The sequence below is a fragment of the Macadamia integrifolia genome, unplaced genomic scaffold (assembly GCF_013358625.1).
Source record: "Macadamia integrifolia cultivar HAES 741 unplaced genomic scaffold, SCU_Mint_v3 scaffold1423, whole genome shotgun sequence".
NCBI classification, from domain to species: domain Eukaryota; kingdom Viridiplantae; phylum Streptophyta; class Magnoliopsida; order Proteales; family Proteaceae; genus Macadamia; species Macadamia integrifolia.
The window spans coordinates 114653-186741 of NW_024868198.1; the positions used below are offsets into that span (position 1 = coordinate 114653).

Below are 72089 nucleotides of genomic sequence, written 5' to 3' on the forward strand. Positions count from 1 at the left end.
ATGTATGTAATACGGATACTGAGCATTAGACACGTGTGAACAAAAGTCCCACTTTCTGGAAAAAAAAAATAAATAGGAAGAAAGAAGAAGAATATGGAACATGCTCTTAACTTCCTATAAATTGAACAACCGAAAATGTCCTTTCACATTAGAAGGTTTTTAATTCAATAAGGAGAAAAGAACCTTGACCGCTTGCATGTCTTTACGTCTAGACATAGGCAAAACATGAAAAGACCACCCAAATGCCTCTGTGTGCCCCCACTAGCCTGTGCATTGGGCAATGGCCTCTTAGGTAGACATGGTTCTGTTTCCATTGATCAATAATTAGACTGTGAGGATGTCTAAGCCACAGTGAAGCTCAAAAAGACAAGCCCATAGGATCCCATAGTATACCATAGTATCTTTGAAATGAGCTAGGGATGAACTTCCTAATAACTTTAGGGGGTTTGCTTACCTATGTCACTAAATCCTAAATTTATCTTTCACTTTATCAAAATTAACCTGCCTATAAATCTGATGGACCATGATCTTTACTTCCCTAGTAATAAATGGGTATTACATTTGACAATTCACTTTTTTTTCTTAGTGATAATTTTACAGTTCTCTTTATATTAAAGGTTTTTAATTCAATTCACCCCAAGGATGCCCCCACTGGGGTCTTTGGAATTAAAAAAAGAAAAAAGAAAAAAGGTGGTAGTAGAAAACACTTGCTAGTTGTAACCACAGTCGATAAATTTTTTCCTGATAGAAGAAAGAATTTCATTAATTAAGAAAGGTAAAATAAAACATTAATATCTGATTTAGGGTTGTTAATGTTGGTGCTATTGTTCATAGCCATTATGTCTATAGCATGCATGAGAAGGACCAATTCGTTATTGGGCATGATACAAAAAGTAGGTATAGACAAAACATTACGGACATCTAAAAGTAGAGGGATTAAGCTCCAAGGCCACAATTTGGTTTTCCTAAGAATTAGATCTTCTATCTCCTTATTAGTGCTCTAGATCTCTTTGATTCTCCACCCTCCGTCCACGGCTTGCTTCATCCCATAGTGTATGCTCCTAGCGTTTTCCTCCAAAGCTTGTCCTATCATCATGTAGTTGGCACATAATGAGACACATTTTCCTTTATTTATAATACAAGAAGCCCATCCAGCAATATTTTTCCTAGGGTCGATGATTGCCGAACATATCAACAATGTTGGCGTATTTTTTGGAATAAGTACCGGGCCTTGTGTTACCTTGCTCAATTGAGAGTCATTCTTGTATAAGACTTAAAATCATGTAGGGATTTGACTTTACCTTGGCAAAGATGACTATGTGTCGGTATAAAGTAGCAGATAATAATAAGGATTCTAAAAAAATTATTTAAGTCATCAGTTGGAACAATCATAGAGTTAAACAAAAACATAATAAGAGCTTGGAAAGATGTTGTAGTAAGAAATCTAGTTCTTAGTCCCAATGGACTAGCCGCCAATATCGTTTTAGTGAACTTGCAATAACTTAAATTTTAGGTAGATTTTGAGTTTCTAAAAGAATCGCCACCAGTAAGAGCAAAGATATGAGCAAGTACACTTGTGTGAGAGTCCAGCTGGGTTAGTAGACACATTATATGTTAAAAATTTGACAGCCAATTTAGTAGTAAGCCCCTTTTGTGAGAGATGGCACCACCAAATATCCTTATTTACAAAAAAAATTGAATTTTTAAGATGTCATTGACAACTGTGAGAGGGAGCACAGAGGATAATAATCCAGCATTCCAAACATTGGTAAAGATAAAATCACTAACCGAATTTAAAGTGGGTGGTACCTAGCCTGGGTTATTGAGAGAAGATAGTGTGATGCTAGAATGGGAAGGGATCCATGGATCGATCCAAAAGAAATTATCAAACCCATTTCCTATTTTTCAAATTACTATCTTCCTGAGCTTAAGGAATATACTTACAATGCTATTCCAGGTGATAGAGCCCCGTATTTTTTTTTAAGTACCAGGATCAAAGATGGATCTGTTAGGTAAGTACCAAGATCAAAGATGGATCTGTTCAGAAAATATTTCTTCTTTATGATCTGAGCTCATAGTGAGTTATCTTCATTTAATAGTCGCCATCCAAATTTCAAGAGAAGGGCCTTGTTCTGTGTCTTTGATCCCCTGATACCCATGCCACCTCGTGATTTTATGTCATCCAATGAGATGTGAATTCTTAGTTTGGTCCTTGTCTCCAATCCATAAGTGCAAGTAAATTAAATCCAATTTCCTGTAAATGGTTTTAGGAAATGCAAAACATGAATTAGATAAGAAGTAATAGAAGACAAAGCAAATTGAATTAGGACCATTCTTCCTGCAAAGGATAATAGGTTCCTCAAGGCAAGTTTTTTATCAACTCTTTCAACAATATGGCTAAAACCTATCACTTTGGATTTAGGGTGGAAAAGGCGAGTGCCAAGATAAGTAGAGTCAGTTCTCATTTCTTTTATGCCAAGAATGTTACAAAGTGATGTCTTATTGGCAGAGTTCACATTGGAACTGAATGCTAAATTGCTCTTGTCATAATTAACTATGAGACCCTAGAGATTGGAAAAAAGGTCAAATATTCCTTTTTATGGTTGACACATCCTCCCTTGTGGCTCTACAGAAGATGAAGGTATCATCGATTAAAAAGAGACGAGATATCTCAAGTTAGTTTTGAGCAACTTTGATTCCTTGAAAAGATTGAGGTCTCTATAATTTAATAACAATTTGGAAAGGGCTTCCATGGCAACAATGAATAGGAATGGAGTGAGTGGGCATCCTTGTTTGATACCTCTAGATGGTTCAAAGTATTCAAACATAGAGCCTCTAAGTTTAATGGAGAAAGATGTGGAGCTAAAATAAAAATTAATTCTCTCAAATTTTCACCAAAACTTAGGGAATAAAAAATGGCTCTAAGAAAACCCTATTCCAGCTTGTCATAAGCTTTAGCCATATCCAACTTGATAGCAACATACCCAGTTATGCTTTTAACTTTTTTCTTTTTTTTTTTTTTTTTTTTTTTTTTTTTGAAAAAATGGAAAATCACCTATGCAATTATAATGTTGTCAGATATTAATCGACCAAGTACAAACACAGATTGGAAGGGGGAAACAATCTTATGGAGTGTCTCCTTAAGTCTTAAAGCAATAATTTTGGCAATGATCCTATAGGAGATGTTACATAGGTTAGTTGATCTAAAATCCCCTACAGCAGAAGCGTTAGTCTTTTTTTGAGATGAGGTAGATGAGGGTGTGATTAACTCCAAAAGGTAGTTGGATGTCCCAGAAAAAAACTCATGATTTATGGAGTCCCAAAAGTTTTGGTAAAAGTAGCTTGAAAGCCATCGGGATAAAGGGCTTTATAAGATCCAAAAGAGAAAAGAACCCTACGAATTTCCTCAAAGGAAGGGATTCTACTTAACAAGTCTTGTTCAGAGGTTTGAAGATGGGTGGGAACAAACATTCAATGAAAGAAAGGTCCATGGGTTGGAAGTTGTTAAGAAATTGGATAAGAAACCAACAACCTCTCTACTAATGTCAATGGGTTCATGAATTCTGGTGCCAGAAGAGAAGCAAATAGACTCAATGCAATGTTTACAAATGTTTAATTTTGCAACAGTGTGGTAGAATCTAGTATTTCTGTCTCATTGGGAGATATAGAGATGTCTAGATTTCTGTAGCCAAAATTTTTCCTGCCTCAAGTATCATTTCAAGCTTGGAGTTGACAATAAGGGTGTCAACAGAAGGGGGGTTAGGACGATTGTCATAATTCAGGTGTTGATCAAGAAGGGAGAACTTCAGGTTGTCAATATGTCCAAAAACATTACAGTTCTAGTTGGTGAGTAGTGTACTAAACCGGACCAATTTTTACATGAAGTTGTCATCATTCCTATCATTCCATTTATAGTAACAGAAGGGGGTAAAGTTGGGGTGGAGGAAAGCCAACTACTTTCAGTTTCGAAATTATTGATTTTGATAGAAAATTTCATCTTGTTGTCTTTTTTTTTTTTTGTTTTTTGGTAGAAGGTTGTATCTTGTTGTCACCAAAATGGTGAAGGGAGAACTTTTAACCATCATTTGATTGCCGGTTGTCTTATATTCTCGATAGTTATTTAATCTAAAGATAAAAAAAAGATTTGTAGAATACTTTGAAGGTGATTTTTCATTATGTTATAATTAAAAACTGCATAATGAAATTGCAAGATTTACTCTCATTGAAAAGAAAAAATTGTGTTATACTAAAATGGCAAAGTTATCCTTGGTTACAGCAAGATTTTTCCAAAGTTAATTAATGTATCATATAAATAAGGATAAAGTTTTCCTTCACCACACAGTGTTGATCAAAGGGACACGACCCTTTTACCCCCCCATCAAGTGGACCTAAGGTCATACAGTGAACGGATACCATCGTGGCCTTAGGAAAATTCGGTCCTACAAATAAAGGGTTCATCCATTTGTACCAAACAGGTTACAAGAAAAATTTGTAATTGGACTTCTTTACCCTTCTTACAATGAGGTGATGCTAGAATAATAGTGGCTGCTAATGTAATTTGACAACATATGCCAAGGTCCCCTTTAATCTTTTTCCTCCATTTTGGGTTTGTATGGCAATGTTCAAAGAAACAATCCTTAGTCTAGGGTCGGTGTTCCTTAAGAACGACAGTGAGAGGAGGCGACCTGGCTTTTCCAACGTGGAGGTGGCTCAGTAGGTGTACATTTTATTAAGGAATCCTTACCTTCCCATTCGAGTAGAGGATCTCCTACTATATCGGCTGAGAATAATATCTCATTGGGCATGGAAAGTGAGATTCCTAGGAGTCCTAAGGAAGGAGGGGAGACACATGGCACTATTGAAGTTGCTACCCCCTTCGTTGAAGGGACTAATTAGGAAGAGAATACCGTGGATATGGTAGGAATATCAGATGAGAATGATGGAGTGCGTTCTGGTTCACATCAGGACTGATTCTGGGTTAGAATATGGGTCTGGATTTGAGTCTGAGTCAGCAGAACCAAGTGAGGATGATTTGGTGTCACACCCCACCTTCACTTACCTGAAGGCTGGTGACTTGGAGACACACCTATATCCAACAATCCAACTAGGATCTCCTATTTGGTACTTTAAGATCACAATTTATGAAATGAAACTAAAATCACAAATATTTAATAGTCAGTAGAATAATACCACTGGTGAACTTCTAATGATAATATCATCTTTAAAAGGCCCCGTAGGCACAATCCTCGCACACACATCCCGGCTTGTGTGCAGCTAGCTTTTCAACCCATAGTTCGTCTCCATATAGAGCGGGCTCCTCTACAATAACCTTTACCTATATCACCATCTGAAAACATTGTAACAAATGGGTGAGCTTCCACGAAGCCCAGTGAGGGGTGGACATGAAAGCAAGCACAACCATATGAATACAACAATAATAGCAATGCTCAACAATATTTAATGAATGCAATGTCATGATCCAGGTTATTGTCACATAAGCCTAGTCAACAAATTCTAAGTACATATTGGGTCTTAGTGCTACAAAAATATAGGTGGTATCCCCGGTCACGAAGGTCCTATTATCGGTCTTCCAACGATACAAGCTAGTTGCGATCCACGAGCATATTGGTCCCTACATGTATACTTCAGAATCGGGTAAGCTTCTATTAATAATCCCATATAAATCATAGCATCGGAACCAACCTTGGCCATGAAGTGTTTGTCATGACACTAGAATCTCCCACAACCTTGATCACCAAAATCTCCACAACCTCAGCTTTGTCGGATAGGATTAGCCAATACATTTCCCTCTACTAGAAAGGGGTTGGAGCAACTAGGTTAATTTCCTAGCCCAATGTATTCTAACATGAATAACATCACATCACAAATACGAGGTGATCATGATTGGGAATGCAGTCCTAGATCCCCCAACCTCGGCCACTCTGCACCCACAACCATGATCACACACTCTCTCACTTTATGGGCATGCAGTACCAAAACCAACCTCGGCCACACTACATCCTATTTATCAACACCAACACCAACACACCCACACCAACACCAATGCCAACACCAATAACAACACCAACACCAACATCAACACTAACACCAATTCCAACACCAACACCAATACCAATGCCAACATTAATATTAATATGCAAATTTAAATTCTCAAATAATAACAAGATTCATAATGCAATTTATGATCACACGCATACAGAACATGCTATAAACATTCCTCAAAAAAATTCACAACATCAACTCGCCTCTTGTCCCTATGAGTTGTGTATTGTCGATGACTTCATGCTGATTTGCCTCATTGCTTGACAGCTCTATTCATAGAAACATAAAGAATTTTTAGGTCAAGCTATATACACTTATAATTCTCTTCTTATGGTATTGATCATACCCCCCAGCTTATGGTTTACACATTTTAGGTAGGTTGTACTTGTTAGGGTTAGTGTTACAGAGTTGGAATTCATGCATGTAATACATGCACACACTAATTAGCTTAGGAATGATGTGATTATTCACCTATGAGGCTTAGATTCCAGGGGTTTGTCCAATTTTCCCAATTTAGGTTTTAGGTTACTAAATTTTAGGAAATAAAATTGGGGTTTTCATGAATTGGGTCCCTAGACCCAAAGGTGGTCACCCCAATCCCTTAGTCTAGGTCTCCTTCACCAATTCCCCAACCTATAGTTGAGTTAGGGTGGTAGATCATAGGGATTTTGGTCAAATTTAAAAATTTTGGGTTTTAGTTAACTATTTTTTGGGAAATTTGGTTGGGCCTTCATGCATTTGTCTCCAATTTCATTTGTGATCACCCCAAATCCCCTATTCTAGGTGTATTACATCATTTCCTCTCACATATAGTTAGGTTCGGATGGTAGATTATATAGGGTTTGGTCAATTTACCAAATCTAGGGTTTAGGTTGTTTAGTTTGGGGATTCAAGATGGGGTTTTCATGTATGCAAGGTCCCAAATTTACCTAGTTGAATAATAGGAGAAGAGGAGATGTGACAACAGTACTAGACAAAGGGCTATGTAACGAAGCCTGGTTGACTGACTTTCAGGACTGCAATAGTGGGATTTTTCAAATCATTACCAATTTTTATCGTCTCTAAGGGATGTCCATAACCAACTAACTGTCCTTTAAGGATGCACAAGTTCTGGCTGGAGGAAAATTTATTCATTTAGGTTGTAAAATATTCTTCATCACAGAGTATCACAAGATCGCCTGCTTTTGTTTTAGCTCAGAAGTTGAAGAGGCTAAAGCAAATCATTCGGAATTGGTCTAGAGAAACTTTCCCAAATTTTGTAACTGCATTGTCTAAAGTAAAGGAGGCTCTAGATTTGGTGCAGGAACAAATTGAATCTTCATGGGTTGATGACACTTTATTTAGGAAAGAAGTTGATGCTAAAATAGCTTACTTGACAATAATGAAAAATCAGGAATAGCTGCGGGTGGAAAAATCCAGAATCAAGTGTCAAAACAAGGGAACATGAATTCCAAATTTTTTGATCTCTACACAAAAATCAAAAGGTCAAGGCACACTATCAGAATGGTGAAAAAAGCTGACAAGACTAAGGTCTGTGTTAGAGATGGTATAGCCAGTTATATGATTGATTTTTATAACGCTTTCCACAAGAGTTCGCATGTGACTAAATATATGGACCTGCTGGACTCTATTCCCTCCTTAGTTGACAAGGATGATCTTCTTAGGCTAAACACAATTCCTTGTGGTGGAAATCAAGAAGGCAGATTGGGACCTAGATCGAGACAGTTCGCTTAGTCCAGATGGCTTTCTAGGTTATTTTTTCCATCACTGTTGGGAGGCGGTGTCTAATGATTTTTTTTTTTTTTTTTTGCTAAAAGATGATTTTATTAAAAAGAAAGAGAATATATCAGAAAGAAACAGGGACAAAGTAGAAACCCCTAGAGCCGCTATCAATCTCCACCTTCGGCATGGCCATTAGTAGAAAAGAGAGCATCGCCCTAGAAGAATCTAAAACTATGCCTGCCCAGGATATCATTTTCTAAATAATCAGCTACATGTTTAGGGAAAGACACTGAGAATTCTGAATTTTCATATTTTGAAGCCTTTTGTGCTAGGAAATCCATAATCGGATTTGCTTTGCGAAAGCAGTGAGATATCTTCCATGGGGTTGATTCCAAGAAGGGAAGAATAGCCAGCCATCTTTGGAGGATAAACCACGGGATATGGTTCCTCTGGATCGTAGAAACAACCGTAGCTGAGTCAGATTCTATCCACATGCCCCTTGCACCCAGCGCCTTAGTCATCATAATTCCTTCCATAACAGCCTCAAACTCTGCTTCATAAATCTTTTTTATTCCCAGAAAAATGCTAAATGAGTCACACACTTGGCCTTCATTATCGCGAACAAACCCTCCTGCACCTGCCCTTCCTGGATTTCCTAGAGAGCTGCCATCTACATTAACCTTCAGCCAGTTTGGGGTTTACACCAGTGAACTTCTAGTGGGGGAATATGCTTGTGAGGCTCCACTATCAAACCCAGTCTTCTGCAGTAAATAACATCAATCAGGGATTTCACCTCCCCCTTTGCCTTCCCTAAGCAAAGGCCAAACTCTTGAAGATTGAAGTCAAAGATTTGCATCTCAGCCTTGTAATCATTGTCATGCCGACGTCTGTTCCTTTCCCACCAAATGTTTGCAGCAATAATGGAAAAGCCCATCATCCAAGGATTTTTAAGGTTTACAACTTTGGCCTTGGTCTTCCACCATCGAATCAGGCTATCAACTGAATAGTGCAGCTGCCACCTTACCTCAAAACAATCAACAAATGTTTTCCAAACTTTGGTCGTAAAAGAACAACTGAGGAAGATACGATTAATGCTTTCTTCAGCTTGGTTGCAGAGAGCACACCTGGAAGCAAGGTGAATACCCTTATGCCTGATCTGCTCATCCGTTGGGAGTTTACCATGAGCAAGCGGCCATCCTAGGGTAGAGAACCTAGGTGGCAGGCCTTTCAGCCAAACCAGAGAGCTCAAAGGAACCTTGCTAGCCATCTTTCTAATACCCTCCCAAGCCGAGGAGGTAGAGAAAATCCCAAAGTCGACAATGACCAGCAACACATATCCTCTAAGTCACTTGAGGGAATTTTAATCTCCTTAATTTTATCAAAAATTCTAGTGAGCTCCACTGATCTCACCTCTGGGAGCGCCCATTCTCCATCATGAATAAAATTGCCCACCTTGGCATTAAATCTAATATTAGTCAAGACCAATGTCTGAAGCTCCTCCAGCACTGAATTTGGCCCTACCATTTGTCCTTCCAAAAGATTGCAAGATTACCATTACCGATAATCCATCTTTGATTCTCTTCCACAAAGCTCCAAGCCTTTTTAACCCCCAATGCAATAAAAGAGGAAACACCTTTTTTAAAGCTGCCATCATTTTTAATAAATCAGCCTTAAAGAAAGAGTTGGCCGTCTTCTTATGCTTGATTCTCCATACTAGTTTGCATAGCATTGCACTGTTGGTGTCTCTGAGCCTCCTGATACCTAAGACTCCTTCTCTTTAGGCTTATAAAGGGTGTCTCATTTACTCTAATTTTTCTTCCAGTTTCTATCTCACCCGTCCAGTTAAAATTTCTCATCCAACGTTCCATTGTTGCTAAAAGGGAAGATGGCCACCAATAAAAAGCAAAGCTATGGTTAGGGATACCTGCAATGACCGATCTAACTAGTTCCATTCTACCCGCCAATGACAAAAGGTTACCTTTCCAACCTGCTAGGCGCCTCTTCACCTTGTCCATCACTGGCAGAAGTGCCTCTTTCTTCACTCTTCCCTTAAAGATTTCAACACCCAGGTATCTAGTTGGGAAGCTACAGATCTGAATTCCAAGGGTATCAGTAATAATCTGCTTTCCAACTGGAGCAATCTTCCTAAGAAAGAGTTTGATTTTCTCTAGGCTAATGCACTGGCCTGAGAATTCTTGGTACTTCATCAAGAAGGTTTTCAGGGTACAAACATATCTCAAGGAGGCATTGGTGAATATGAAGATATCATCTGCAAATAGAAAATGCCCAGGAGTAGCAGCGCCTCTTGGGCCATGGATTGCCTGGAGCTCCTTACTCTGAACCAGACTCAATAGCCCTCTGGATAAAACTTCTTCGGCTATAATAAATAGCATGGGAGATATAGGATCACCTTGTCTCAGCCTATGCTCCACCCCGAAAAATCCTTGAGGACCTCCATTCATAAGAATAGAAATTTTTGACGATATCAGAAGTTATGCAGCCACTTCAAGAAGTAAGTGATTACTCTTTGGAGCAGAAATTGATTCATCGGATCTCTCTCTCTCTCTCCATATAATAAATATTTCATGCCTAAGACGTGAATGGTGTATTTCAAGAATTATATTATCACTGTTTATAACAGAATAGAAACATTTTCGGATGATCAAAAGATCCAACGGTGATCACAAACAACATCAATGATCCATGAAATCGGAGAAGAAGAGAAGAAGATGTAGCTTTGGCTTTAATGTTGAACACCATCACTACCACCCATGGATTTAAATCACCATATCGGGATCAGTATTGGTCCAGCCGATATTAATGTTGTATCGAACTTTTTGTTTTTGGAAGAAAAAAAAAATCACTTTTTATCCCATTTTGGCCTCCTTTTTAGAAGACCACTTTATCCATTTGTTGGAGAAGCCAAATTTACTCAAAACCTGAAACATGAATGACCAAGAAATAGTATCATAAGCCCTCCTGATGTCAATTTTCAGGCCAAGACCCCCACCTTTAGTCGCAGAGAACATTAAGTTTGCTAGCTCAGAGGCCATGGAGATGTTATCATGTATCAGCTTCCCCTTTTGAAAGGCACCCTACTCTTCTAAAATCAGCCAAGGAAGGAGAGGTTCCAGACGCATAGCCATAACTTTAGAAATAATTTTGCAGAAGAAATTGCCCATACAGAGGGCGAAATCTATCCAACGTGTTTGTTGAATCCACCTTTGGAATCAAAACAAGGAAATTGTTATTCACTCCGTTGGGCATATAACTAGTGCTAAAAAATTGCCTCACTGCATTGCACACCTCCACTTCCATTATAGACCAACACCTGTGAAAAAAAGCACCAGAGAACCCATCAGGATCCGGTGAGTTGTTTGGGTCCAGCTCCCAAACTGTCCTCCTTATTTCTTCATTCTCAGGGAGGGAATCCAACCTATAGCAGTCCATTTGATGAAGGACTTTCGTGATATTATCCAATAAATCAGCATGATTCTCTGTTGGAGCTTCTCTATGAAAACTCTCATAGCTGATTTTGCCCTTCCACCATGGTACTATCCGACTTCTTGAGTGCTCTGATTGTATTTTTGTTTCTTCTCATTTTGACAGAAAGGTAAAAAAATTTGGAGTTTCTATCACCAACTTTCAGCCATCTAATTCTTGCCTTTTCATCCCAGACTTTTTCATGATTCTCCAGGGCCTTCATTAATCCCATCTTCGCATCAGATTCCAAGGCAAACAAATGGTCATTCATCCATTCTCTTGCAATCTGGTCATGAATCTGATTTAGAGTCGTCTTTGCATCCTCAAGCACTCTATCAATGTAAGGGAAGGTTGATCTCGCCCAGGTCTTCAAGACCCCTTTCAGCCACTTCAATTTGGAAGTGAGAACAAAAATAGGGGATCCTGCAATCCATTCAGACCAGGACGATGCCACCACACTGTTAAATTCCTTGTGTTCTATACAAAATTGGTGGAACCGAAAAGGACAGTTGGAGGGGCGTTGGTTGGCTGGCAACTGAAGTCATCAAAATTGGTCCATGATCTGAAGCTATTCTCGACAAAACCAATTGTGAGGAATCTTGGAAAACGGTCAGCCACTGATCATTGCAGAAACTTCTGTCAAGCACTGCAGAAACATTACCAACTTTCTAATTATTGCTCTGTGTAAATTTTCTCCCACTTGAAGGCAGCTAAGATATGAAACAAGACTCCACCATTGCACTGTACTCCGTAGCAGAATCCAAGTTGAAATTTCCTGGGCCCTTCTTTTCATGAGACTGAAGGGTTGCATTAAAGTCTCCAACCATTGCCCACGGGGTAGGTGTGTGAGGGGTATCTACTGCCAAGCCCAACCATAGAGCTCTCCTCTCTGCTTTAAATTTGCTAGCATGGACAAAGGAGATTTGCATGTGAGTGAGGTCCCAAGTCAGAGAGACCATAATATGCTAAGAAGATTCTGAGATCACCACAGGGCAACCCAGATTTCTTTTCCACATTATCCATAAATTTGAAATTCTCCCTATTCTATTATATAAAATAAAATTATTAAAAAATCCCAACTTATTAAAAACTAAATTCAGAAAATCACTCACAAGGACCATTGGTTTGGCGATACATAGAAGGTTTGGGTCCTTCTTCTTAATTAACTCGCTTAAGGCGCGCTTGTCAACTGCCTTCTTCATTCCTCTTATGTTCCAAAAGAGGATCTTCATAAATTACTTCCTGGTGACAGCCTGGTGCTCAGACCTCAAGGCCTGCTCCGTCGCTGCATTGGCTTTCCCTTTTCTTCTAGCATCGCCATCTGCTCTTGTGATAGCATGGTCAAGCTCTATGACTTCTTGATGGTGAACAATTATCTTGCCTGCATCCAGACCAGATGGAGATATTTCTATAATCACATGCTCTGGGCCACCCCATTCCTGCCCGCGACCACTCCTTCCTCCTCTAGCCTGCTATCGACCTCCGCAACCACTATTATATATCACTTTATTCTTACGAGGGCGAAGAGTTTGAGCAGTATGAACTCCTTCAACCTCACTCACACCAAAACCTGAACCAGTCTCACCCTCATTCATATCTTCGATGCCTTGCGTAGAGGCCAGCGACTCTTTTCTGAAGAGTAATATTTCGATTCTCCAAGGTCGAAATCAGAACCATATCCACTACCCAGGGGATTGTTCACCATGGTTGGGTCATGGGTAGTCCGTTCTTGGGTGCGTGGAGCATGGAGACAGATTTCTAGGTTACCTTCATTCAAAGCGTCCACATGTGGACCTTCTACATTTGTCAGATCCTCCAATGTTGGAATATTTTCTCTAAAAGGAGAAGTATCCATAGGGAGAGGGGATCTTCGATCTCCTTCCACATGTTGTCAGGGATTTTTTTTTCTCACAGGGATTTTTCCAAGAGGTATCAATAATAAATTCTTAGCTTTAATTCCTAAAGTAAATGGGGCTTTTACTCTAGATTTTTTGGCCCCTATGTATGAATTTTTATTTTTTTTTTGGTAAAGTGACTCCAAAATTTTAGCAATGAGGATGTCTTTTCTTTTACCAAGACTGATCTCAGATGAGTAGGGAGCATTCCAAAGGGGAAAATCCATACACACCAATGTCAGTTTGGCTTCTGAATTGGCAAAAGTCATTTTCTCAACCACTAGAAGAGGTGATATGGGCGTAAGGATTGACATTCAGAGGCTTTTGACACCATCTTGTGGTGATTTATCCTCCATATATTGAGGTGATTTGGGTTCTCTGAAGGGTAAACTGGATTTATCAGATCCTTTGCTCATCAAAAATTTCTATTCTTCTTAATAAAGGTCCTGTGGAATATTTTAGAGTGAAGCGAGGGCTTACATCAAGAAGTATCAAGAATTTTCTGGTCAATATGTAAATCTTAAAAAAAGTAAACTCTTTATGAGGAAGATTCATTCCTCTAGGATGCAAGGTATCTCAGAAGTTAAGAAAATTCCTATCTACAAATTATCGAAAAAGTACCTTGGGTAGAAATTTTCAAAGGCAGGGTCAGGAAGCAATCTCAATTATTAGTAATGGACAATGCTAAAGTGAGAATGTCGGGCTGGAAAGGGAAAGTCTTCTAGATGGAAAGTAGAGTCCAATTGGTGTGTTCTTTCATTTTGGATATGCTAGTGCACAACCTCTCTATATATTGGTGGCCTTCTTCTCTAATCAATATGATGAAAAAATAGATGAGGATTTCATTTGGGCAGGGGATGTGGAAAGCTCTAAAGCAGTGACTGTTATATGGGATCAGGTTTGCTAGCCAAAGGAGGAAGGAGGCCTGGGGATTCGTAGGCTTCGTGACTTTAATAAAGTCTTGCTTGCAAGCAAGTATAGAATATTAAACTAGAGTTTCAGGGATGAGTAGCCTTTTCAAAGCTAGATTTCTTAGCAATGGAAATCTTAAGAGAACATACTAGTCCTCCTCAATTTGGCTAGGAATTCGTAAAATGTGGGCGTTTGTTTCAAGCAATGAGAGATGGATGGTGGGAAATGGGAAATGGGAAATGGGAAACATATTGGGCTATGCAAAGATAACTGGATCAGTGAAAATCCATTGTTGAGATATGTGGTCTTGATCTAGAAGTCATCAAGAGCTCCAACCTAAAGGTTGCTGACATAATCTCTAATTTCCATTGGGAAATTCCAGATGTTAGCTCTTCCACACTTTGAAATTGCTTTGATGTTGCCTGTTCAATCATATTGCCCTAGTATGAAATGAAGGACAGGGGTTTGATGTTGCACTGCATCAAGTTCTTTTTCTTCATTCTTTGCATGGAATGCGATTAGAAAATGAAACCCAAACCTCCCTTGGTTCTTATTTGTTTGGGGGAAGCACCTACAACCAAAACAATCAACTTTTGGTTGGTGCTTGATGTATAAAAAACTTCCGACTGATTATGTTATCTTTGCCAAGGGCATTCCATTGGTTTCTAAATGTAGCTTATGTGAGGAGGCGACTGAATCTCTTAATCATATCTTCACAAGGTGCAGGTTCCTGGTGGAAATTGAAAGATTTTTCTTGACTGCTTTGGGGTATCTTGGCCTCAAAAGGACGATCTTAGTCAATTGGTTCAGTGGTGGATCAAAAAATGATAGGCTATGGTGGTAAAAGAACCATGGGCAATGGGCTTGGTTGTTGTGGCAGGAAATCTTTGGAGGGAAAGGAACGCATGGCGTCATGAGGAGAATCAACATTCCAATAATCAAAATTTTGAGAAGATTAGGTGTGATCTGCAAGAAGTCAACTTCATCTTGTCTGGCGTGATAAAGCAACCTGTGGACCCTGAAATAACCTAGAGGGGGGGTGAATAGGTTATACTAGTGAAATTTTAACTCTTTTCGATGTATAGAACACAAGTGTGATTGTAATTTAAAACAATGCGGAATAAATAAAATAGGCACAATCACACAACACAAGATTTATAGTGGTTCGACTCAATCCGAGTCTAGTCCACTCCCTACAAGAATCCTTTTGTAAGGTATTCCACTAGTTCTCCCTTTCAGTACAGTAGGTAGGGAAGAAAACCTTTACAATCTTTTTCACGGATAAGAGTATCCTTACAAATCTCCTTTTCAGGCAGAGAGACGCCTTCACAATCTCTTTTAGAGGTAGAGAGAGACCTTTCTCTTTTTAGGATAAGAGTATCCTTACAATCCTAAGTACAGTCTAGAATTGTAAAAAAAACAGAAAATAAGAAATAGTGGAATAAGAGGAATACCTCAAGTATGGTGCAAATGAGAGTGAATAATAAATGATGAGTGATGCACCTTATGTAAAGTCCTCTCTTACGGCTTTGACTTGCACAGGAGAGAGTAGAGAACTTTAATTAAGACTGAAGCCTCTTCTTTGGGATTTGTGTAACAGAATAACTCAAGTAGAATAAACTTCTCTAATGCTTGCAGTAATGCTCTTTAAGCTCTTTCTTAATGAATAATTAATTAAGAGTGATTAGGGTATTTATAGGTGAACTTAGTGAAGCATTTTAGGTAGGGAATCAAGCTCTAACGGACATATTCTGGGTATACCGGTCGACCGCCATTAGTAGCCGGTCGACCGCTAAGAGCCGTTGTAGGCAAAAAAATAGCCGTTGGAGTACTTCCAGACAGGCACCGGTCGACCGGGACTTTCAGCCGGTCGACCGCCTATGGTCTCGGACAGGTCCGGTCGACCGGAGCTTCCAGTCGGTCGACCGCCTATAGTCTCGGTTGGTTCCGGTCGACCGGGGCTTCCAGCCGGTCGACCGTCAACATGACATGCTCTGTCATACTGACCAGTCACCAGTGTTTTGACTATAACTTTTTGGTCCGACCTTGGATTGATTTGAGATCAGTTGTGTTGGACTCACAACTCAATTTCCTACAACTTCTATGAAGGTTTCATCTCCTGATACTAACTTTAAGATTCCCTAAATACCCTTGAGTTAGGTTACTGTGTGTTCCACACCACTTAGAAATTTTCCATACCTACTCAAGCATGCTCTATGGTCATTCTAATATGATGCAATGCACATGCATGAGGTGAGTGCATATAAGTATGTGGAAATTACAAATTACATTAAAAATAACTAATCTATCCTAGTGGTCTTCTTCTTCACTTGAATCTTCCATTCTTTAGCCCTTCATCTTCTTTCCTTCTTGTTTGCTGTTTCATGTCTTTAAGCTTAGCTTCATGTCTTGATTCGACCTTTGATCTTCTAAGAGTTTCTTCAAGCTAATCACACTTTAACAATCAAGTTAAAGATGTATGTTTGTTTGTTAACACCAAAACATGGCAAGGAGTGTGGACATGTTTCCCAACAATCTCCCCCTTTTTGGTGATGACAAACAAACATAGACAATGAAACCAAATACAAGAAATAATTTGACTATCTCTGTGTAAAGATCAATAGATAATGAAATGCAGAGCCAGAAAGGAAACAAGGATAGATAAAGTCATTTCCATAAACAGTTTAAAGATAATATTATCATTGTCATTATCATTCTGATACCAATTGTCATTGTCAGAAGTTATCTTCTCCCCCTTTTGTCAACAGCAAAAAGGTAATCAAACCGAAAAAAAATACTCCCCCTGAGTATGTGCCACATAGAAGAAGTAGCATAAGTTCAACTTTCCATAAATGTCAAAGTATATAATAAAAAGCGACTGAAACAAACATAAAATTTGCAAGAAGAAAACATAAGTTCTAATCTGCTGCATCCTCATCCTCCATGTCCGTCTCGTCATTGTCTTCTGCATCATCCTCAGCGTCTTCTTCGTTGCGGAGGAGCTTGAGAATCTCATTCTGCTTTCTTTCCATTTTTGCCAACTGAGCAAGGATGATATTTCCAACTTTCTGAAGATCAGCAACAGTTGCATAGGCTGAGGTCTCATCACTGCCTGGTTGTTGTGGCTGGCTGGGTCCAGCAGTAGCCTTTTTGGAGTGTGTGGACTGCTGGGGAAGAAGATGCATCTTTCGAATGGTGGAAATATTGATCTCTTGGGGAAAGGGATCAAATGATTCACCAGAAAAATCTACTTGAAAGTGGTCCATGATTTGGCAAATCATCCGTCCATAGGGTAGATTTCCCTTTTGAAGTCTATCACCATGGGTAATCATTGTTTTGAGCAGGATGTAAGGAAGGTTGATGGGTACACTTTTGCAAACACAGTAGGTAAGATAGGCATGAAATGGGGAGACTTCATCTCTATGACCACTCTTTGGGAGAATGTTGTAAGAGATGATAAGATTGACAATCCTCCCTATATCCGTAAGTTCTTTAGCCTTAATTTTGTGTGTATTAGCATATTCCTTCATAATGCTAGAATACACACAGTCAACATCCATGAATTGTTCTATGTAGGTCTTGGATTGGTAGTACTTGAGGTCCCCTACCACAGAAATATCTAGGATTTCTCCTAAAATTAGGATGTCGAGGTCTATTGGAACGCCCTTAACATAGGAATGGACCATAAGGGTGTCACCTTCACCAGAGAAGGTAAGATTGCAAAAGAACATTTTGACTAAATGGGGATAACAATGGGAGTCAAGTTTGAGAATGTTACCCCATCCCAAAGCATCAAAAAGTTCTTTGATGTCATACCTGGATAAAGAGTCGGTATCGATGGTCCTACCTTGCTCTATGTTGCGAGAGATGTAGAGATCCCATGATTCTTGAGCAATGGTGGAGGAGAACCATGGATCTTTGTCAGTGGCCTTCCTTTTTCCTTTATGAGCCACGGTTTTCTTACCTCTATTTGGGCGGTGAGAGTCCATGATGATTAGAGGGGTAAGAGAGAAAGAGATGCAAGGGTTTTGGGAGATGAATAGGAATGAATCTCAAGAGGAATGAAGTTCTAGGTTAGGGTTTTGGGAGATGAATAGTCAAAATAGGGTTTTAGACCAAATAGGATTCCAAAGTTGTGGAAAAAATGGGTTAAAAAGTTGATTTTAAAGAGTTAAGAATCGAATTTTCGGCGGCGTCGGTCGACCGGTATATTGTGGCGGTCGACCGGTCTCCCTTTCGGTTAGAGGCGGTCGACCGGAAGTCCTTGGCGGTCGACCGTAAAACCATTCGGTCAGTGGCGGTCGACCGGTATACAGGGGCGGTCGACCGGTTGATTCTAAAAAAACTTTATTGCTGTGGAAAGGATTTTTCAAGTCCGGGCTTTTGGAAAGAATTTTCAAAAAGAAATGTTTATTTAACCAAACGGGTTACAAATGCCAAGTTCCTTCCTTAGGAAACTAAAACGCTCTTCACCAAGAGGTTTAGTAAATATATCTGCGAGTTGTTTATCAGTTTCAATGAATTCTAGAGAGACATCACCATTTTGAATGGTGTCTCGTAGAAAGTGGTGTCGAATATCAATGTGCTTTGCCCTTGAGTGTAAAATGGGATTTTTACTCAAGTTTATGGCACTGGTGTTATCGCACATGATTGGGCAAGATTCGAAACGCACTCCAAAGTCCTGGAGAGTTTGCTTCATCCAAAGGATTTGAGCACAACATCTACCAGCTGCAACATATTCAGCTTCTGTGGTAGATAAAGCAACGGAGTTTTGTTTCTTGCTAAACCAAGAGACAAGGCAAGAGCCGAGAAAGTGACAAGTACCACTGGTACTTTTTCTGTCAATATGGCAACCTGCGAAATCAGCATCTGAAAAGCTGACCAAGTCAAGGGGTTGGTTTTTGGGGTACCATAACCCAACATCACAAGTGCTTTTCAGATATTTAAAGATTCTTTTTACAGCAGTGAAGTGTGATCTCTTGGGATCAGCTTGAAACCGAGCACATGCACATACACTGTACATGATGTCAGGTCTACTTGCTGTTAGATATAGAAGGCTTCCAATCATGCCTCTATATCTAGTTACATCCTCAGAAGGTCCATTCTCATCCTTGGTTAGTTTCAAGGATGAGCTCATCGGAGTGTCTGAAGATTTTTTACTGTTAATGTCAAATTTCTTTAGCAGCTCCTTGGTGTACTTGCTTTGATTTATGAAAATTCCATTATCAGTCTGTTTTATTTGAAGTCCAAGGAAGAAATTTAACTCTCCCATCATGCTCATTTCAAATTCATTGCTCATTTTGTTACTGAATTCAGTACACATTCTCTCATTGGTTGAGCCAAAAATGATATCATCTACATAGATTTGAACAATGAGTATGTCATTCTTCAGGTTCTTCACAAACAGGGTTGTGTCAATCCTCCCCCTTGAGAAGCCACTTTCTATCAAGAAAGTGCTTAATCTCTCATACCAAGCTCTAGGGGCTTGTTTGAGTCCATATAGAGCTTTCTCAAGTTTATAGACATGGTTTGGAAACTTAGGGTCTTCAAAGCCGGGAGGTTGAGCTACATATACCTCTTCTTGAATGTATCCATTCAAGAAGGCACTTTTGACATCCATTTGATATAGTTTAAAGTTCTTATGGCATGCAAAAGCTAGTAACATTCTAATGGACTCCAACCTTGCTACTGGTGCATAGGTTTCATCATAGTCTATTCCCTCTTGCTGGTTATACCCTTTGGCAACTAATCTTGCTTTGTTTCTCACTATGTTCCCATCTTCATCCAGTTTATTACGGAAGACCCACTTAGCACCTATGATGGTGTGGTGGTCAGGTCTAGGGACAAGTTCCCATACCTTGCTTCTTTCAAACTGGTGAAGCTCCTCTTGCATAGCTATAATCCAATCACTGTCTTTTAGTGCTTCTTCTATGTTTTTGGGTTCGATCCTTGAGATAAATGCAGTGTGATTGCATACCTCTCGGGTTTTAGATCTAGTCTGGATTTCTCCATCTAGATCTCCTATGATGTTTTCTAGGGGATGATTCCTATGAGGAATGACTTCCTTAGGTAGTGTTTCTAATTTTTCTATGGTAGCATCATTTGAATCGTTAAGAGAAATATCATTAGTTTTGTTTTTAAGTTCATCAATAATATCATCATCATCAGCAAGAGATTTATTTAAATCGTTTAGGTAAAGATTCATCAAATCTTACATTCATAGATTCCTCAACCATTAAGGATTTTTTATTAAAAATTCTATATGCCCTACTGTTGAGTGAGTATCCTAAGAATATCCCTTCATCAGATTTTGCATCAAATTTTCCAAGATGGTTTTTGGTGTTTAGGATGAAGCATTTACATCCAAATACTCTAAAGTAGTTTACTTTTGGTATTTTACCAAAATATAGTTCATAAGGTGTTTTAGAAAGCAAAGGTCTAAGGATTATTCTATTTAGTACATAACATGCTGTATTTACAGCTTCAGCCCAAAAGTACTTAGGCAAAGTGTATTCATTAAGCATAGTCCTTGCAGTCTCTTGTAATGACCTGTTTTTCCTTTCAACTACTCCATTTGATTGAGGTGTTCTAGGAGCGGAGAAGTTATGGTCAATACCATACTTGTTGCAGTATAAGTCAAATTTACTTATATTGTCAAATTCTCCTCCATGGTCACTCCTAACAGAGGTTATAGTATACCCTTTCTGATTTTGCAATTTGTTACATAGAGTTGCAAATTCATCAAAGGCATCATTTTTATTTTTCAGAAAAACAGTCCAAGTGTACCTAGAGTAGTCATCAACAATTACAAAGGTGTAATTTTTACCACTCATACTAGAAATGTTGATAGGTCCAAATAAGTCTAGATGAAGTAGTTCTAATGGTCTAGAGGAAGAGACAATATTCTTCGACTTGTGGGAAACTTTGGTTTGTTTGCCTTTTTGACAGGCATCACAAAAGCTATCTTTTTCATACTTGATTTTAGGGAGGTTCCTCACAAGATCATTGGATGCTATGGTTTGAATCAGCTTGACATTTATATGTCCAAGTCTTCTATGCCATAATGAAGATTCACTATGGTTAGAAACCAAGCATGCATTTAAGGAACTTACTTCATCAAGTATACAAACATAAATGTTGTTTTTCCTAGATCCTTTTAGTATTAGATTACCATTTGTATCTTTAATACAACAGTGGGAGACATTGAATTCTACTTTGTATCCAATACTACATAATTGACTTACACTTAGGAGATTGTAGTTCAAATTTTTCACAAAGTAAACGTTCGAGATTGAAATACCTCCAAGTTTTATTTTTCCAATACCAGCAATCTTTCCTTTGCTGTCATCTCCAAAGGAGACCCATCCTCCATCATAGTCTCGTAAGCTTGAGAATAGGTTCTTGTTGGATGTCATGTGTTTGGAGCATCCACTGTCGATGACCCATTCAGCTTCCACCTTATTCTTCAAGCAAACCTATAACAGAAATTTAATCGTACATTGGTCCCCATAATCTCATGGGTCCACCATTGTTAGTGTCAAACTTCCCGACTGGAACCCAAATGGTTTTGTACTTTTTAGGATTTTGGTTCTGCCTTTGGAATGGCCTTAGGTTTCTTTGAGTCCTCTGATTTTCATAAGATCCATTTGATCTTGGAGTATAGTATCTATAGAGTCCTTGGTTTTGGTATTTCCCTTGTGGTCTATAAGTCTCACTAGGATAGTTCTTGTATCCTTGGAATTGCCTTTGGGGCCTCTCAATAGAGTACTCTCTATGAGGTTGGGTTTTTCTATACCTGGGCATAGGTCTAGAGTTTTCTTGAGGCCTATATTGCCTTCTTAGGGGTGTGTAGTAGTAGGCATGGTTTACTCTTGATCTCTCAGTTTGAGAGTTGGGCTTTTTCTTGAGGTGACACTGTTTTATGGAATGTCCTGACTTTTTACAAAAACCACATTTAATGTAGGAGGTGGATGGTTGGTTTCTTTGGTCACCCCTTCTTGGATTTCTATATGGATTTTGTCCATTGTAACCCAGTCCTTCTCTTTCATTTGGACTCTTCCTTTGAGAACCTAGAAGGTTGTCAAGGTTCTTTTGCCCCTGGGTAAAGGTGCAGAGGGTGGAGTTCAACTTAAAGTTTTCTTCCTCCAGTTCACTTACCTTTGAGGTTAGTGCCTCCACTCTCTTATTTAGTGTTTCAACCTCCTTTTCAAGTTTACTTTTATCAGACTCTAATTTTATACTTTCTTCATATAAGGCCTCGAAGGCTTCTTGAAGTTCCTCATTAGAGTCCCTTACTAAAAGTTCAGGTTGAATTTCACATACCTCTTGTTCTTCATCTCCGATGGCCATCAAGGCGAGGTTGGTGACTTCTTCTCCAAATTCACTTTTCTCTTCATCACTTGAGTCCCATGTAGCTGCATAGGCCTTTCTTTTTGATTTATTTGGGCATTCAGTTCTGAAATGTCCAGGCTTTCTGCACTCAAAACACACTATGTCTTTAGTAGGAATTTCCTTGGGTTTAATTTTTGTTTTACCTTTTTCCCCATAGGATTTGTCACCGTAGGATTTGTTCTTGTGTTGGAATCTTCCTTTCTGTTTGAGGAATTTGTTGAATTTCCTCGTGATGAGTGAAATTTCCTTTTCCATGTTGAATTCTTCATCTTCTTCATCATCACTTACTTCTTCGATAGGTTGAGTTGATTTTAGCGCTATGGTTCTCCTTTTCTCAGAATTTGGTTTGTCGGCATTCAGCTCTACTTCATGCGTTTGGAGAGATCCAAGCAAGTAGTCCAAGGAGATTTTCGTCAAATCTTTGGCTTCTTCGATTGCTGTTTTCTTGGGTCTCCAAGCTGCAGGTAAGGCTCTTAAGATTTTTCTGACTTTTTCAGCGTTAGTATAAGTCTTGCCTAAACCTTTAAGATTATTCACAATGTCAGTAAATCTAGTGAACATAGAAGTTATTGACTCATTTTCTTTCATAGAGAATGACTCGTAATCAGAGACAAGTTGATCTACCTTTCTTTCTTTTACCTCTGCTGTACCTTCGTGTGTGACAAGAAGCATATCCCAAATTTCTTTAGCCGTGTCACATGCAATGACTCGGTTGAACTCTTGTTCATTGAGGGCACATTGAAGGAATGTAATGGCACGAAAGTTGTACTGGATGAGGGTGATGTCTTCAGCTGTCCATTCTCCTTCATCCTTAGGTACTGTCTTTCCATCAACTATCTTGGTGATAGTGTATGGTCCATTCTCTATGGCTCTCCATACAAGAATGTTGTGACCACACACAAAATTCTTGAATCTGCACTTCCAGAAAGAAAAGTTTTCTCCATTAAAGTACGGGGGTCTCGAGGCGTTCATGCCTTCTGGTGGTCCTTGGAATGTGGTCATGGTCTTTGACTCACTATTAAGACGATATAGTCTTAAATAAATTGAGCTCCCGCTCTGATACCAATTGAAATAACCTAGAGGGGGGGTGAATAGGTTATACTAGTGGAATTTAACTCTTTTCGATGTATAGATCACAAGTATGATTGTAATTTAAAAGCAATACTGAATAAATAAAATAAGAACAACCACGGCACAAGATATATAGTGGTTCGACTCAATTCGAGTCTAGTCCACTCCCTACAAGAATCCTCTTGTAAGGTATTCCACTAGTTCTCCCTTTCAGTACAGTAGGTAGGGAAGAAAAACCTTTACAATCTTTTTATGGATAAGAGTATCCTTACAAATCTCCTTTCCAGGCAGAGAGACGCCTTCACAATCTCTTTTAGAGGTAGAGAGAGACCTTTCTCTTTTTAGGATAAGAGTATCCTTACAATCCTAAGTACAGTCTAGAATTGTAAAAAACAGAAAATAAGAAATAGTGGAATAAGAGGAATACCTCAAGTGTGGTGCAAATGATAATGAATAATAAATGATAAGTGATGCACCTTTTGTAAAGTCCTCTCTTACGGCTTTGACTTGCACAGGAGAGAGTAGAGGACTTTGATTAAGACTTGAGCCTCTTGTTTGGGATTTGTGTAATAGAATAACTCAAGTAGAAAATAAACTTCTCTAATGCTTGCAACAATGCTCTTAAAGCTCTTTCTTAATGAATAATTAATTAAGAGTGATTAGGGTATTTATAGGTGAACTTAGTGAAGCATTTTAGGTAGGGAATCAAGCTCTAACGGACATATTCTGGGTATACCGGTCGACCGCCATTGGTAGCCGGTCGACCGCTAAGAGTCATTGTAGGCAAAAAAATAGCCGTTGGAGTACTTTCAGACAGGCACCGGTCGACCGGGACTTTCAGCCGGTCGACCGCCTATGGTCTCGAACAGGTCTGGTCGACTGGGGATTCCAGACGGTCGACCGCCTATGGTCTCGGTTGGTTCCGGTCGACCGGGGCTTCCAGCCGGTCGACCGCCAACATGACATGCTCTGTCATACTGACCAGTCACCAGTGTTTTGACTATAACTTTTTGGTCCGACCTTGGATTGATTTTAGATCAGTTGTGTTGGACTCACAACTCAATTTCCTACAACTTCTATGAAGGTTTCGTCTCCTGATACTAACTTTAAGATTCCCTAAATACCCTTGAGTTAGGTTACTGTGTGTTCCACACCACTTAGAAATTTTCCATATCTACTCAAGCATGCTCTATGGTCATTCTAATATGATGCAATGCACATGCATGAGGTGAGTGCATATAAGTATGTGGAAATTACAAATTACATTGAAAATAACTAATCTATCCTAGTGGTCTTCTTCTTCACTTGAATCTTCCATTCTTTAGCCCTTCATCTTCTTTCCTTCTTGTTTGCTGTTTCATGTCTTTAAGCTTAGCTTCATGTCTTGATTCGACCTTTGATCTTCTAAGGGTTTCTTCAAGCTAATCACACTTTTAACAATCAAGTTAAAGATATATGTTTGTTTGTTAACACCAAAACATGGCAAGGAGTGTGGACATGTTTCCCAACAGCCATTACCCTACCAGTTGCCACCGCTAGATCCGTAGTACTTATGTTATAGCTACAAATTGAAGTAAATCTTATGTTAACATAAAGAGATTTCGTAAGAAACATTAGGATACCTTTTCCATGAAAAGGCAAGAGTAAAATCATCAAATCCTTCAAGCTACATCACTAAGTCAGGAAAACATAAGTTTATTGCTGCCATTAGTTTCTCTCAGAATATACTTGTTGATCAGTTAGACAAAAAATACATAAAGCAATAACACCAACAACAAAAGTTCTAGTTTTTCTGAAATTAAGCTTCTTCTATCTAAGTAATGTTGTTTTCTCTCAAAGTATGATTGCCTAGGTTTTTCTACTTTTCTATTTATTCTTGCTCTTTCTTCTAATTTCAAGAAATTTTATGCCAAATGCAAATTTAAACCATCATCGTAGCTATTTTCCCACTCAAGCTTTAAATTTCTACTATCACATGTGAATCACCCAAACCTAACAATTTCTCAAACCCAATCTAGGAGCCAGACTATACCGCCTAATCCCTATTGCCGCAGTTTGGAAATTCTCTTCCTTACCATGAAAACCTCCATAAGAACCCTAGGGATCCCATCTGCAGTTCTGAATTTGTTCTCCTTAACAATATTTCGGGGTACTCCCTGATCATTTTCAATCCTAATCCAAGTTTTCTAATTCAAAAGGGGTGCTAGTAAAAAGCTTAGCTGCAAGCACGAAGACACAGGTTCAAGCCTTAAGAGTAACCATTTTGTACAAAATGCTAAAGGTTACGACCCTTTCCAGTCCATCCCTCTTGAGGCCCTACCAATGCTTACACTGGGTCACAACCCCTTTTTAGTTTGCTGCTGTGTTACTACATCAATTCCAATTTACTGTGGTCCTATTTAGTGTAACTATTGACCTGATATCAGTCCCTATTTGACTAGGTTTGTTGTTCTATTGAAACATTATTTTATGATTTCTCTACTTCCTCAGCCAAAGTTTCAGACCCTGTATGGAATTAGGTCCTATGTGATCCAGTTTTACATTAATTGGGTCCTAGAGTATGTAGATCCACATCTTCAGTACCGAAGGAGAAAGAAGACAAACCAGCCAGCATTGGGCTGTATCGAGCCTTGCTGGTCCCCATTTTTTGGAACCTTTGAGGGCCACATCAGCAACCATCGACCAGCAAAAGATGGCCCTTTTTATTGCATATTAGTTACCAGTTATGAGAATTCAAGAAGCTTTCTCAGTTGCCATCAAACCAGCTTGTTTACAGCTGTCTAGAAACTCCTCTTATGGCCTGCAATTTCAATTACAGCTGTGATTTTGCTTTATGGTTTTGACTGGTCAAATTCACTTCAGTTGTTTTGCTTTTTAGTAGTTCCCTATAAGTTGCTCTTTCTTAAGTTAAAAGTTAGTAACTAGTTGCTAATATGTGCTAGTTTCCTTTTAGATTAGTTACCTATTTGGGAACAAGTTGTTATTTAGTAAGTTTTGGACCTCTATTTAAAGAGAGGCTGCTGTAACACATATAAAAAATGAATTAATGAAGTTTTTGAGGCAATTGCTAGCTCCCAAATTCTTGAGAGAGGAAGTACAACAGCTGAGATAGCTGCGAGTGAGATACCTAGGCTGAGATAGCCGCGAGTGAGATACCTAGGCTGAGATAGCCAATCCCACTCACATCTATCTTACTTACCATCTTCAAAGTTCTGTAATTTCTTGTTGTGAGAGAGTGATTGGAGTGCTAATTAAGTTCACTTGAAGACCAGAATTCAGCTAGAAGATTAGTAGAAGAACCTTCTCAAACCAGAATCGATTTTTATCCAACAGTCAGGGTTTTGAAGCTCATCAATCTTGGCTGGATCTCCCTAACCAGAAGGCTTCTTACTAAGGACTTTTGGGGTTTTCTTGAGGCCTCTCAGGGTCCCCTTCGACCAAGACTTGAGGTTGATCTGACCAACCAAAAGGGTGCCACAGGGTTTCTCCACTTGGCCTGTTGAGACCCTAATTCTTCTAAGGGTTGTTGCTGATTCTGCTGCCCTGTTCCAGATCTGTTCCGATACTATCAATGCTTCTCCAGCTGTGTTTTGAAGACCCTTGTGACCAGGTTTGTCGACCCTAAAGCTTCCTTACCTATGAATCTTAATTCAGCCTTACTCTTAGGCTTATTTGTTGTCCTAGTAGATATCTATGTCTAAAAATCAGAACTAAAATTGGTTGAGGGTTGTTTAACTTTTTTTTTTTGGTACAGGGTTGTTTATCTTATTGAAGCTGAAGTTTGGTTATTTTGGTGGCGGGATAATTATATACAAGTTCCTTGATTGGATCGATGCTTTAAACGACTACTTTGACTATTACGTCTTAACATAACAACTTCAATTTTCTTGTTCTCAGATGAATGTGAATATCCATGAAAGACAACCTCAAGCTCAAGGACATGACTATAGAACTTAGGACAAGATGCAGTACGAGTTAGCGGGCATATACCTATTTAAATGAGAAAGAGAAATAGAAAGCGACATGGTCACAATGGTGGATGTTACAATCCCAGATTCTTGTAATCACAACCAGAAAAACTAAAAAGAGAAGAAGATGAGAAGAAGAAAGAGAAGAGAGAGAAGAGATCAATAGCAGTCCCAAAGTGAGAGCAGCCTGCGATCAGTTTAGAATAGGTCTGATCGCAGGTCACTATGATATATATAACATAAAAAATATGTCCCTAATTACAATAAGGTCCCTCACATAAAGAGGCAAACCTCAAAACACAAAGTAGAATCTGATAGGACCAATATGCCCCTGTCGGGCTCAAGGATTAGCGTTAATCCCGATTTAGCGTCAGTCTCACCACTCCTCCTCAAGCTGGAGTATACAAATCACCCATACTTAGCTTGGTACAACCACTGCGAAAACTAGGGGCAAACAAAGACTTAGTGAATATGTCAGCTAACTGATCCAGTGAAGGAACAAATGGAGTCTCAATCAGCTTCTTCAGAACAGCATCATGAACAAAATGGCAATCCACTTCTATGTGTTTGGTCCTCTCATGGAAAATTGGATTACTAGCAATGTAAATTGCAGCTTGGTTATCACAATACATTTTCATTAACCTAGTTACTGGAAATCCTAGCTCCAAGAGTAATGACCATAGCCACATCAACTCAGCAGTGGTATGAGCCATAGCTCTGTACTCTGCTTCTGCACTGGATAGGGAAATAGTAGTCTGCTTCTTGCTGCGCCATGTAATAAGATTACTTTCAACAAATATGCAGTATCCAGTAGTAGATCTCCGATCACTAGCAGAGCTAGCCCAATCAGCATCAGAATACCCCACTAGTTCAATATGCTGATTAGGATGATAAATCAACCTTTTCCAGGGGCACCTTTTAAATAGCGAAGAACACGAATAGCAGCATCCCAATATGCTTTATGAGGAGATTACATGAACTGGCTAAGAACTCCAACAGCATAGGAAATGTTAGGACGAGTCACAGTGAGGGAAATCAACTTATCAATCAAGCTTCTGTACTGATGCACATCCTGGAGGGGTTCACCATCATCCACACCAAACTTTTGGTGAGGGTCCATAGGAATATCAACTAGTCTGGATGCAAGCATCCCAGTATCAGATAGAAGATCCACCACATACTTCCTTTGAGACAACTGATCCCTTTCTTGCAGTGGATTACCTGAATCCCAAGGAAATAATAAAGTTGGCCTAGATCCTTTGTCTAAAAATGGTGCTGGAGATGATCTTTTACTTCAGAAATTCCAACCTCATCATTATCGATCAAAATAATATTATCAATATATACTACCAAAACAACCAGCTTATCACCTCTACGACGAACAAACACAGAGAAAAATCACAAATAACTATAGTAGCACTAACTTTGTTAAACTATGCCCGATGAGACTGTTTAAGCCCATAGATAGCTTTGTGTAAGCGACACACACGACCTGTACTCTCCCCCTGAGCAACATACCCAGGAGGTTGCCCCATATATATCTCTTCCTGTAGATTATCATACAAGAAGGCATTCTTGATGTCCAACTGAAATAAAGGCCAATCAAAGTTGATAGCAAAAGAAATAAGAAGACAAATAGAATTCAATCTAGCAACTGGGGAGAAGGTCTCAAAGTAATCAACACCATATGTCTGAGTATACCCCTTAGCAACCAGACGGGCCTTCAACCACTCAACAGAGCCATCAGAATAATACTTAACAATGTACACCCAGTGACACTTCACCAGATCCTTACCAAGAGATAAATCTACCAGACTCTAAGTACCACGACTCAAGAGAGCATTCATTTCTACATCCATGGCAGCCTTCCATCCAGTGATACGTAGGGCCTCATTATGGGTATGGTGAATAGGGTTAGTGGAAAGAGATAGGGCAAGACCATGGATGGGAGAGGGAAGATGAGATAAAGACACAAAGTTATCAATAGGGTACACAACCATAGATATTTTAGTGTAAGAACGTGTACCTTTCCTGTGCGCAATTTTTAAGTCATCAAATGGAAGAGGAAGAGGAGCTTCACCAGAGGAAGGCGGCAGTGGAAGGAGTGAAGCATCTAGAGTAATTACCTTGCCACTTGGCTGTCCAATGTTCTTCCTAGGCTAATACACCTGTAGAGGAGGGGAGTCACTGGCACTAGGAGCATCAGGGAAGCGTATAAGGGAGGTTATGGGTGGAGGAGATGGAGAAGACCACTCTATACTAGATGAGGACATTGGAGGAGGGTAGAATGACGTACCTTCAAAGAAGGTCACATCGGCACTGACAAAGTTCCTGTGTGTAGTAGGGTCATAACACTTATACCCTTTCTGAGTACGAGAATAACCTAAAAAAATACATTTAGTAGATCTAGGAGACAACTTATCAACTTGCATGTGCAAATTATGAACAAAACACACACCCAAAAACCTGAGGAGGAACGGGAAAAATCAATAAATTAGGAAACATAATAGAGAAGGGAGATATATCAGATAAAATAGATGATGGCATGCGATTAATCAAATGACATATAGTTAAGACTCCATCACACCAAAAATGCTTAGGAACATGCATATGCAACATCATGGCTCGGGTTCTTGCGCTCTGCTACTCCATTTTGCTGTGGAGTATAGGCACAACTAGTTTGATAGATCATCCCATGAGTATCAAAAAAATCAGAAATATCAGTTTGAGCATATTCTAAAGCATTATCTGAACAAAAGATTTTAATAGGAATGCCAATCTGAGTCTTTATTTCATTATGAAATTTTTTTAATACATATAAAAATTCAGACCTATCCTTTAACATGTAAAGCCATGTAAGGCGAGAATGATCATCCACAAATGTCACAAAATACTGAAACCCAAATCTATTACTGACTTTGCAAGGATCCCATACATCTCAGAGTGGACTGAAGAAAATAAAGACAGACTACGAGACACAGAGCGAGATGGGAATGACACACGGTGGTGTTTCCCCAATTCACAAGCCTCACACTCTAACCTAAGAGTAGATTTAAAGCTAGGAAATAAAAGTTGTAACCTAGAAAGTGACAAATGACCTAAATGATAATGCTATTGGAAGGGAGTAACGTCTCCAATAGCTGTAGCAACATCAGAAGAGATAGGACAGCCATTGTTGAGGTAATATAATCCATTCTTTTCACACCCTCCACCAATCGTATTCCTCGTGTGAAGATCCTGAAAGACACAGTAAGAAGGAAAGAATGTTACTGAACAATTTAGCAAACTAGTTAATTGAATCACAGAGAGAAGACTTAATGGAAATTGAGGAATATGTAAGACAAAGGATAAGTTTATGGATGGGGTAGGTGGAATAGAACCATGACCTAGAACCGGTGTTGAAGCACTTTTAGCAAGGATCACAGAATTTGAAGTGGAACTAGTAGAAAAGTTCTTAAAAAGTGATGACTTACCTGTCATATGGGCAGAAGCATTTGAATTAATGATCCAATGGGTAGATTTAGTAGTAAGAAGGGTTGAGGTACTTGTGTGGGTGAGGGTAGCAGTAGATGTAGACGCACCATTGGATGTATTAGAGGATGCCTCCAGAGTGTGCAAGTTCCGGAGCAACTAATTGATGTCATTGTGCAGACTAGTAGAAGAATCCCCTAAAGATGGTGTAGGTTTAGTAGCAACTGAAGACACTGTGTCAGTACCATCATCCGACACTGCATGATTGGCCAACTGGGTTGCCCATTCTGGCTTGCCATGCTTTGCCCAACAAGTCTCAACTATATGGTTAGGCTTCCCACGGTATGTGCACTGCCGAGCAGCGCAATTAGATGGCTGTCCAGTAGGACATCGACTAGCAGAGCCACATCCTCCCCCATGACTGTGACCACGACCATGGCCACTGTTAGCAACAAAAGCAAAGTTGTCTTCGGAAGATTGATTAGGTTTGGTTGAGGAGGGGATTTGCTACAATCAGGAATAAACATCATTCAAAGTAGGAACCGTGTCACCCGTAAGTAAGTGACCCTTCACTGCCTTCAGATCATTATTCAAACCAGCCAAAAACTTGGAGACAAAAAATTCATTACACTGAGCCTTTAGCTTGTCAATATTAGTGGTTAAGGGCTGGAAAACATTGAGTTCTTCCACCATTCCCCTGAATGTACTGTAATACTCTGAAAGAGATATCTCAAACTGGAAAAACTGAAACAACTTCTCATAAATATCATAAATTCTTGTCATGTTCTTTTCTTGAGAGTATATTTCTTGCAAATCATCCCATACTCCCTTTGCAGTAGAATGGAACATGATATTGGCAGCCACATCAGATTCCATACTATTCCATAGCCAGATTACAATAAGGGCATTCTCCTTCAGCCAGTCATCATAACCAGTATCTGAAGATAAAGGTGGATCAGAAGTGGTATACTTGGGTTTTCCCTTAGCCATCAAGTACACCTTCACCGATTGAGCCCAAAGGAGGTAGTTGGAGTTACCCTTGAGCTTAACGGAGGTAATCTAGACATTAATGTTGTCTGAGGTAGAAGAGGCAGTAGTAGGGGTAGTCATATCTTTGGTCTCAGCCATAAAGATCTTCATATCTGAAAACCAGCGCAGTACTAACAGCAGAACCTTTTTTTTTTTTTAAGGAATGACACTGTTGTTTGGGGTCGATTGTTCCTAAGAATGAGAACAAGTCAACTTTAAAACACTAGCCGCATAGGGACGCAAAACAGTAGACAACAGCAACTTTAATATCAAAAGGAAATAAGCCCACAAACAGGGGCAGCAGCCATAAAAAACCAGAGAGAGAAGTCTTGACCTCAACCAGTACACATCCGAAACAAGTAATAATAGTGAAGGGACCTAGTTGTATTTATATCATGATAACCAGGTCAGAACCAGGTAGTAGATGCAGCAAAAAGGTGGCTGCGCACCAGAGAAGAGTAACGTATGGTGAAACTCAGCAGATGTTGATCAATAAAACCACTTGGTTTGATTACACAAGATCTGATACCATGTTACAATCCCAGATTCTTGTAATCACAACCAAAAAAACTGAAAAGAGAAGAAGAAGAAGAGAAGAAGAAAGAGAAGAGACCGATAGCAGTCCCAAAGTGAGAGCAGCCTGTGATCAGTCCAGAATAGGTCTGATCGCAGGTCATTATGATATATATATATATATAACATAAAAAAATATGTCCCTAATTACAATAAGGTCCCTCACATAAGGAGGCAAACCCTAAAACACAAAGTAGAACCCGATAGGACCAATAAGCCCTTATCAGGCTCAAGGATTAGCTTCAGTCTCAATAGTGGATAAAGAGATCCCACCAGAGTAGATTAGTGTGTCACACCCACCTTAGATAGGCTAAGGTATATGGCAGTAGATGTGACACCCCATGTCCAAACACAGCTGCTTGTCCAGGTGCTAGGTCATAGTAGCGCATTGAGGACAACTGGGTTGGTTGCTTGGCAAAGGGAGTGTACATAGAGGGAAAAATTAACCTAATTTGCCTATGTATACTATGCGAGGTATGAAGGTGAAATGGGCCTACTCTATGGTCCCAAGGTCACAAACACAGCTGACCTCAAGACCTAGAGTTGGTGACTGCTTGGTGGGCATATTGCAGGCTATCGATAGGTCACCTATGTCACCACCAGCCAGCCGGTGGTGCTGCACTGCTATAAACTGCATTAAGTGTCTATGGGCCCTACTGACTCACATGCATGGATCAACCAGTCCCATAGGCTGATGGGGCATCTTATACTGGTCTTATAGCACCTGACATGAAAAGCATTAGGTGGGCCCACATAGCAGTACAAGGGGTCAAATGAGTTAATTTTTAAAAGCCCCAAACCAAGCAGGCCTTAAAGGGTTAAAAAAAGAATAAAAAGGATTTCATCCTCCCATTCTCTCATTTCTCACCTTATAAAATCGGTGGAGAGAGAGAGGAGAAGAAGAGAATGGAAAGAGAAGATGGTGCATGTGCATGAGGCTGTTGTCCATGGTTGCTGCACTTGTTCCTGCTACTGTACCTGCAATTGTGGTGAGAGTATCATCTCTGATTTGTTTAATTCAGTAGCATAGATGTGCAATCAGCCAAGATTTCCCAAGCATGCATGCCAGAATTGGGAATTTTGGATTGTATGCATAGAACTTGTTGTGGTTCAGCTGCAGGGATTGCATGAGTATAATTTGCATGCCAAGATGAGAAATTTATTTCTTGTTGACTCTCAATTTAGTAGGGTGCATGTATAATCATCCAAGTTCCCAGCCATTTCCCAAGTATACAGCCACCCAGAAGTGGGAACCTTGGACTTTATACCTGGGAATTGGGCTGAATTAAATGCAGAAACAAAATCAGTTTACTATGTTTGCTGATTTTGTTGAATTGGAATATTATGTATACTGTTTTTGTAAAATTCGGGTAGTATACAGGTTTTTTGTTGTCTCTGCACTCTTTTACAGTTGGGTTTGGGACAACATGTAAGAGATTCCTTTTCCCTAAGCTAGATACCCAACTGTAGAACTTAAATTGTAGACTTACTGTACATGTAATAGAATTAGTGCACTATAATACCCCTAATTTTTCTTTGACTTAGTCCAACTCTGATCCGAAGTGATGAGTCAGCTGATGATGGGGCAGTTAAAGTCAATGTTTTTAATGGATGACGTGGTGGTCAAAATATAAACTTGTTGACCAAAGTCCAAGATTCTTTGGACTTATCACCACTCTAGTTTTGGTAACTTTTTAAATGTTTTTGAATTCTAAAATTCCTTTTTTAGACTAATACCTTTCATGGTAATTATGTGGTGATGCATAACTGCCTTTTTAGTTGTCGATCACTTATAGAAACTCCTAATTTGCCTTACCATTACTTGCCTATTATAAACCATATTAAATATTTTATTTTATCTCCCCACCTCACATTATTTTCTTATTTGGTTTATATATTTATGGTTGATTTTCAAACCCCCTTACCTATTATGCTAATTATTTAAATTCAAGCAATTATGATTTGACACCTTGATTACTATCATTTTATTTATACTAACTTAGTGATGTATTTTTCCCCTTCCTTGTGAGATTCAAATCAACGGGGACAAATTGTCTAATCAAGGGGGAAAATTGATTATCATCTTTCCCTTCCTTGTAAGACTCAAATCAAGGGGGGACAAATTATCTAATCAAGGGGGACAAATTGTATAATCAAGGGAGCATATGGGCAACACTTTTGGAGAAAGTTGATTGGCCCTTAAAGATTTTATTCCTTCTGTGAATTAGGAAGAGAACTTGGGAAATAAAAAGAGAAAAGGGTAGGTTGGCAGCATCTCACAAGGCTACAGATTTTGAAAAGAGAGAAGAAAAGAGAGAGAGAGAGAGAGAGTGGGACACCCTCATCTTTTTCCCTTCTCTTGGAGACATATAGATGGCCCAATTTGGAAAAGTGACTGAATGTGAATAGAGGGTTCCAGAAGAGGTAAGGGCAGACCTAAAATGACTATCGACATGTGGTAAGGAAAGATATGCATATGGTAAGGAAAATTGGCTTCCGGATGATGTGAAAATTGGTTGGTATCAGATTGGATACAAATCCTATAACATTCTTATAAGTATTATTGCTAGACCTTCTTAAGTTGTTGGGATTACTTGTCATATAATTTGCATGTATTTTAAGTTATTGAGAGTACTTTTATATAATTTGCAGCTCTTTTAAGTCATTGAGTGAACTTGTTATATGCACATCTTTTAAGTTATTGAGAGTACTTTTCATATAATTTGCAACTCTTTTAAGCTATTGAGGGTACTTGTCATCTGCCACCTCAGCTAAGATGGTGATTGATCCATCAAAACCTCACGAGTCCACATCAGCAAGGATAGCAACCAGCCAGCCAATGGGAAGAGTCAGTGACTATGATATAAAAAGACTTAAACTTATTTTTAAGGTATAACACTAAGAACACTCAGAGCGCTGCCTACTCCCCCTTTCATTTTTATCCGAATACTGACTTAGGCATCGGAGGCTTCTTCCCAAGGTCACCCTCTGGGCCAATTTCTTATTTATAGTTTGCATGTTCTAACTGAGCAGTAAACTGTAGCAACCATAATCGGAGTTGGACCATTATAAAAAGTATGGATGAGCCACACTCCAGCTCCAATTCAGCTCTAAGAGGGAAAGGAATCAGTGACAAATTAGGAGCATTCTTCTATGATTTCTTAAACAAAATTAGGTAAGAACTCATGGCATACATAAAACCCGAATCTAATTAACTAAATTTACTAATCCCAACTTCAATTACTAATTTACTACCATGCATGCTAAAATTTCTCCCAATTGGAGTTCCCAGAGATAGGTAAAGGCTAATGTAAAATCCTAAACTCCTACTAAATTTAGGAATTCTTCCACTGAGTACAAAATAAGTATATAGGGACTAAATTTTAGTCCCTAATTTACAGAATTCCTAACCAATTTACAAAATTCCACTGGCTGCATGCTTGAAACCCTAACCGGTTTTCATTCCTGCTTAATGAAACTACTGCACAACAATTAGGGTGGTGGAATTTTACCTTACTGAGTAAGTGTACATCGTAAAGAAGGTTCTATCAGCCCAACCTAGCAGCGTGCAACATCAACACTATGTACAGCCAAGTAGTAGCAATCTTCCAAGCTCAAATCAGCTTTAGTTTGTAGCAATTTCAGTCCTAGCAACATCTCAACTTCTAGACAGCAGCTTTGCTAAGCTCCATATGCTTGAACTACTATCCTCAATCATGATTAGCGGCAGGACAACAGCTAATTCCAAATATGGGCTGCAACCACCTTCTTGTACAATAATTTCCTTCCTTATTTCTTGTATAAGTAGTAACCTTATGCAGCCGCAAGAGGCTTCATCATTTAGCCTTCGCTTGCACCAACAACCAGCAGCAGCAGATGAAGGTGTGGCAGCAGCAATAGGGGCAGTAGCTGCAAGCCATGTTCAACTACGGCCCCCTCTTCTTCTTCGTCATCTTCTTATTGTTCCACCATACTATACAGCAGAATAATGGAACAACAAAGGCAGTTTTTGGCTTTTATGGTTCAGACCTAAGGATCGTTAGGGCCCGTTTGGCAGAACCAGTAACAATATGGGTAGCCACTGCAGTCCAACAACCAGCAGTAGTAGATAAAGGTGGAGCAGTAGCAATAGGGGCAGCAGCTGCAGTCCATGTACAACAGTCCCCCTCTGCTCCTTCTCCTTTTCTTTCTTACTGTTCCACCATAGTATACAGCAGAATAATGGAATAACAGAGGCAGTTTTGGGCAATTAAGGTTCAGCCCTGAGGGTCCTTAAGGCTTGTTTGGCTGAACCAGTCCAACTACAAAATTAGTTCTAAAATTGAATTCTAAAAACTAATTCTAAAACATAACTTATATAAAATTTAATACCCTTTAATAAACCCCACCAAATATTGACTTATTAAATTTGGATTTGGTCAGCATGATGACCCCTACATGTTGGGTAAGAGCGATGCTTGTGGGTGAAGGCATATGGGTCCCGGTAAAAAATTCTAATTTTTCCTGCATTCTGGTAGCCGAACCGGCTTGCTACTTTGATGAATGAAGTTTGGGGCAGAGCCCGGTTATGACTTACACCCTGAGATAAGAATGGTATCAGAGCCACTTCCTTCCTCCTTCTCCGGCTAAGGTCCTTCTCCGGCGGCCGGCTCTACCTGGTTAGAACCTCTGCTAGTTAAAAGGACGTTCTAGGCCACGCCCAATTGCAGGTTACTTCGTGGTTTTGGTTTTCTGGTGACAGAGAAAGAACCCTTTGAGCGATGGGTCTTCAGGCCAAGGAGTGGCCGTCTTTTACCCTGTAACGACTCGGGTTGATCTGTCTCTGAGAACTTGAACCCCAGGGGTCCTGATCGGCCTCGACTAGTCGTCTTTTTATCTATCTGAGTTTCACCGGTGGGTTGTGCTACTCGGATACTGGACTTGCTGCCTTTCTTCTGGTATGTCGCTTTCCCGCCGTTCAACCTCTTCTCGAAGCTCTGCTTCGTCGTCCTCTTCTTCTTCCTCTCGATCTTCTTCTTTTTCTTCTATTGATTCTCTGTATGAGTTTGATTACCTCCCTGAAGATCAGATCATCCCTGAGACTCCATCCCCTCTGTTAAAACCCTTATACTATCTTTCAAAAGAAGAAATCTCCTTCTTCTTCCTGGAAGACTCTTATCGCTCCTCAAAGGAAAACCCCGCCGTTGAAAGAGTTGGTTCAAGCCTCCCGGTGTGAGTTATATCACATCCCTGCCACTGATAAAGAACAGTTGTTTACTTTGGAGATTCCAACAAATCTCATTCCTGATTGGCAAAATCAGGGTTATACCCATCTCCACTTTGGTGCAATTAAATTTTCCCTTTCTTTCCATGGCAAGAAAGGTCTTCCCGTGTTCTCCCGGATTGCCCTCCTTGACAGTCGCTTTCTACGGTATGAACATGCCGTCATTGCTAATATTCAGACCACCTTGAATGCAGGAACTATATTTCTCACTCTTTACCCTAACTTCAACATAGCCCTAGCAGATCCCCATCTTCCTTCTGCCTTGAAGTTCCAGATCCAGATTTCTGGTACTCCACAGGCTCCTACGGCTTTAGCAGGAACTATCCACTATCAATTGGCTTATCGGTTACAAAATCATGCCTTTGATTTATCAAAAGGCCAAAATGAGGATGCTCTTTTCCTCTCGGTGGACTCGGACCATGTTCCAAGCCTTACCTATGTCCCTAGACAAATACCCAGAGATGATCTTTATCATCTCCTTCCTTCGTCTTGGGTTATGGCTTATGAACAACAAATGGCCACAACTCAACCTGCTCCTGTTGAACCCCTTCAGTCTACTGACCCACAGTTCATCACTCACCCCACAGGGTGAGGTTGAAATCAGATTTCCTCCCCCACAACCATTACCTTCTCCTTTTCCTTCTCAGTTTACAGGAATGATTCAAGAAAAAATTCCTATCAAATCTTTTGATGCTCAAGGAAATCCGGTGTATTATTTCTCTGATCCAGTCACTGGTCATAAGTATTTTGACCTTTGTGATTGTGACGATTGTCTCCAAGACTCTGCTGATGAAACTTATTCCTCTCGTCCCAAAAGAAAGTCTTCCCAGACTATTCTACGGGAGAGATATGAGTCGGGAGACCCTACAGTTGGACCATTGAGTACTGAAGCCCGTTATCCCTTTATGGTGAAATACGGTGCTCCTCCTTTGGAACCTCTTTATGTTCCTCCACCTCCGGTTTGTCAACCTCCCCCACCTGTTCATGCACCCTCTCCAATCGTCCCTCCTTATTGCATGCATACCCTAGGATCTTCTTCTTCTTCTGCACCCCTGCAGAATTTTCCTGGTCCTGCCGACTATGGTCCTGATTCTCATGGTGTCCGTCATGTATGGAAGGTCAAATCCCCTTTTTTACCCTCTGGGCAACAAAAAGAGATTTCTCAGGCTGAAGCAGCTTTAAATTGGTAAAATGAAAATGCCATCGTCGAAAACCAGTACCTTGAACGTATCCTTGCTTCTACTCAGCATACCCACACTACTGTTGGCCGGTATAATCAATTACTTCAATCTCTTAAAGCTGAGATGGATCAAGTTTACACTGAACTTGCTGGTATTGCTTCCTCGACTGCTAATACGACCCAGGTCTTTGCTCTTATTGGACAAAAAGAGAAACATCTCAAGTTTCTTGAGGCTCAATTACACAGTCTATTACAAGCTCCACCTCAAGTAGCCCCCGGCTTCTCCGGTAGTTGCTTCTCCTAGATCCTTCCCACTTGAAGAACTGAAGGCACTACAGCGTCAGTCTATTACAAGCTCCACCTCAACTGTACTATTTCTCTGATCCAGTCACTGGTCATAAGTATTTTGACCTTTGTGATTGTGACGATTGTCTCCAAGACTCTGCTGATGAAACTTATTCCTCTCGTCCCAAAAGAAAGTCTTCCCATACTATTCTATGGGAGAGATATGAGTCGGGAGACCCTACAGTTGGACCATTGAGTACTGAAGCCCGTTATCCCTTTATGGTGAAATACGGTGCTCCTCCTTTGGAACCACTTTATGTTCCTCCACCTCCGGTTTGTCAACCTCCCCCACCTATTCATGCACCCTCTCCAATCGTCCCTCCTTGTTGCATGTATACCCCAGGATCTTCTTCTGCTCCCCTGCAGAATTTTCCTGGTCCTACCGACTGTGGTCCTGATTCTCATGGTGTCCGTCATGTATGGAAGGTCAAATCCCCTGTTTTACCCTCTGGGCAACAAAAATAGATTTCTCAGGCTGAAGCAGCTTTAAATTGGCAAAATGAAAATGCCATCGTCCAAAACCAGTACCTTGAACGTATCCTTGCTTCTACTCAGCATACCCACAGTATTGTTGGCCGGCATACTCAATTACTTCAATCTCTTAAAGCTGAGATGGATCAAGTTCACACTGAACTTGCTGGTATTGCTTCCTCGACTGCTGATATGACCCAGGTCTTTGCTCTTATTGGACAAAAAGAGAAACATCTCAAGTTTCTTGAAGCTCAATTACACAGTCTATTACAAGCTCCACCTCAAGTAGCAACATCCAGTCGACAGCAACCTTTACCATTGGCAGTTCCTACTATGTCCTCTCAGGATCCTTTCACCATATATGCTACCCCGGCTTCTCCGGTAGTTGCTTCTCCTAGATCCCTCCCACTTGAAGAACTGAAGGCACTACAGCTTCAGCAACGCAATCTGAAGCCCAGGCCACAGCTTAAACCAGTCCCCTTTGATAAACCTTCTCCTCCACCTTTTCAACCATACCCTATGACTGTAACCTATCCTGCACCTTCGCCACCTATTTCCACATATCCATCACCTTCACCTTCACCTCCTCGAACTAAGACCAAAGATCCTCCCATAGGTGCCATAACTCCCTCTGGTGATGAGGTCTTAACTGAGCTTCTCACCACCCTAGCCCTTCATGACCCTAAACCTATTCCCTCTTTTATGAATACAGGTCCAGATCCACCTCCTGTCCCTTATCCTGCACCTCCAAATGTTGAAGCGCCAGCGCACCTGTCAAAACCAGCTTGACAGGGGAAGGTAAGGTCGCACTGATATAGTCGCAGTGGGCGGCCTCGCTGAGCGATGTGGGATTATGCATTCGAACAGTGCCACTGCCACATCGACACAACTTCCCCTCCCCACCGCCCGGCTCTGATACCAGATTGAGCGCCAGCGCACCTGTCAAAACTGGCTTGACAGGGGAAGGTAAGGTCGCACTGATATAGTCGCGGTGGGCGGCCTTGCTGAGCGATGTGGGATTATGCATCCGAACAGTGCCACTGCCACATCGACACAACTACCAAAAATCAGGTCCAGCAATTCCTTGGTATAGTTAATTACATGACAAAGTTTCTTCCTCAACAAATCACACATACCTCTGTGCTTCATCAGCTCTTGAGAAAGAAAGCTCCTCCTTGGTTTTCTGAACACTCAGCAGCTATCCAAGCTCTGAAACAATTATCTACAAGACTTCCCTGTTTACAGATTCCTTCTGATGGACGACGTGTCCTTCAAACTGATGCTAGTGACACTCACTGGGGTGCAGTTCTCCTTGAAGAAGCCCCTGATTCCAAAAGAACTATCTGTGGTTACAAGAGTGGCTCGTTTAAACCATCTGAAGCTCATTATCATTCCACATTCAAAGAAATTCTTGCAGTCAGGCGAGGTATTGAAAAATTCCAGTTTCATCTCATTGGACACAGGTTCCTCATTGAACTAGACATGTCAAGTTTCCCTCGAATGCTTGAATATGATAACGCACACTTCCCAATGATCAACTCCTACGATGGGCTCAATGGTTCTCAAAGTGGTCCTTTGACATCAAACACATAAAAGGAAAAGCAAATGTTTCGGCAGACTTCCTTTCTCGCCCTACTTCTACCTTTTCTGTAATCCCAATCCTTTACCCATTAACACCAGGTGCCTCTACCTCATCTTCCTCCCAGCCTTAGCCTCAACCCAGCCATAACCTTTGCTGTGCTATACCCCCTCACCTTCCCCCTGAAATCCTTCATACCTTAACCTACAAAGCAGTCCTTACTTACAGTAAGCATACAACCATTCAGCTTTTAGAAATAGCCATTCGTCAAGAAGGCCTATTTCTTGCTGGTTCTTCCTTTCACCCAGAGTTTCCCTACCTCACAATTTTTACCTTTAACTCCTTCCATGACCTACAAGAGTTACCTTCTATCTTTAAGTGCATTTTTTGGCACTTATGTACAGCCTACACCATAGCCTTAAGCTTCCCTCTTCAAACCATCCAATTTATGTGTATGCGTTGGTGGTCTCCTCTCAATCCACATCGACCAAACCTAACCATCTTCCAATTTCTCCAGCTCTTTGCTCCCATAGAAACCTGGTTTCATCTTTTCACCTCTTTACTCCCACAGTCTGATCCTCCTGATTCCCCGATGCACTACATCACTATTCTATTCCATCGACCTCCAGCCATCCTCCAAACAACTGATCCTCCAGACAACCTACACCCCTGCCATTACATACACTACACAAAAGATTACCATGTGTTTGGAACAAAGCCTTATGCACTCTTCACCACCAGAAACCAACATGGTTCAGAATGGAGACAGTTTCTTCATACTAAGTGTAGAGTGAATGATATCCAGCCTCATCAAGTTCCAGCTCCCCTTCTTCACACTGTTAATTCCGCTTGAGAACTACATCAGAATGGTCAACTTCCTTGTTCTCACCTTTCTCCCTTGATGGATGCCTATGACGATTGGCTGGTTGATAAATCTGCGTTCTACCCAACCAGCAGTTCATCTGATCCGGATACCGATTAGTATGAGTATGTATACCAGTGTGTATGAGTGTCTGTTTGTATGATACTAATTAGTATAAGTATGTATACCAGTGTGTATGAGTATGTATACCAGTGTGTATGAGTGTCTGTTTGTATGTACGTATGTAAGTCTGTATAACTGTATGTATGTCGACACTACCGACATACAGTCCCACATACCATGTGAAGTCCATGTGAAGTCCATGTGAAGCCACATGTCTTGGGTCCCACATGTCTTTTGTACATGTCTCTTGTATCCTCGGCTATTTAAAGCCTTTGACGAATGAAGTTTGGGCCAGAGCCCGATTATGACTTACACCCTGAGATAAGAATGGTATCAGAGCCACTTCCTTCCTCCTTCTCCGGCTAAGGTCCTTCTCCGGCGGCCGGCTCTACCTGGTTTGAACCTCTGCTAGTTAAAAGGACGTTCTAGGCCACGCCCTATTGCAGGTTACTTCGTGGTTTTGGTTTTCTGGTGACAGAGAAAGAACCCTTTGAGCGATGGGTCTTCAGGCCAAGGAGTGGCCGTCTTTTACCCTGTAACGGCTCGGGTTGATCTGTCTCTGAGAACTTGAACCCCGGGGTTCCTAATCGGCCTCGACTAGTCGTCTTTTTATCTATCTGAGTTTCGCCGGTGGGTTGTGTTGCTCGGATACTGGACTTGCTGCCTTTCTTCTGGTATGACTCTTTCCCGCCGTTCAACCTCTTCTCGAAGCTCTGCTTCGTCGTCCTCTTCTTCTTCCTCTCGATCTTCTTCTTTTTCTTCTATTGATTCTCTGTACGAGTTTGATTACCTCCCTGAAGATCAGATCATCCCTGCGACTCCATCCCCTCTGTTAAACCCTTATACTGTCTTTCCAAAGAAGAAATCTCCTTCTTCTTCCTAGAAGACTCTTATCGCTCCTCGAAGGAAAACCCCACCTTTGAAAGAGTTGGTTCAAGCCTCCCGGTGAGAGTTATATCACATCCCTGCCATTGATAAAGAACAATTGTTTACTTTGGAGATTCCAACAAATCTCATTCCTGATTGGCAAAATCAGGGTTATACCCATCTCCACTTTGGTGCAATTAAATTTGCCGTTTCTTTCCATGGCAGGAAAGGTCTTCCCGTGTTCTCCCGGATTGCCCTCCTTGACAGTCGCTTTCTACGGTATGAACATGCCATCATTGCTAATATTCAGACCACCTTGAACGTAGGAACTATATTTCTCACTCTTTACCCTAACTTCAACATAGCCCTAGCAGATCCCCATCTTCCTTCTGCCTTGAAGTTCCATATCCAGATTTTCGGTACTCCACAGGGTCCTACGGCTTTAGCAGGAACTATCCACTATCAATTGGCTTATCGGTTACAAAATCATGCCTTTGATTTATCAAAAGGCCAAAATGAGGATGCTCTTTTCCTCTCGGTGGACTCGGACCATGTTCCAAGCCTTACCTATGTCCCTAGACAAATACCCAGAGATGATCTTTATCATCTCCTTCCTTCATCTTGGGTTACGGCTTATGAACAACAAATGGCCACAACTCAACCTGCTCCTGTTGAACCCCTTCAGTCTACTGACCCACAGTTCATCACTCACCCCACAGGGTGAGGTTGAAATCAGATTTCCTCCCCCACAACCATTACCTTCTCCTTTTCCTTCTCAGTTTACAGGAATGATTCAAGAAAAAATTCCTGTCAAATCTTTTGATGCTCAAGGAAATCCGGTGTATTATTTCTCTGATCTAGTCACTGGTCATAAGTATTTTGACCTTTGTGATTGTGACGATTGTCTCCAAGACTCTGCTGATGAAACTTATTCCTCTCATCCCAAAAGAAAGTCTTCCCAGACTATTCTACGGGAGAGATATGAGTCGGGAGACCCTACAGTTGGACCATTGAGTACTGAAGCCCGTTATCCCTTTATGGTGAAATACGGTGCTCCTCCTTTGGAACCTCTTTATGTTCTTCCACCTCCTGTTTGTCAACCTCCCCCACCTGTTCATGCACCCTCTCCAATCGTCCCTCCTTATTGCATGCATACCCTAGGATCTTCTTCTTCTTCTGCACCCCTGCAGAATTTTCCTGGTCCTGCCGACTATGGTCCTGATTCTCATGGTGTCCGTCATGTATGGAAGGTCAAATCCCCTTTTTTACCCTTTGGGCAACAAAAAGAGATTTCTCAGGCTGAAGCAGCTTTAAATTGGAAAAATGAAAATGCCATCATCCAAAACCAGTACCTTGAACGTATCCTTGCTTCTACTCAGCATACCCACAGTACTGTTGGCCGGCATACTCAATTACTTCAATCTCTTAAAGCTGAGATGGATCAAGTTCACACTGAACTTGCTGGTACTGCTTCCTCAACTGCTGATACGACCCAGGTCTTTGCTCTTATTGGACAAAAAGAGAAACATCTTAAGTTTCTTGAAGCTCAATTACATAGTCTACAACAAGCTCCACCTCAAGTAGCAACATTCAGTCGACAGAAACCTTTACCATTGGCAGTTCCTACTATGTCCTCTCAGGATCCTTTCACCATATATGCTACCCCGGCTTCTCCGGTAGTTGCTTCTCCTAGATCCTTCCCACTTGAAGAACTGAAGGCACTACAGCGTCAGCAACGCAATCTAAAGCCCAGGCCACAGCTTAAACCAGTCCCCTTTGATAAACCTTCTGCTCCACCTTTTCAACCATACCCTATGACTGTAACCTATCCTGCACCTTCGCCACCTGTTTCCACATATCCATCACCTTCACCTTCACCTCCTCGAACTAAGACCAAATATCCTCCCATAGGTGCCATAACTCCCTCTGGTGATGAGGTCTTAACTGAGCTTCTCACCACCCTAGCCCTTCATGACCCTAAACCTATTCCCTCTTTTATGAATACAGGTCCAGATCCACCTCCTGTCCCTTATCCTGAACCTCAAATGTTGAAGAGATGGATGGTGATCAGGATGATCCTATGGTCCATAAGCCTGAACCTCCTGAACCTCAACCTCCTCCTCACCCACCTTATGCTCCATTTTCAAACCAAGACCCCAAGCAGTTCTTTACCTTGGATGATGTCCCTGTTTCAAAATGGGCTTCTAAGTTTGCTGATTTTCATGCCTGGATTAATGCTGAACTTCTTCAAGAAGGTGCTACATCTGTCATTGTTCTGACTAAGTTTGTTGCTCGACTACAAGGTAAACTCAGGGAATGGTATTTAGCTCTTGGTGGGTACATACAACTCCAACTTGTTCAACTTCCTGAAGGCCAGTTCATCACAGTTCTATATCAAGAATTTCTTGGTCCTGTCTCGAATGATATTACAAAGGCTCGTGAAGAGTTTTTACAGTTGAAGTGTTGTTCTCTAGCTCATCCAGATCTTGACAAACACTTCTCCCGCATGACCGACAGATTCCATAAGATTGGTGGCCTTGATGATGAGAACCTTAAACAGATCTTTTTGAACTCCTTCCAGACCCTCTTGGTGCTGATACTCTCCAGTTTCTCCGCAACCAGAACATCACCTTGGCATCCTGCAATATTGGTTCTCTTACAGCTCTTGACAAACTCTGTAATGTCAAGAAAATCTGGACAGAATTACAATCAAAATCTGACAAGGTCTCTTCTACCTGCGACACTTCTTGGATGAAGATCAAGTGTAAAAGTTCTGATCACTCTTGTGATTGTCCTACAAAGAAGCCTTTCCATCATAAGAAGATCTTTCATTCTTCCCAAAATTGCTGGACCTGATTTTTGGTCAGGGGACCTTCAGGAAATTGCTGGAGAGATGTAGCAATATGAGGTTGAAGTTCATATTTTCCATTGGTAATAGTAACGCCAAGAAAATCAATGGTAGAAACACCAATTTGCATTTTCTTTGGGGAGAGCATGATGCCATAGTCTTGAACAATCTGATGGAAGTGCTGGAGGAGACATAGATGTTCAGCCTGTGTAGAGGAAAACAGAAGAATGTCATAAATATAGATCAGGGCATGATCTTGAATGGGAGAAAATATCTGCATCATGGCATGCTGAAATATTGATGGAGCCGTCTTTAGTCCAAACGGCATAACTGTCCACTATAAATGATAACCAGGGACACAAAAATCTATCTTCGGCCTATCTTCAGAGACAATCCCAAGTTGCCAAAATCCTGCTTTAAGATCAAACTTGGAGAAGATAGTTGCAGAGGCTGATTGAAGTAATAGTGCCGGGCGAGTTGGTAAGGGGAACTTATCATCAGCCAGAAAGAAATTCAGAGGCCGATAATTTATCACCATTCTCATCTTACCATGGATCTGTTCTGTTCTTTTGTTCACATAGAATGCCTGACATGCCTATGGAGACACAGTTGGTTCTAACAATCCTTGAGCTTGGAGTTGTTGGAGTTCTTGTACTGCAAGTGTCAAATGTTCTGGAGTCATACCAGGATGGCTGGCTTTTGTTGGATTGACATCTTCATTTTTCTTAAAAGGTAAGGAGATGAAGAACTTGGAATTCTGCCAGAGGGGATGAGTACATTTGGTCAGGAACTTAGTGTGAGAATCTGCACAGGAAGTGTGCAGAAGTTTTCCTGTAAATTCATCAAACGGAGTAGGACCTGTATCTGTTCCTGCAAGAAATATGTTAGAAAAAGGGGACCAGGGGAGAATTTGTTGTTTATACACAAGACCATGGGGTGTCCATTTAAGGGGTAGATGACTCAGGACATCAAAACCTATGATGAGGTCTTTTCCAGGACAGTGGGAGCCTAACATAACATGGGTGAATGAAAGGGTTGGAAGAAGTTGGATTTTAATGGGCTGTTTAGTGACAAGGGTGATATAAAAGGTTTCACCATTAGCTGCTAAAAAAGGAAGAGGGGGTTCTTGAGGTTTCCATAAATAGTTTGGGAGGACTTTTGGAGATAAGATGGTCGTTGCAGCACCTGTATCAAGGAAGGCTATTAGACGAACTGGTTTAGCATAAGGTTCAGGGATTAAGGTTACTGCAGCATGAGGTAAGGTGATAGATTGACAGGGAAGAGGTGTTTGAGTTGGGGAGAGGAAAGGGATAACCTGGTAGAGGGGATCAGAATCCTCGGACTCGGAAAGAGAAGACTCTGGGTCTGAGTCTGTAAGGCAACTTGGATTACCTTCATCAGGGTAATCAATAGCAAATAAGGAGAGGTCAGTGGGTTCTGCATCCAAAGAGTACAGAGACTCAAGGTCAGCATCTTGTAGATCATTATGATGGAGGGAAGCAAGCATATGGAGTACTTTTTCCTTCTTGCGAATATTAGGACAGTTTTTAGCAAAATGTCCATCTTTTCCACAAATGAAGCAAGAAGTATTCTTGTTCTTTCCTCGAAACTGTTTTTTATGGAGGAACTTCCAGTGAGGTTCAAACCGTCTAAACCGAGAAGGCTTAAAAGGAAACCATTTCTTGTGCTTCTGGGAAGAATGAAAGATCTTCTTATGATGGAAAGGCTTCTTTGTAGGACAATCACAAGAGTGATCAGAACTTTTACACTTGATCTTCATCCAAGAAGTGTCGTAGGCAGAAGAGACCTTGTCAGATTTTGATTGTAATTCTTTCTAGATTTTCTTGACATTACAGATTTTGTCAAGAGCTGTAAGAGCAAAGCTATACAGAGAGCCAATACTGCAGGATGCCAAGGTGATGTTCTGGTTGCGGAGAAACTGGAGAGTATCAGCACCAAGAGGGTCTGGAAGGGAGTTCAAAAAGATCTGTTTAAGGTTCTCATCATCAAGGCCACCAATCTTGTGGAATCTGTCGGTCATGCGGGAGAAGTGTTTGTCAAGCTCGGGACGAGCTAGAGAACAACACTTCAGCTGTAAAAACTCTTCACGAGCCTTTGTAATATCATTCGAGACAGGACCAAGAAATTCTTGATATAGAACTGTGATGAACTGGCCTTCAGGAATTTGAACAAGTTGGAGTTGTCTGTACCCACCAAGAGCTAAATACCATTCCCTGAGTTTACCTTGTAGTCGAGCAACAAACTTAGTCAGAACACTGATAGATGTAGCACCTTCTTGAATAAGTTCAGCATTAATCCAGGCATGAAAATTAGCAAACTTAAAAGCCCATTTTGAAACAGGGACATCATCCAAGGTAAAGAACTGCTTGGGGTCTTGGTTTGAAAATGGAGCATAAGGTGGGTGAGGAGGAGGTTGAGGTTCAGGAGGTTCAGGATTATGGACCATAGGATCATCCTGATCACCATCCATCTCTTCAACATTTGGAGGTGCAGGAAAAGGGACAGGAGGTGGATCTGGACCTGTATTCATAAAAGAGGAAATAGGTCTAGGGTCATGAAGGGCTAGGGTGGTGAGAAGCTCAGTTAAGACCTCATCACCAGAGGGAGTTATGGCACCTATGGGAGGATATTTGGTCTTAGTTCGAGGAGGTGAAGGTGAAGGTGATGGATATGTGGAAATAGGTGGCGAAGGTGCAGGATAGGTTACAGTCATAGGGTATGGTTGAAAAGGTTGAGGAGAAGGTTTATCAAAGGGGACTGGTTTAAGCTGTGGCCTGGGCTTCAGATTGCGTTGCTGACGCTGTAGTGCCTTCAGTTCTTCAAGTGGGAAGGATCTAGGAGAAGCAACTACCGGAGAAGCCGGGGGCTACTTGAGGTGGAGCTTGTAATAGACTGTGTAATTGAGCCTCAAGAAACTTGAGATGTATCTCTTTTTGTCCAATAAGAGCAAAGACCTGGGTCGTATTAGCAGTCGAGGAAGCAATACCAGCAAGTTCAGTGTGAACTTGATCCATCTCAACTTTAAGAGATTGAAGTAATTGAGTATGCCGGCCAACAGTACTGTGGGTATGCTGAGTAGAAGCAAGGATACGTTCAAGGTACTGGTTTTGGATGATGGCATTTTCATTTTTCCAATTTAAAACTGCTTCAGCCTGAGAAATCTCTTTTTGTTGCCCAAAGGGTAAAAAAGGGGATTTGACCTTCCATACATGACGGACACCATGAGAATCAGGACCATAGTCGGCAGGACCAGGAAAATTCTGCAGGGGTGCAGAAGAAGAAGAAGANCTTGACAAACACTTCTCCCGCATGACCGACAGATTCCACAAGATTGGTGGCCTTGATGATGAGAACCTTAAACAGATCTTTTTGAACTCCCTTCCAGACCCTCTTGGTGCTGATACTCTCCAGTTTCTCCGCAACCAGAACATCACCTTGGCATCCTGCAGTATTGGCTCTCTGTATAGCTTTGCTCTTACAGCTCTTGACAAAATCTGTAATGTCAAGAAAATCTAGAAAGAATTACAATCAAAATCTGACAAGGTCTCTTCTGCCTACGACACTTCTTGGATGAAGATCAAGTGTAAAAGTTCTGATCACTCTTGTGATTGTCCTACAAAGAAGCCTTTCCATCATAAGAAGATCTTTCATTCTTCCCAGAAGCACAAGAAATGGTTTCCTTTTAAGCCTTCTCGGTTTAGACGGTTTGAACCTCACTGGAAGTTCCTCCATAAAAAACAGTTTCGAGGAAAGAACAAGAATACTTCTTGCTTCATTTGTGGAAAAGATGGACATTTTGCTAAAAACTGTCCTAATATTCGCAAGAAGGAAAAAGTACTCCATATGCTTGCTTCCCTCCATCATAATGATCTACAAGATGCTGACCTTGAGTCTCTGTACTCTTTGGATGCAGAACCCACTGACCTCTCCTTATTTGCTATTGATTACCCTGATGAAGGTAATCCAAGTTGCCTTACAGACTCAGACCCAGAGTCTTCTCTTTCCGAGTCCGAGGATTCTGATCCCCTCTACCAGGTTATCCCTTTCCTCTCCCCAACTCAAACACCTCTTCCCTGTCAATCTATCACCTTACCTCATGCTGCAGTAACCTTAATCCCTGAACCTTATGCTAAACCAGTTCGTCTAATAGCCTTCCTTGATACAGGTGCTGCAACGACCATCTTATCTCCAAAAGTCCTCCCAAACTATTTATGGAAACCTCAAGAACCCCCTCTTCCTTTTTTAGCAGCTAATGGTGAAACCTTTTATATCACCCTTGTCACTAAACAGCCCATTAAAATCCAACTTCTTCCAACCCTTTCATTCACCCATGTTATGTTAGGCTCCCACTGTCCTGGAAAAGACCTCATCATAGGTTTTGATGTCCTGAGTCATCTACCCCTTAAATGGACACCCCATGGTCTTGTGTATAAACAACAAATTCTCCCCTGGTCCCCTTTTTCTAACATATTTCTTGCAGGAACAGATACAGGTCCTACTCCGTTTGATGAATTTACAGGAAAACTTCTGCACACTTCCTGTGCAGATTCTCACACTAAGTTCCTGACCAAATGTACTCATCCCCTCTGGCAGAATTCCAAGTTCTTCATCTCCTTACCTTTTAAGAAAAATGAAGATGTCAATCCAACAAAAGCCAGCCATCCTGGTATGACTCCAGAACATTTGACACTTGCAGTACAAGAACTCCAACAACTCCAAGCTCAAGGATTGTTAGAACCAACTGTGTCTCCATAGGCATGTCAGGCATTCTATGTGAACAAAAGAACAGAACAGATCCATGGTAAGATGAGAATGGTGATAAATTATCGGCCTCTGAATTTCTTTCTGGCTGATGATAAGTTCCCCTTACCAACTCGCCCGGCACTATTACTTCAATCAGCCTCTGCAACTATCTTCTCCAAGTTTGATCTTAAAGCAGGATTTTGGCAACTTGGGATTGTCTCTGAAGATAGGCCGAAGATAGATTTTTGTGTCCCTGGTTATCATTTATAGTGGACAGTTATGCCGTTTGGACTAAAGACGGCTCCATCAATATTTCAGCATGCCATGATGCAGATATTTTCTCCCATTCAAGATCATGCCCTGATCTATATTTATGACATTCTTCTGTTTTCCTCTACACAGGCTGAACATCTATGTCTCCTCCAGCACTTCCATCAGATTGTTCAAGACTATGGCATCATGCTCTCCCCAAAGAAAATGCAAATTGGTGTTTCTACCATTGATTTTCTTGGCGTTACTATTACCAATGGAAAATATGAACTTCAACCTCATATTGCTACATCTCTCCAGCAATTTCCTGAAGGTCCCCTGACCAAAAATCAGGTCCAGCAATTTTGGGAAGAATGAAAGATCTTCTTATGATGGAAAGGCTTCTTTGTAGGACAATCACAAGAGTGATCAGAACTTTTACACTTGATCTTCATCCAAGAAGTGTCGCAGGTAGAAGAGACCTTGTCAGATTTTGATTGTAATTCTGTCCAGATTTTCTTGACATTACAGAGTTTGTCAAGAGCTGTAAGAGAACCAATATTGCAGGATGCCAAGGTGATGTTCTGGTTGCGGAGAAACTGGAGAGTATCAGCACCAAGAGGGTCTGGAAGGAGTTCAAAAAGATCTGTTTAAGGTTCTCATCATCAAGGCCACCAATCTTATGGAATCTGTCGGTCATGCGGGAGAAGTGTTTGTCAAGATCTGGATGAGCTAGAGAACAACACTTCAACTGTAAAAACTCTTCACGAGCCTTTGTAATATCATTCGAGACAGGACCAAGAAATTCTTGATATAGAACTGTGATGAACTGGCCTTCAGGAAGTTGAACAAGTTGGAGTTGTATGTACCCACCAAGAGCTAAATACCATTCCCTGAGTTTACCTTGTAGTCGAGCAACAAACTTAGTCAGAACAATGACAGATGTAGCACCTTCTTGAAGAAGTTCAGCATTAATCCAGGCATGAAAATCAGCAAACTTAGAAGCCCATTTTGAAACAGGGACATCATCCAAGGTAAAGAACTGCTTGGGGTCTTGGTTTGAAAATGGAGCATAAGGTGGGTGAGGAGGAGGTTGAGGTTCAGGAGGTTCAGGCTTATGGACCATAGGATCATCCTGATCACCATCCATCTCTTCAACATTTGAGGTTCAGGATAAGGGACAGGAGGTGGATCTGGACCTGTATTCATAAAAGAGGGAATAGGTTTAGGGTCATGAAGGGCTAGGGTGGTGAGAAGCTCAGTTAAGACCTCATCACCAGAGGGAGTTATGGCACCTATGGGAGGATATTTGGTCTTAGTTCGAGGAGGTGAAGGTGAAGGTGATGGATATGTGGAAACAGGTGGCGAAGGTGCAGGATAGGTTACAGTCATAGGGTATGGTTGAAAAGGTGGAGCAGAAGGTTTATCAAAGGGGACTGGTTTAAGCTGTGGCCTGGGCTTTAGATTGCGTTGCTGACGCTGTAGTGCCTTCAGTTCTTCAAGTGGGAAGGATCTAGGAGAAGCAACTACCGGAGAAGCCGGGGTAGCATATATGGTGAAAGGATCCTGAGAGGACATAGTAGGAACTGCCAATGGTAAAGGTTTCTGTCGACTGAATGTTGCTACTTGAGGTGGAGCTTGTTGTAGACTATGTAATTGAGCTTCAAGAAACTTAAGATGTTTCTCTTTTTGTCCAATAAGAGCAAAGACCTGGGTCGTATCAGCAGTTGAGGAAGCAGTACCAGCAAGTTCAGTGTGAACTTGATCCATCTCAGCTTTAAGAGATTGAAGTAATTGAGTATGCCGGCCAACAGTACTGTGGGTATGCTGAGTAGAAGCAAGGATACGTTCAAGGTACTGGTTTTGGACGATGGCATTTTCATTTTTCCAATTTAAAGCTGCTTCAGCCTGAGAAATCTCTTTTTGTTGCCCAGAGGGTAAAACAGGGGATTTGACCTTCCATACATGACGGACACCATGAGAATCAGGACCATAGTCGGCAGGACCAGGAAAATTCTGCAGGGGAGCAGAAGAAGAAGAAGATCCTGGGGTATACATGCAACAAGGAGGGACGATTGGAGAGGGTGCATGAATAGGTGGGGGACGTTGACAAACCGGAGGTGGAGGAACATAAAGAGGTTCCAAAGGAGGACCACCGTATTTCACCATAAAGGGATAACGGGCTTCAGTACTCAATGGTCCAACTGTAGGGTCTCCCGACTCATATCTCTCCCGTAGAATAGTCTGGGAAGACTTTCTTTTGGGACGAGAGGAATAAGTTTCGTCAGCAAAGTCTTGGAGACAATCGTCACAATCACAAAGGTCAAAATACTTATGACCAGTGACTGGATCAGAGAAATAGTACACCGGATTTCCTTGAGCATCAAAAGATTTGACAGGAATTTTTTCTTGAATCATTCTTGTAAACTGAGAAGGAAAAGGAGAAGGTAATGGTTGTGGGGGAGGAAATCTGATTTCAACCTCACCCTGTGGGGTAAGTGATGAACTGTGGGTCAGTAGACTGAAGGGGTTCAACAGGAGCAGGTTGAGTTGTGGCCATTTGTTGTTCATAAGCCGTAACCCAAGACGAAGGAAGGAGACGATAAAGATCATCTCTGGGTATTTTTCTAGGGACATAGGTAAGGCTTGGAACATGGTCCGAGTCCACCGAGAGGAAAAGAGCATCCTCATTTTGGCCTTTTGATAAATCAAAGGCATGATTTTGTAACCGATAAGCCAATTGATAGTGGATAGTTCCTGCTAAAGCCGTAGGAGCCTGTGGAGTACCAGAAATCTGGATCTGGAACTTCAAGGCAGAAGGAAGATGGGGATCTGCTAGGGCTATGTTGAAGTTAGGGTAAAGAGTGAGAAATATAGTTCCTGCGTTCAAGGTGGTCTGAATATTAGCAATGACGGCATGTTCATACCGTAGAAAGCGACTGTCAAGGAGGGCAATCCAGGAGAACACAGGAAGACCTTTCCTGCCATGGAAAGAAAGGGCAAATTTAATTGCACCAAAGTGGAGATGGGTATAACCCTAATTTTGCCAATCAGGAATGAGATTTGTTGGAATCTCCAAAGTAAACAACTGTTCTTTATCAGTGGTAGGGATGTGATATAATTCACACCGGGAGCCTTGAACCTCTGCTAGTTAAAAGGACATTCTAGGCCACGCCCTATTGCAGGTTACTTCGTGGTTTTGGTTTTCTGGTGACAGAGAAAGAACCCTTTGAGCGATGGGTCTTCAGGCCAAGGAGTGGTCGTCTTTTACCCTGTAACGGCTCGGGTTGATCTGTCTCTGAGAACTTGAACCTCGGGGGTCCTGATCTGCCTCGACTAGTCATCTTTTTATCTATCTGAGTTTCGTCGGTGGGTTCTGCTGCTCGGATACTAGACTTGCTGCCTTTCTTCTGGTATGTCTCTTTCCCGCCATTCAACCTCTTCCCGAAGCTCTGCTTCGTCGTCCTCTTCTTCTTCCTCTCGATCTTCTTCTTTTTCTTCTATTGATTCTGTACGAGTTTGATTACCTCCCTGAAGATCAGATCATCCCTGAGACTCCATCCCCTCTGTTAAACCCTTATACTGTCTTTCCAAAGAAGAAATCTCCTTCTTCTTCCTGGAAGACTCTTATCGCTCCTCGAAGGAAAACCCCGCCTTTGAAAGAGTTGGTAAGGGATTGCACCACTAGCTTTCCTAACCTTTGGGTTCTTGAATCCACCTATTATAGGACTGGTTCCACTCATTTTTGGTTATTTTTATGCTCCTTTCTTAGCCCATGAATTAGCCAAATTCCCTCTCTCCCACTACTGTATATAGGGATCCATGGCAGAGTAGCCTACCTTCTTATGCCAACTAAGCGATAACACTAGGGTTAGTTGCTTCCAGTTAAGGGTGTTACAACATCATTGGTAGACTTCAAGTGTATGATATGTACCACGCTCGTCTAAGGGTGAGAATATTTGTTTTATTATGCTAGGAACCCAATTCCTAAGATATAATATTCTATCTATACTAACTGCTCTCTTACTTATTTCTTATATTGTTTTGTCCGATAGGTAATTTGAAGAACATGTTTGTTCTAAACTGTCTCAGACTCAACTATTTTATATCAAGATACAAACTGATAGAAATCCTACAACGTTCTTATAAGTATTATAGCTAGACCTTCCTAGAGGAAATTACACTCCCCTCCCCTATATGTTTCAAGTATTACACTTGGAGCCCCTCTGAAGTTTGAAGTTACAACCGCACCCTATACTATTATCTCTGTTAGAATTTTATGTTAAATGACCCATTTACCCCCTTCCCCTTTCTTTATAAAGCACTCTCTTGAGAGCCGATTGAGGGTTCATCAATTTGGAATTCTTGAAGCCGTTGGAGGGAGAGAGGTGCCTAACTCCGATCTCTGATCGAGGGTTCATCAATTGGTCAGATCACCTGAATCGATTGAGGTGCTCATATTGTGAAGGTAAGAACACCTCTTTTTCACCCTTCTTCCACCTGAATCGAATGAGGTTTCCATCCCAATTTACTGATAGAAGAAATACCCACTGGTAGTGATGCTTTTGTCTCTCTCCCACCTCCCTCCCCGGTTGAAAACTGAAATTTTTTTGACTTAATGAGGCAAATAACCCAACAAGAATCCTCCAAATTGTTTCTCCCATACTAATTTAACAGGAGCTGGACCATTATAAAAATTAAGGATGAGCCACACTCTAGCTCCAATTCAGCTAAAGTGGGGAACGTAAAAAATATCAGTGTCGAATTGGGAGCATTCTTACATGTTGTTCTAAACTGTCTCGGACTCAACTATTTCATATCAATATACAAACTGATAGAAATCCTACAATGTTCTTATACGTATTATAGCTAGACCTTCCTAGAGGTAATTACACTCCCCTCCCCTATAAGTTTCAAGTATTACACTTAGACCCCCTCCAAAGTTTGAAATTACAACCGCACCCTATACTGTTAACTCTATTAGAAGTGTGTGTTAAATGACCCATTTACCCCCTTCCCCTTTCGTTATAAAACACTCTATTGAGAGCCGATCAAAGTTTCATTAATTTGGAATTCTTGGAGTCATTGGAGGGAGATAGGTGCTTGACTCCGATCTCCGATCGAGGGTTCATCAATTTGTACGATCACCTAAATTGATTGAGGTCATATTATGAAGGTAAGAACACCTCTTTTTCCCCCCTTCTTCCACCTAAATCGATTGAGGTTTCCATCCCAATTTACTGATAGAAGAAATACCCACTGATAGTGATGCTTTTGTCTCTCTCCCTCCTCAATCCAAGTTAAAAACTCAAATTATTTTGACTTAAAGAAACAAATAACCCAACAAGAATCCTCCAAAATAATTCAGAAAGGAACTATTCCAAAAACTCCGGCAGATTCCATTCAAACAATTGAAAGAAACCCAGCAAAAAATTCTGCAAAAATCCATATTTATTGAAAGAGAAAATGAAAATTTCAGGTCAATAATTTCACAGACGGTCCAGGAAGACAGCCACGACGAGGGAAATGAGAAAAGAAACTGAAATTGAAGGAAGTAGAAAATGTAAAGTCCGTTTGTATGAGGATGAAAGGGCCTTCAGCCCTGCACATGAACTTATGAATAAAAAAAGCTTTTTGCTCATTTAGTTCTGTAGATCTCAGACCAGTCTTTGTGGATTAGAGAGGGATTCTTGCTTAGTGGATTCTACGTGGATTACTGTGGGATTCAGCATAGAATCCGGTGGGATTACTAGTTCATATTCTTATTTTCATCTCTCCATCGATCAGGTTAGTTTTTGGCAACTTTTCTTTATCTTGTGCAAGTTATTTCTCTCTCTCTCTCTCTGTCATCTTTATTCTAGTCACTTTAATTTCATTCTGTTCTTCTAATTAGTGTCAGGCTTTCAGCCATAGTATATCGTTATTTTCTATTCTGTTTTTCTTGTTCCTTATTCTAGTCTCAGATCTGTTTTAAACCTTAAAATCCCATTGATTTCTAAGAGTCCAACTTCTACTCTGTTCCGATAATTCTCAGTTCGGGTTCAGTTTTCTCAATTCTGATTTCAGACAACTGATGAGCTCTCTTATTGCTGTTATTCCATTACATCAGATCTATATCAGATTCTGTTTTGAACCATTTAGAGCAAGCTATCGAATTCTGATTTTCTGTCAGAATTTTAGTTTCATATCTTAAGAAACTAAAATTCTGATAGACCATCAACCGTGACGTTTACACTGAAATTATCAAAAACAGTTGAAACATAATCCTGCCCAGAAAACAAAAATCAAACAGAACCCATAAGAAATCAAAATGCGGTTAACATAAAAACGAAAGTAAAAGAGCGCACACAGCCAAAGAAGGGGGAGGTGGGGGGGGGGGGGGGGGGAAGAGAGTACACTTGGGAAGGTGTTGCTAGTGTAGGAGATTAGAAGATGAGTCTTCCCAACAGCTCCATCTCCAACCGTAACACACTTGATGAACCTGGAAGTGCCCATCTCATCATTCCTAGCAAGCGCTGAACAAAAATCATGAAACAGGAAACTCAAACCCACAACCATCCTGATCACCTACAGTCAATTGTTGCCGGCAAGGTGTATGGCGCAGCTGTTGTTGCCGGCGGTCACTCCTACAACAGGTTAAATTCTTTCTTTCTCTCTCTCTTTATTTTTTTCTCCTCTTTCTTTGTGTGTACTCTTACAGAGGCAACAACCATAGCGACCAGTCTATTCCACAGGGTGGTATCAAGGGTTTTAGCTTCGGCCTCAACGATAGTACGCTCTCGAGCACACGCCTCCGAAGCTAAAGCCCAACAGATTAAAGCAAAGGCACATGACTCTTGTAGAAACAAAGACAAACCCCAGAAGGATAGTAATAAGTTGGGGATATTTTGGGGCTCTTAAAGAAATTGTAATTCACTTAATGGTTCCTCACTCACGGTCGGGGGTGCGGTTGATAGAATCTAGAACTTATATGGGAAAGGAGTGTAATTTCCTTAACCTTCCTATGTTACTTAGATTACTTGTCATATAATTTGCACGACTTCTAAGTAATTGTGAGTACTTTTCATATAATTACAGCTCTTTTAAGTTATTGAGTGTACTTGTCATATATGAGGTTTGCCACGTCAGATCAGATGGTGATCGCTCAATCAAAAGCTCACCAGTCCACATCGGCAAGCATGGCAAACAGCCAACCAATGAGAAGAGCTACCAACCACTATATAAAGAAGACTTAAACTGATTTTTAGGGTAAGACACTCAGAACACTCAGAGCTTTGCCTACTCACCCTTCTATTTTTGTAAGAATATTGACTTAGGCATCGGAGCCTTCTTTCAGGGGTCACTGTCCAGGCTAGTTTCTTATCTGTAGTTTGTGGGTTCTAACTGAGTGGGAAACTTCATCAATGTTTTCCGAACACTCGAAGATGAGCACTTTGGAAATTATCCAAATGACGCTTTTAGACCTCCACATATGTTTTGGCTGAAAATCCCAATAGGTATGTCTCTTACCAATTGCTCATATAATTTCAACACATTTAAATATGAGTTTATATATCGGCTTCTATAGTTTTGTGGGTCATAGTCGTTAGGGATCATAACACTCAACACTCTGAGCTCTGCCTACGCTCCCTTCAATTTTTGTCAGAATATTGACCTAGGCATTGGAGCCTTCTTCCTGGGGTCACCCTTCGAGCTAGTTTCTTATCTGTGATTTGCAGGTTATAACTGAGCAGGAAACTTCATCAACACTAGCCAAACACTAGAAAGATGAGCACTTTGAAAATTAGCCGAACGGTGCTTTCAGCTCCCCACATCTGTCTTGCCCGATATCATAATAGATATATCCCTTACCGATTACTAATACAATTTAAATACATTTATATTTAAGTTTACACATCGACTTCTTTTGTTTTGTGGCTCTTAGTCGTCAGGGATTATATACCTACACACACTTGGTCAATATGAGATTAGTTTGGCCAAAATTCTCAAATATTGATGTTTCATAGGAAATTTTACTCTTTGGAGTCGGACGTAGCGAAATGATGCCCAAACTCAATATATAGTTGAACTTTCCTTGTAATTGTAATTTTCTTATTGATAACTTACAATCTATAGAAAAGGTTTGAACAAAACATATTGGAGCTTGTAATTACTGAGAGCCAGTACAACACCTAATATAAAAGGGCATCACATGGAGAATGCTAATTAATTTTTTCACAATTTAAATGCAGCAGAAAGTTTTTTTTTTTTTTAATACTAATTCATACATTCATTACTTATCCCTCTTGGTCCTATCATACTTCCCTCATAACATCCTCATCTCTGGGTACCAGAGATGAGGATGTTACTTGCGATCCTCAACTTTGGGTGTAGCAGAGATGACGATGTTATGTGCGATATGCGGCAAAACCAGGAGGGATAAATTAAGGAATGATTGCATGAGAAACTAAGTGGTGGTCACACCGACTCGAGACAAGCTCCGTGAGAGCCAGTTGAGGTGGAATGGTCATATTCCACGGATACTTATATAAGCCTCAATATGGAAAAATGACCAAATGCAATTAACGGGTTCCAAAAGAGGCAGGGGCAAACCTAGAATTACTGTCAACAAGTGGTAAGGACATATATACATATGGCAAGGAAAATTAGCAGATGGATGATGTGCAAATTGGTTGGTATCAGGTTGGACACAAACTTGCAATGTTCTTATAAGTATTATTACTAGACCTTCTTAAGTTACTGAGATTACTTTTCATATGATTTGCGTATATTTTAAGTTACTGAGAGTACTTTCCATATAATTTGTAGCTCTTTTAAGTTATTGAGTGTACTTATCATATTTGAGATCTGCCACTTCAGTCACAATAGTGATCGCTAGATCAAAAGCTCACGAGTCCACACCAACAAGGATAGCAACTAGCCAACCAATGGGAAGAGACACGTACCACGATATAAAGAAGATTTAAACATATTTTAAGGTATGACACTCAGAACACTCAGATATTTGCCTACTATCCCTTCCATTTTTATCAAAACACTGACTTAGGCATTGGAGCCTTCTTCTTAGGGTCACCCTCTGGGCTTGTTTTTTATCTGTGGTTTGCAGGTTCTATTAAGTGGGAAATTTCAGTAACATTAGCCAAACACTCATCGACGAGAACTTTAAAAATTAGCCAAATAACTCTTCCAGGTATCTCCTTGTCCCAAGGGTCATTTCACATATCTCAAAATCACCAATTTCATGAGTTAAAACAACTAGCAGCCTAACCTAGTTGTGTGCAGCATCAACTCTGTACAGCCAGGTAGTAACAATTTTCCAAGCTTGAATCAGCTTGAGTTTGTAGCAATTTCAATCCTAAGAACATCTGAACTTCTAGACCGCAGCTTCGCTAAGCTCCATGTGCTTGAAATACTATACTCAGTCATGATTAATAGCAGGACAGCAGATAATTCCAAAGATGGGCAGCAACCACCTTCTTGTACAATAATTTCCTTATAGCTTGTATCAGTAACAGCCTTTTTCTGCAGTAAGAGGCTTCATCATTAAGCCTTTGCTTGCACCAACAACCAGCAGCAGCAGATGTAGGTGCAGCAATAGCAATAGGGGTTGTAGCTGCAGTCCAACAACCAGCAGCAGTAGTTTCAATAGGGGCAACAGCTGCAATCCATGTTCAACTGTCCCCCTCTCCTTCTTTTTCATCTTCTTACTGTTCCACCGTAGTATACAGCAGAATAATGGAACAACAGAGGCAGTATTGGGCTTTTAAGGCTCAGTCCTAAGGGTCGTTAGGGCCCATTTGGCAAAACTAGTAGCAATATGGGCAGCTGCAGCAGTCCAACAACCAGCAGTAGTAGATAAAGGTGCAGCAGTAGCAATAGGGGCAACAGCTGCAGTCCATGTGCAACAACCCCCCTCTCCTTCTCCTTCTCCTTCTCCTTCTCCTTCGTACTATTCCACCACAGTATACAGCAGAATAATGGAATAACAGAGGGGGTTTTGGGCTTTAAGGTTCAGCCCTAAGGGTCCTTAAGGCTTGTTCGGCTGAACTAGTCCAACTACAAAATTAGTTCTAAATTTTAATTCGAAAAACTAATTCTGAAACATAAATTATATAAGATTTAATTCCTTTTAATAAACCCCACCGAATATTGACTTATTAATTTGGATTTGGTCCGCATGATGACCTCTACATGTTAGGTAAGTGCGATGCCTGTGGGTGTAGGGCCTAGGCATGTGGACCCCAGCAAAAAGTTCTAATTTTTTCAGCATTCTGCCAGCCGAACTGGATGGCCAGTTGGCAGTAGGGCATCCCACCAGTTTTCCAATATTTGCACCACTAGCTGTCCTAACCTTTGGGTTCTCGAATCCACCTATTATAGGACTGGTTCCACCCATTTCGATCAGGTTAGTTATTGGCAACTTTTCTTTACCCTGTGCAAGTTATTTCTCTCTCTCTCTCTGTCTTCTTTATTCTAGTCGCTTTAATTTCATTTTGTTCTTCTAATTATTGTCAGGCTTTCAGCCCTAGTTTATCATTTTTTTCTATTCTGTTTTTCATGTTCCTTATTCTAGTCTCAGATCTATTTTAAACCTTAAAATCCCATTGATTTTTAAGATTCCAACTTCTACTCTGTTCCGATAATTCTCAGTTCGGGTTCAGTTTTCTCAATTCTGATTTCAGACAACTGATGAGCTCCCTTATTACTGTTGTTCCATTACATCAGATCTATATCAGATTCTGTTTTGAACCATTAAGAGCATGCTATCGAATTCTGGTTTTCTTTCAGAATTTTAGTTTCATATCTTAAGAAACTAAAATTCTGACTGACCATCAACCGTGATGTTTACACTGAAATTATCAAAAACAGTTGGAACATAATCCTGCCCAGAAAACAAAAATCAAATAGAACCCATAAGAAATTAAAATGCGGTTAACATAAAAACGAAAGTAAAAGAGCACACACAGCCAAAGAAGGGGGAGGTGGGGGGGGGGGGGGGGGGGGGAAGAGAGTACACTTGGGAAGGTGTTGCTAGTGTAGTAGATTAGAAGACGAGTCTTCCCAACAGCTCCATCTCCAACCGTAACACACTTGATGAACTTGGAAGTGCTCATCTCATCATTCCCAGCAAGCTCTGAACAAAAATCATTAAAAAAGAAACTCAAACCCACAACCATCCTGATCACCTACAATCAATTGTTGCCGGCAAAGTGTACGGTGCAACTGATGTTGCCGGCTGTCACTCCTACAATCAGCTAACCATTCCCAGCAAGCTCTGAACAAAAATCATTAAACAAACTCAAACCCACAACCATCCTGATCGCCTATAATCAATTTTTGCCGGCAAAGTGTACGGTGCAGCTGCTGTTGCCGGCTGTCACTTCTACAACAGGTTAAATTCTCTCTCTCTCTCTCGCTGTCTCTTTATATTTTCTCCTCTTTCTTTGTGTGTAATCTTATAGAGGCAACAACCATAGCTTCCAATCTATTCCGTATGGTGGTATCATGGGTTTTAGCTTCGGCCTCAACGATGGTACGCTCTCGAGCACACGCCTCCGAAGCTAAAGCCCTACAAGTTAAAGCAAAGGCACATGACGCTTGTAGAAACAAAGACAAACCCCAGAAGGATAGTCATAAGTTGGGGATATTTTAGGGCTTTTAAAGAAATTGTAATAAACTTAACAGTTCCTCACTCACGGTCAAGGTACGGTTGATAGAATCTAGAACTTACAAGGGAAAGGAGTGTAATTTCCTCAACCTTCCTATGTTACGTAGATTACTTGTCATATAGTTTGCACGGCTTCTAAGTAATTGTGAGTACTTTTCATATAATTACAGCTCTTTCAAGTTATTGAGTGTACTTGTCATATATGAGATTTGCCACCTCAAATCAGATGGTGATCGCTCAATCAAAAGCTCACCAGTCCACATTGGCAAGGATGGCAAACAACCAAACAATGAGAAGAGCCACTGACCACTATATAAAGAAATCTTAAACTGATTTTTAGGGTATGACTCTTGGAACACTCAGAGCTTTGCCTAATCACCCTTCTATTTTTGTTAGAATATTGACTTAGGCATCAGAGCCTTCTTCCTGGGGTCACCCTCTGGGCCAGTTTCTTAGGTTTGAAGGTTATAACTAAGTGAGAAACTTCATAAAGATTAGAAGAACACTCGTAGATGAGCACTTTGGAAATTAGCCGAATGACGCTTTTAGGCCTCCACATCTATTTTGGCTGAAAATCCCAACAGGTATGTCTCTTATCAATTGCACATACTATTTCAACGCATCAACGTTTTAGTTTGTATATCAGCTTCTATTGTTTTGTGGTTTATATTGATCAGGGATCATAACACTCAGAACACTTTGAGCTCTGCCCACTCACCCTTCAAATTTTACCAGAATACTGACTTAGGCATCAGAGCCTTCTTCCCGAGGTCACCCTCCAGGCTAGTTTCTTATCTATGATTTACAGGTTGTAACTGAGTGGGAAACTTCATCAACATTAGCCAAACACTTGAAGATGAGCGCTTTGAAAATTAGCCGAACGATGCTTTCAGCTCTCCACATCTGTCTTGCTTGAAAATCCTATCAGATATGTTTCTTACCGATTGCTAATACAAATTCAATACATTTAAATGTAAGTTTACGTATCGACTTCTTATGTTTTGTGGCTCTTAGTCGTCAGGGGTTATATACCTACATGCACTTGGTCAATATGGGATTTTTTTGGCGAAAATTCACACATAAAAGTTTCCTAGAAAGTTTTACGCTTTAAAGTCGGAAGTAGCGAATTGATTCCGAAACTCAATATATGGTTGAACTTTCCTTTTAATTGTAATTTTCTTATTGATAACTTACAATCTATAGAAGATGTTTGAGCGAAATATAATAGAGCCCATAATTACTGAGAGTCAGTACGTCACCTAATACAAAAGGGCATCATAGGGAGAATGCTCATTAATTTTTTCACAATTTAAATGCACAAGAAAGACTTTTTTTTTTAATAATAATTCATACATTCGTTACTTATCTATCCTGGTCTTGTCGTACTTCCCTCATAACATCCTCATCTTTGCTATACCTAGAGATGAGGATGTTATATGGGATCCTCATCTTTGGGTGTAGCAGAGATGACGATGTTATGTGCGAAATACGACCAAACTAGGAGGGATAAATTAAGGAATGATTGTATGAGAAACTAAGTGGTGGTAACGACTCGAGACAAGCTCCATGAGAGCCAATTGAGGTGGTATGGTCTTATTCCATGGAGACTTTTATAAGCCTCATTTTGGAAAAATTACCGAATGCAAATAGAGGGTTCCAAAAGAGGTAGGGGCCGACCAAGAATTAATATCAACAAGTAGTAAAGACATATATACATATGGAAAGGAAAATTAGCTACCGGACGATGTGCAAATTGGTTGGTATCAGGTTGGACACAAATCTTGCAATGTTCTTATAAGTATTATTGCTAGACCTTCTTAAGTTACTAGGATTACTTTTCACATAATATGCACATATTTTAAGTTATTGAGAGTACTTTCCATATAATTTGTAGCTCTTTTAATTCATTGAGTGTACTTATCATATTTGAGATCTGCCACCTCAGTCAGAATGGTGATCGCTCGATCAAAAGCTCACGAGTCCACACCAACAAAAATAGCAACCAGCCAGCCAATGTGAAGAGACACAGACCACGATATAAAGAAGATTTAAACATATTTTACGATATGACACTCAGAACACTCAGATTTTTGCCTACTATCCCTTCCATTTTTATCAGAATACTGACTTAGGCATCGGAGCCTTCTTCCCGGGGTCACCCTCCGGGCTTGTCTTTTATCTGTGGTTTGCAGGTTCTATTGAGCGGAAAATTTCGGTAACATTAGCCAAACACTTGTCGACGAGAACTTTAAAAAATTTTCAAATGGCACTTCTAGGTATCTCCTTGTCCCAAAGGTCATTTTACAGCCCTCAAAATCACCAATTTCATGAGTTAAAATTCTGCCTTAACATACTTTCAAATGTCTTCCTAATTTGTATACTTAAACCTAATAATTCTATAATCAGAAATTTCCCACCACCCATACTAATTTAATTGGAGCTTGACCACTATGAAAAGTACGGATAAGCCACACTCCTACTCTAATTCAGCTCAAGTGGGGAGTGTAAAAAATATCAGTGTCGAATTGGGAGCATTCTTACATGATTTCTTAAACCAAATTAGGTAATAACTCATGGCATGCATAAAACCCAAAACTAATTAACTGAATTTACTAATCCCACCTTCAATTACTAATTTATACCATGCATGCTAAAATTCCTCTCAATTGGGGAGTTCTCAGAGATGGGTAAATGCTAAATTAAAACCCTAAACTCCTACTAAATTTAGGAGTTTTTCCACCAAGTACAAAATAAATATATAGGGACAAAATTTTAGTCCCAAATATACTAAATTCCTAACCGAGTATGCTTCTTTCTACTTTAATTAACCTAATTCTTTTGCTTGCGGTCCCAGATTCCTAAATTTTAGGTGCCTGCATGCTTGAAACCTGGTTTTCATTCCTACTTAATGAAACTTCTGTACAGCATAGAGGGCGGTGGAACTTTATCTTATTGTGTATGTGTACAGTAGAAGGAAGGCTCTAGCAGCCTAACCTAGTTGCGTGTAGCATCAACTCTATGTATAGCCAGGTAGTAACAATTTTTCAAGCTTGAATCAGCTTGAGTTTGTAGCAATTTCAATCCTAACATCTGAACTTCTGGACCGCAGCTTCGCTAAGCTCCATGTGCTTGAATTACTATACTCGGTCATGATTAATAGCAGGACAGCAAATAATTCCAAAGATGGGTAGCAACCATCTTCTTGTACATTAATTTCCTTCCTTATAGCTTGTATCAGTAACAGCCTTTTGCAGCAGCAAGTGGGTTCATCATTTAGCCTTTGCTTGCACCAACAACCAGCAGTAGTAGATGTAGGTGCGGCAGTAGCAATAGGGGTAGTAGCTGCAGTCCAACAACCAGCAGCAGCAGTAGCAATAGGGGCACCAGTTGCAATCCATGTTCAACTGTCCCCCTCTCCTTCTTTTTCATCTTCTTAATGTTCCACCGTAGTATATAGCAGAATAACAACAGAGGCAGTATTGGGCTTTTAAGGTTCGGCCCTAAGGGTTGTTAAGGCCTGTTTGGTAGAACTAGTAGCAATATGGGCATCTGCAGCAGTCCAACAACCAGCAGTAGTAGATAAAGGTGCAGCAGCAGCAATAGGGGCAGCAGCTGTAGTCCATATGGAACAGCCCCCCCTTCCTTCTCCTTCTCCTTCGTACTATTCCACCATAGTATACAGCAGAATAGTGGAATAACAGAGGCGGTTTTGGGCTTTAAGGTTCAGCCCTAAGGGTCCTTAAGGCTTGTTCGGCTGAACTAGTCCAACTACAAAATTAGTTCTAAATTTTAATTTGAAAAACTAATTCTGAAACATAAATTATATAAAATTTAATTCCTTTTAATAAACCCCACCGAATATTGACTTATTAATTTGGATTTGGTCAACATGATGACCTCTACATGCTGGGTAGGTGCGATGCCCGTGGGTGTAGGCATGTGGACCCCAGCAAAAAATTCTAATTTTTCCAGCATTCTGCCAACAGAACTGGCTGGCTAGTTGGCAGTAGGGCATCCCACCAGTTTTCCAATTTTTGCACCACTAGCTATCCTAACCTTTGGGTTCTTGAATCCACCTATTATAGGACTGGTTCCACTCATTTTTGGCTATTTTTATACTCCTTCTTTAGCCCATGAATTAGCCAAATTCCCTCTCTCCCATTACTGTATATTAGGATCCTTGGCAGAGTAACCTACCTCCTTATGCCAACTAGGCAATAACACTAGGGTCAGTTGCTTCCAGTTTAGGGTGTTACAACATCATTGGTAGACTTCAAGTGCATAATATGTACTATAATCGTCTAAGGGTGAGAATATTTGTTCTATTATGCTAGGATCCCAATTCCTATGTTCTAATATTCTATCTATTCCTACCGCTCTCTTACTTATTTCTTATATTGGTCCGTCCGATAGGTAATTTGAAGATCATGTTTGTTCTAAACTATCTCGGACTCAACTATTTCATATCAAGAGACAAACTGATAGAAATCCTACAACGTTCTTATAAGTATCATAGCTAGACCTTCCTAGAGGAAATTACACTCCCCTCCCCTTTATGTTTCAAGTATTACACTTAGACCCCCTCCGAAGTTTGAAATTACAACCGTACCCAATACTGTTAACTCTGTTAGAAGTTTATGTTAAATGACCCATTTACCCCCTTCCATTTTCTTTATAAAACACTCTCTTGAGAGCCGATCGGGTATTCATTAATTTGGAATCCTTAGAGCAGTTGGAGGGAGAGATGTGCTAGACTCCTATCTACGATTGAGGGTTCATCAATTTATCCAATCACCTGAATTGATTGAGGTGCTCATATTATGAAGGTAAGAAAAACTCTTTTTCCTCCCTTCTTCCACCTGAATCAATTGAGGTTTCCATCCCAATTTACTGATAGAAGAAATACCCACTAGTAGTGATGCTTTTGTCTCTCTCCCTCCTCCCTCCCAAGTTGAAAACTTAAATTATTTTGACTTAATGTGGCAAATAACCCAACAAGAATCCTCCAAATTGTTTAAAAAATGAACGATTGTAGAAACACCTGTAGATTCCTTTCAAACAATTGAAAGAAACCCAGCCAAAATTTCTGCAAATATCCTTAGTTATTGAAAGAGAAAATGAAAATTTCAGGTCAATAATTTCACAGACAGTCCAGGAAGACAGCCATGATGAGGGAAAGGAGAAAAGTAACTGAAATTGAAAGAAGTAGAAAATATAGAGTCCGTTTGTATGAGGATGAAAGGGGGCTTCAGCCCTGCACACGAAATTATGAATAAAAAAAGCTTTCAGCTCAAATAGTTCTGTAGATCTCAGACCAGTCTTTGTGGATTCGAGAGGGATTCTTGCTTAGTGGATACTACGTGGATTACTGTGGGATTCAGCATAGGATCAGGTGGGATTACTAGTTCATATTCTTCTTTTCATCTCTCCATCGATCAGGTTAGTTTTGGGCAACTTTTCTTTACCATGTGCAAGTTATTTCTCTCTCTCTCTCTCTCTCTCTCTCTCTCTCTCTCTCTCTCTCTCTCTCTCTCTCTCTCTTTCTCTCTCTCTCTGTTATCTTGATTCTAGTTGCTCTAATTTCATTCTGTTCTTCTAATTAGTGTCAGGCTTTCAGCCTTAGTTTATCGTTATTTTCTATTCTGTTTTTCCTGTTCCTTATTCTAGTCTCAGATCTGTTTCAAACCTTAAAATCCCATTGATTTCTAAGAGTCCAACATCTACTCTGTTCTTACAATTCTCATTTCTGGTTCAGTTCTCTCAATCCTGATTTCAGACAACTGATGAGCTCTCTTATTGCTGTTATTCCATTACATCAGATCTATATCAGATTCTGTTTTGAACCATTAAGAGCATGCTATCGAATTCTTGTTTTCTGTCAGAATTTTAGTTTCTTATCTTAAGAAACTAAAATTCTGACTGACCATCAACCTTGATGTTTGCACTGAAATTATCAAAAACAGTTGGAAAATAATCCTGCTCAGAAAACAAAAATCAAACAGAACCCATACGAAATCAAATGCGCTTAACATAAAAACAAAAGCAAAAGGGCACACACAGCCAAAGAAGGGGGAGGTGGGGGGGGGGGGGGGGGGGGGGGGGGGGGGGGAAGAGAGCACTTGGGAAGGTATTGCTAGTGTAGGAGATTAGAAGACGAGTCTTCCCAACAGCTCCATCTCTAACCGTAACACACTTGTTGAACCTGGAAGTGCTTATCTCATCATTCCCAGCAAGCTCTGAACCTAAATCATAAAACAGGAAACTCAAACCCACAACCATCCTGATCACCTACATTCAATTGTTGCCAGCAAGGTGTAGGGTGCAGCTGCTGTTGCCGGTGGTCACTCCTACAACAAGTTCAATTTTCTCTTTCTCTCTTTCTTTATTTTTTTCCCCTTTCTTTGTGTGTGATCATGCAGAGGCAATAACCAAGGTGACCGGTCTTTTCCGCAAAGCGGTTTCGAGGGTTTTAGCTTCGACCTCAACGATGGTACGCTCTCGAGCTCACTCGTCTGAAGCTTAATCCCAATAGGTTAAAGCCAAGGCACACGATGCTTGTAGAAACAAAGACAAACCCCAGAAGGGCAGTAATAATTTAGGGGTATTTTGGGGCTTTTAGAAAAATTGTAATACACTTAACGGTTCTACACTCATGATCAGGGTATGATTGATAGAATCTAGAACTTACAAGGGAGGGGAGTGCAATTTCCTCAACCTTCCTAATTACTCGGATTACTTGTCAAATAATTTGCATAACTTCTAAGTAATTGAGTACTTTTCATATAATTACAGCTCTTTCAAGTTATTGAGTGTACTTGTCATGAGATCTACGACCTATCATCAGATGGTGATCACTCAATCAAAAGCTCACCAGTCCACATCGGCAAGGATGGAAAACAGCCAACCAATGAGAAGAGCCACCGACCACTATATAAAGAAGACTTAAACTGTTTTTTAGGGTAAGACACTCAGAACACTCAGAGCTTTGCCTACTCACCCTTCTATTTTTGTCATAATACTGACTTAGGCATTGGACCCTTCTTCCTGGGGTCACTATCCGGGCCAGTTACTCATCTGTGCTTTGCAGGTTCTAACTGAACGGGAAACTTCATCAACGTTAGCCGAACACTCAAAGACGAGCACTTTGGAAATTATCCGAACGACACTTTCAGCCCTCCACATCTGTTTCGGTTGAAAATCCCAACAAGTATGTCTCTTACCAATTGCTCATATAATTTCAACGCATTTAAATTTGAGTTTATAAATCGGCTTCTATTGTTTTTGGTCGTCAGGGATCATAACACTCAGAACACTCAAAGCTCTGCCTACTCACCCTTTAAATTTTTTCAGAATATTGACTTAATCATCGGTGCCTTCTTCCCAGGGTCACCCTCTGGGCCAGTTTCTTATCTATGATTTGTAGGTTATAATTGAGCAGGAAACATCATCAACATTAGCCAAACACTAGAAAGATGAGCACTTTGAAAATTAGCCGAATGATGCTTTCAGCGTTCCACATCCGTCTTGCCTGAAAAGCCCAACAGATATGTCTCTTACCGATTGCTAATACAATTTCAGTACATTTAAATTTAAGTTTACGTATCAACTTTTTTTGTTTTGTGGCTCTTAGTCATCAGGGATTATATACCTACACACAATTGGTCAATATGAGATTAGTTTGGCCAAAATTCACAAATATTGAAGTTTCCTAGGAAATTTTACTCTTTGGAGTCGGTAATAGCGAAATGATGCCGAAACTCAATATATGGTTGAACTTTCCTTATAATTACAGTTCTCTTATTGATCACTTACAATCAATAGAAAAGGTTCGTACGAAACATAATGGAGCTTATAATTACTGAGAGCAAGTACGTCACCTAATACAAAAGGGCATCACAGGGAGAATGCTCATTAATTTTTTCACAATTTAAATGTACAAGAAAGTTTTTTTTTTTAATACAAATTCATACATTCGTTACTTATCCCTCTTGGTCTTGCCGCACTTCCCTCATAACATCCTCATCTCTGCTATACTTAGAGATGAGGATGTTAAGTGGGATCCTCATCTTTGGGCGTAGTAGAAATGACGATGTTATGTGTGATATGCGACAAAATCAGGAGGGATAAATTAAGGAATGATTGCATGAGAAGCTAAGTAGGGGTCACACCAACTCAAGACAAGCTCCGTGAGAGCCAGTTGAGGTGGTATGGTCTTATTCCACAGAGACTTATATAAGCCTCAGTTTGAAAAAATGACCGAATGCAAATATAGGGTTCCAGAAGAGGTAGGGGCAAACCTAGAATTACTATCAATAAGTGGTAAGGATATATATGTATATGGAAAGAAAAATTAGCTACCGGACGATGTGCAAATTGGTTGGTATCAGGTTGCACACAAATCTTGCAACATTCTTATAAGTATTATTGCTAGACCTTCTTAAGTTACTGTGATGACTTTTCATATAATTTGTATGTATTTTTAAGTTGTTGAGAGTACTTTTCATATAATTTGCAGCTCTTTTAAGTAATTGAGTCTACTTATCATATCTGAGATCTGCCACCTTAGTAAGAATGGTGATCGCTCGATCAAAAGTTCACGAGTCCACACCAACAAGGATAGCAACCAGCCAGCCAATGGGAAGAGACACAGGCCATGATGTAAAGAAGATTTAAACTTATTTTATAGTATGACACTCAGAAGACTCAGAGCTTTGCCTACTTACTCTTCCATTTTTATTAGAATATTGACTTGGGCATAGGAGCCTTCTCTCGAGGTCACCCTCCGGGCTAGTTTTAAACTGTGGTTTGTTGGTTCTATTGAGCAGAAAATTTCTGCAACATTAGCCAAACACTCGTAGACGAGAACTTTAAAAATTAGCTGAATGACACTTGTAGTTATCTTCTTGTCCCTAGGGTCATTTTACAGCCCTCAAAATCACCAATTTCATGAGTTAAAATTCTACCTTAGCATACTTTCAAATTTCTTCCTAATTTGTATACTTAAACCTTATAATTTTGTAATAAGATATTTCCCAGCTCCTATATTGATTTAATTAGAGCTGGACCATTGTAAAAATTATGGATGAGCCACACTCCATCTCTAATTCAGCTCAAGTGGGGAGCATAAAAAATATCATTGTCGAATTGGGAGCATTCTTAGAAGATTTCTTAAACAAAATTAGGTAAGAACTTATGGCATGCAGAAAACCAGAAACTAATTAATTAAATTTACTAATCCCACCTTTGATTAGTAATTTATACCATGCATGCTAAAATTCCTCCCAATTGGGGA

General features: G+C 40.4%; 1 protein-coding gene across 1 annotated transcript; it reads right to left on the reverse strand.

Annotated features, from left to right (window-relative positions):
• Window positions 1-30561: 30561 nt before the first annotated feature.
• On the reverse strand, window positions 30562-58050 carry LOC122063684 (rho-related GTP-binding protein RhoJ-like). Its single transcript, XM_042627381.1, has 2 exons — window positions 57526-58050; window positions 30562-30742 (listed from the first exon to the last, which is right to left on the reverse strand). The coding sequence occupies exons 1-2, from the start codon at window positions 57685-57687 to the stop codon at window positions 30617-30619; spliced, it is 288 nt and encodes a 95-aa protein (XP_042483315.1). The 5' UTR covers window positions 57688-58050; the 3' UTR covers window positions 30562-30616.
• Window positions 58051-72089: the final 14039 nt, after the last annotated feature.

What these genes read in the sequence shown, in the direction of transcription:
- LOC122063684 (XM_042627381.1), bottom strand. Translation starts at nt 57,687, where the DNA reads ATGGTTGTGGGTTTGAGTTTCCTGTTTCATGATTTTTGTTCAGCGCTT. An exon ending in CTAGCAACACCTTCCCAAGT is followed by an intron (nt 30,743 to 57,525) that starts GTACTCTCTTCC and finishes TGTGTCTTTCAG; the next exon opens with GATCTTCACACGAGGAATAC.